The sequence below is a fragment of the Pipra filicauda genome, unplaced genomic scaffold (assembly GCF_003945595.2).
Source record: "Pipra filicauda isolate LSUMZ 115617 unplaced genomic scaffold, ASM394559v2 scaffold179_size1759329_pilon, whole genome shotgun sequence".
NCBI classification, from domain to species: domain Eukaryota; kingdom Metazoa; phylum Chordata; class Aves; order Passeriformes; family Pipridae; genus Pipra; species Pipra filicauda.
This window is the reverse complement of record NW_024104286.1, coordinates 29,077-84,667: the sequence shown is the minus strand read 5'-3', so window position 1 is coordinate 84,667 and position 55,591 is coordinate 29,077. Positions and strand designations below refer to the sequence as shown.

The 55,591-nt window shown below is 49.2% G+C and overlaps 3 protein-coding genes across 4 annotated transcripts; 1 reads left to right on the top strand and 2 right to left on the bottom strand.

Annotated features, from left to right (window-relative positions):
* Positions 1 to 928: 928 nt before the first annotated feature.
* Positions 929 to 2,683, bottom strand: KCNE3 (potassium voltage-gated channel subfamily E regulatory subunit 3). The gene has a single exon (XM_027744268.2). It carries the CDS (start codon positions 1,762 to 1,764, stop codon positions 1,414 to 1,416), a length of 351 nt encoding a protein of 116 aa, XP_027600069.2. The 5' UTR covers positions 1,765 to 2,683; the 3' UTR covers positions 929 to 1,413.
* A 987-nt stretch (positions 2,684 to 3,670) lies between these two features.
* Positions 3,671 to 6,118, bottom strand: LIPT2 (lipoyl(octanoyl) transferase 2). The gene is made up of 2 exons (XM_039379855.1): positions 5,420 to 6,118; positions 3,671 to 4,325 (listed from the first exon to the last, which is right to left on the bottom strand). The coding sequence occupies exons 1-2, from the start codon at positions 5,985 to 5,987 to the stop codon at positions 4,102 to 4,104; spliced, it is 792 nt and encodes a 263-aa protein (XP_039235789.1). The 5' UTR covers positions 5,988 to 6,118; the 3' UTR covers positions 3,671 to 4,101.
* A 7,343-nt stretch (positions 6,119 to 13,461) lies between these two features.
* On the top strand, positions 13,462 to 40,371 carry POLD3 (DNA polymerase delta 3, accessory subunit). 2 transcript variants are annotated; one of them, XM_027744202.2, is made up of 12 exons: positions 13,462 to 13,781; positions 14,388 to 14,443; positions 15,761 to 15,863; positions 18,846 to 18,885; positions 20,304 to 20,436; positions 23,092 to 23,347; positions 24,576 to 24,648; positions 27,118 to 27,280; positions 28,521 to 28,633; positions 33,164 to 33,261; positions 33,973 to 34,054; positions 37,616 to 40,371. In XM_027744202.2, the coding sequence occupies exons 1-12, from the start codon at positions 13,722 to 13,724 to the stop codon at positions 37,819 to 37,821; spliced, it is 1,383 nt and encodes a 460-aa protein (XP_027600003.1). In that variant the 5' UTR covers positions 13,462 to 13,721; the 3' UTR covers positions 37,822 to 40,371. The 2 variants fall into 2 exon arrangements, with proteins under 2 accessions (XP_027600003.1, XP_027600004.1); XM_027744203.2 differs by having other exon boundaries at positions 13,464 to 13,781; positions 33,167 to 33,261.
* The last annotated feature ends 15,220 nt before the right edge of the window (positions 40,372 to 55,591 follow it).

Here is a 55,591-nt window from a genome sequence, read left to right as displayed (position 1 = left end):
CTCAGGAATACCAGCGGGATCAGCCCCAAAGCAAGCTCCTCAAAACCCCTGCTTCAGGTTTTGTGCCCAAGCAGAGGGCATGGAAAATCAGGAATTAGTCACTGAGCTGCTGCCATATCAGTGCCTCTGGTGCCAAGGTTTCCAGCCCTTCCCCAAACATGCTCACATCTACTATCGTTTTTCGGTTTAGGGTTTGGCGCCACTGTTTGGGCTCAGGATTGCAGCCGTGTTTAACCTTGGAATGCCGGCAGAAAGGCCCCTGTGGGCCAGCTAATCTAGCTGCAATTAAAGACATTCATTATGCCATTACGAACAGGTTAAGACCTGTGGGAGACTGGGTCACCGGTGCTGCCCCACAGCCTGTTTTGAAGGACAGGGACATTCACTGTCCTGGACACCGGCCACTCCACAGGCCAGAGCCAAACCCAGCCAGCTTAATAGCAGAGTCAAAGCCAAGGAGCCAAGCAGGACCCAAGAACATCCCTTTCCCGTCCATCACTGCGCCCTGACCCTGTGGAAAACACATTTGGGACCTGCAGTACAAAAGGCCAAAGCTACAGCTGACAGCAGGAAGGAAGCAGGAAAAACTCCAGCATCACCGTCCGGAGCTCGGAGAGACCTTTGGAGATGCATGGAGCCACATGACTCCAGCCAGGCTCGGGCCATGCTCACAGTGTGCCCATGGCTCCAGCAACACTCTCCAGACAGCAGCAGAGACAAAGCAGCTCCTTGGGTAGTAGGGCTTGCTCTATCCTGAAGGAACTTTCCCATCATAGGGGCTGTGATGCCACCCAGGGATTGCCCTTGAATCCACCTTGGTAGCACACAGGGAGCAAGCCTAGCCATTCCAGCATCCCCCAGGCCCTGGTATGGAGTGGTGCCCCATGGACTGCCCCCAGTCAGAGAAGAAGCAAACACAACCACCCTGGAACCCGCCACCTCCTTTAATTCCCTACCAGAAAAGCAGGGCCTAGACCAGCTCAAAAATTACAAGGTTGCAGCACCAGAAAAGCCCGTGTCACACAGCTGGTAGGAGCCCATGGAGGTCAATGCTGGTTGATCCAGTAGGCATCAGAAAATGGGAAATTTTTCTCCCGGAAGATCCCTGCCAGCCTCAGCAGGTGGGAAAGGAGCTGCCTTTACCATCCCTGTCCCCATGGGGCTCAGTCAAGGTGGGTCTGCAGGACCAGGACATGCCTGTGGCTTGCATTCTGCCAGCTCCTGCCAGCCAGGAGCTGTATCCTGGTGAAGATATCCTGGTGCTGCTCACACCAGGGCTGAGCATCTCCACAGTGGGGGTTCCCAGGAGATTTGGGGCTGGCAACACTGCCACATCTCACAGACAGTGGGATGTGCAGAGCAACCTGACCCCAAACCCACTGGCTCTGTGGGGACAAGGCGTTAGGGCCAGGCTCAGATCATGGAGACCCTGTTCTTGATGTAGACGTGGTATGGGTCACTGCGCTTGTCCACCTTCCGGGAGCGGGTGTAGCCCAGGATGAGGCTGCCCACCGTGACAGCGAAGAGCGTCATGACGAAGAGGATGTACATGTAGGCGTTGTCGTTCCGGCCGGGATGGCCAAGGCTGGTGTTCTGTGTAGCAGCAGCAGTGGTGGCAGAATGGTCAGCGGGGCAGAGGATGACCCCGTGCAGTGTCTGGTTTAAGGCGTTAAGCATAGCCTGCAGGCTTTGGTGCCAGGTCTCTGTCTGGTTGTTCTCTTCCATGTCCTTCTCTAGGCTGCAGGAAAGGACAGGGAGACTCATAACAGGCTGCCCTCGTGGTGGGGCAGCTCCCAGGATGTCCTGCTGGATGAGACAATGACCCCAAAAATGATCCCTGAAGCACCTCCTGTGCAACAAAAACCCTTTGCATTCCTGGCAGCCCCTCTTTAAATTTCACTCCTTCTTCAGAGGGAATAAAGCTCCCAGGGCTCTGAGGCAGCTGCCTGACCCCCTCTCGTGTGTCCTGTGAGGACAATAGGACAAAGCTGATTCAGGTGGCCAGGACCGTTGGGTTCAAAGTCTGCTTTCCCTGGGAATGTGTGGGGATGGAAGGCACATATCCTGTACCCTTACAGGGTGCAGAGCTGGCACAGCTCCCCACACACCCCTGTAGATACATATCGAGGGGTCGCTGCCCTAAACCTCCCTTCCTAGGGGTCCCAGACCCCCTCTGACCCACCTCCCTTTTGGACATTGTGTCCCTCTGCCAGCACCCCCTGGACCTCCATATGCCCCCTCTGTGCCCTTGTGCACCTTCCCTTGCCTGGGCCAGGAAGGGACACCAGAACACAGTCCCCCACGTGTGCTGTCCTTTGGGACATGCTGGCCCTACAAACCACTGTCGCCCCCCCAGGTATCCACCCTTTTCCCTCCTGCTCCCAAGCACCAGCAGCTCTACCCCATGCACAGGCAGCTGATCCCCCCAAAAAAGGTCACCCCAAACTCAGCGTGCACCTCTCAGGATGAGACCCCAGTAGCGAAGAGGAGGCGGAAGGGGCTGAGCAGCCACGATGGGCTCAGATCCGGCTGCCTTCCTGACTTAGAGAAAAGTTTGAAGCAGGAGGAGGCTGAACTTGAAAGATTTAGGGCAAGACCTGCAGTAGGATACCTGCAGATGGGATGCAGCATGGGGGGACCCACCTTAGGGAAGGTGTGGGGCCAGGAAGGGGAACGGGGGCCAGGAAGTGGGAAGGGAAGATCGCACTCACCCGGGGTGCCCTCCCTGCCTGCGCTGCTGCCAGGCTGAGCCAGACTGAGCATCGCGGGCGGTGGGAAGGGATGCGGCCGGGCTGGGAGTGCCGCCAGTCTCCTCCCCTTCCCGGGCAGAGCCACCTGCCACAGCCACCCAGCCCCGCCACGGGCCACCAGCCTGTCCCCAACCCCAAGGGTCCTTCTACGTCCCAGCCAGATACTGGGGGCCTTATGGGGCCGGGAGAGCTGGATTCTGCATTTCCCCTCCGGCACACGCTGCCGGTCACGTTTTCCTGTCCCTCCTCATCCGTCTGTCCCCAAGCCCTGACACTGGCACCAAGCCTGCCTGGGCATGTTCTTCCCTGCTCGCCATTCCCTCCCAGAGCTGAGCCTGCTCCATGAAATGGGATTTTCCTCTTTTTCCAGCCCCATTGCTCCCAGCTGCACCCTTGGTCCACCCAAAACCCTGAGGGCAGATGCAGAGAAACCCCAAGGCTTGTGAGGAAGAAAGAAGGCCCACAGCAGTGGTGAGGGGCTGTGGGTGGGGGTCAGGTCTTGTTGGAGCAGGATGTGGGGACTTTAGTCTCAGGGGGCTTTCTTATCCCTGTCGATTAAAATCAGTTTATGATGCTGTGGTTGGGACAGCAATGTCAGAAGTGCCAACATGGACCCCAACAACATCTCCTCCAGCACAGACCCAGGGGCAGCAGGTCCCCATCACCCAGCCGGGATCCTGCGTGGTCCCACAGGGTCCATGACAGCCATAGTTTCTCTCCTCAGGCACCTTGACCCCTTTCCCTCCTCCTCCTGCTTTTCCCACTACATTCACATCACTCCAGTGGCCTTTTAACCACCATTTACAGCCATTTTCCACTCTCCCTGACCCCAGGGTGAGAATTTCTCTGTGCTCAAGGTGAGAAAAAGGTCATTATTCATAAAGTCTCAAGGTAAATAAACTAGCAAACGATTGGCAGCAAAAGTTCCCAGCAACTCTCTTTATATAAAATCTGCCTCTTTTTACCCATCAGCAAGGGAAGGATGCTCGACCCACCAGTTCCTGTTCCTCTGGTCCAGCTGGTGCATGAGTGTTCACCCAAATTTTGGATTTTTGCGGGGAGAGCAGCAGAAAAAAAAACACAAAAGCACCTATTTGGGTATTTCCCCAGCAAGTGACACAGGGATGGTCTCAGCTGAAGAATGGAGTCCCAGGGGCCTGGGGAGAACAGCCCCAGGGGAGGTTTGGATGTTTAAGCAGCAGCCTAAACCTCTGTGCCACCATCCAGGCAGAGTCTACAGGCAAAGGCACAAGAGCTCTTGTCTCACAACAAAGCCCCAGGTGGCTGCCACGATGTCCATCAGCCATGCCGTGGCTTTGCCAAAACACCAGGCCAAGGCACCACGACAGTCCTAATCCCCTGAAAAGTCCAAGGTGCAGTCAAACACCTCCTGGAAGGAGTCGAGGAAGGGCTCCAGGACATGGTCGACGGTGATGTGCCGCCCCAACTCGTGGCTCAGCGAGGTGACACCTTTCCCCTCCAGCCCGCAGGGGATGATGTGGTCAAACCAGGTGAGGTCAGTGCAGCAGTTCAGTGCCAGCCCATGCGATGTGATGTGGTTGCCACAGTGCACACCTGCAGGGGCCAAAAGCACCCACCCATCAGCACACCTGCAGGGGCCAAAAGCACCCACCCATCAGCACCCATCACCAGGGACGTCCCAGGGTGAGATATTTAGTGACTACACTGCCCAGGTCACTATAAATATCCTCCCCTCTACATTTTGTGCTCCCCAATTCTGCCAGGGAAAACCCCTAACCTAAAGGCTCCCCAATTTTGGAACAGATGGGGTGCATCCCCCAGCACCTCCCATTGCTGGAGTTTCCATGGGCTTGGACACAGGGCTGTGCTGCAAAGGGCGGGTCTGGCCTGCAGGACCCCAAACCCAGGTGGCAAAGCCCAGCTGGGGGTGCTGGGCTGCAGGAAGGAGTGCAGGATGTGGGGCTGTGGAGCAGGACGGGGAAGGGGGCAGGGACCAGGCTGCAGGCACCCAGCCATGGGTGTAAGGGCCTAATAAGTGCAGGGTGCAAGGTGGGGGCGCCTTCCCTGGGCACCTGTTCCAGTGTTCTGCCACCCTCCATGGAAAGAAGGTTTTCCTCATGCTGAGGTGCTGTGTTTCAGTTTATGGTCACTGCCCCTCGTCCTGTCACTGGGCACCACTGAACAGCGCCTGGCACTATCCTCTGACACCCCTTGGAGATATTTGTATGGACTGATGAGATCCCCTCTCAGTCTTGTCTTCTCCAAACTAACCAGGCCCAGATCCCAGAGTCTCTTTGTAAGAGAGATGTTCCAGTCCTTCAGTCATCTTCTTGGCTTCCACTGCACCCTCTCCAGTCGCATGTCTTTCTTGTACTGAGGAGCCCAGAACTGGATACAGATTTTTACTCCCAATATCCCATAACTGGGCACAGAAGGTATTTCTTCCCAATATCCCATCTAACCCTGCCCTCTGGCAGTGAGAAGCCATTCTCCCTTGTCCTGTCACTCCAGGCTCTTGTCCAAAGTCCCTCTCCTGCTCTCTCGAAGCCTCTTCAGGCACTGGAAGGAGCTTTAAGCTATCCCTGGAACATTCTCTTCTCCAGGCTGAACACCCCCATCTCTCAGCTTGTCTGCGGAGCAGAGGTGCACACGTGCACACCCGCTCCCTGCCCCGTGTCCCCGCTCACCGATGGCACACAACTTGCTGTCGCCCATCCAGACTCCGGTGAAGGGCGGCGGGAGGGCGCGGGCGGCTCCCAGGCCGAGCCGGCGGCAGAGCCGCAGCACCAGCGCCTCCAGCCCGGCCACGTACCCGCGGAGCGGGAGGCGGCGGCGGCGCAGGTCGAGCACGGGGAAGGCGAGGAGCTGCCCGGGGCCGTGGAACGTGATGTGGCCGCCGCGCCGCGCCGCCACCAGCCCCGCGCCCGTCCCCCGCAGCGCCGCCGCCGCCGCCGCGTCCGGCGCGCCCCGCAAGCCCCACGTGTACACGGGGTGCGCCGGCTCGCTCAGCACCACGCTCTCCGCGGGCACCGCGCCGCCACCGGGCAGCGCAGCCGGGCCCCGCACCGCGCCCTCCGCGGGCACCGCGCTGTCACCGCGCAAGGGAGCGGGGCCGCCCCGCCCCGCCCGGGCCCCAGCGGCGGCGGCCGGGCCCCGCGCCGCCCGCGCCGCCGCCACGCAGCGCTCCTGCACCCGCAGCGCCTCCGCGTACGGCACCGGCCCCAGCAGCAGCACCCGCACCGGGGCCCCGGACATGGCGACATAGGGACCGGCCCCCGCAGCCGCCGGGGCCGCCGGGAGCCGCCGGGCGGGGCGAGCGGACGGGAAGGAGAGGAAGGAGGGAGAGGAAGGAGGGAGGGAGAGAGGAAGGAGGGTGAGGAGGGGATGGGGGCATGGGCAGGGGGACAGGGACGGGCAGGCGGATGGGGACAGGCAGCGGGATGGGAACAGGAGGCGGGGTTGGGAGAAGAGGCGGGGATAGGACAGGAGTGTAGGCACAGGGACAGGCAAAGGGAGAGGCAGTGGGGATGGGGATGGGGGGTGGGGAACAGGAACAGGGATGGGAGAACAGGGCAGAGGAGACAGATGGATGGGGATAGGGGGTGGGGGATGGGGAAAGGATGGAGGACGGGAGTGCGGGGAGAGGGGACAGACATAGGAGACGGAGCAGAGATGGAGGATGAGAGAGTGGACAGGAAGGTGGAGGATGGTGGTTTGGGGTTGGAGAGTGAAACAGGGCCTGGGGACATGGGTCATGGTCTGAGAGAGGGTAGTGGGGGCCTGCAGTGGGGTATAGAAGACAGGGGAGAGAAGGCTGGGGACAGGGAGCTCGTGCCCAGGGACAGGGGTTAGAGATAGAGGACAGGGCCTGGGGAGGGGGGATAAGGCACAGGGTGAAGTTCAGGGGCCTGGGGGTGTCTGATAGGGCCCAGGGCTGCAGGAGGGCCACGGGGAGGAGAGAGGGCCCCTGTCACCATGGGGTGTGGGACATAGGGCATTAGGGTGGGGGATGGGGTGAGGGGGGCACAGCACAGCAGTGACAGGCAGGGAGTGATGGCAGGGCATAGGGACACGGTGTCCTGTTGGGGCTGGGCAATCACAGACCTGCTCAAAGTGGGATAAAATTAGGATTCGGGGCTAAAATCAGGATAGTTGTGGATGCCCCAACCCTGGCAGTGTTCAAGGTCAGGCTGGATTGAGCAACCAGGACTAGCGGAAGGTGTCCCTGCCTAAGGCAGGGGGGTGGGACTAGATCTTTATGGTCCCTTCCAGCCTTTAATATTCCATGATTCTGGGGTTGCACCTCAAGGTCATGGACTGTAAATGAAGTCCTTGTATTGCCAAGGTGCTGGTGTGAGATGCGTTTGGTCACCTGGGGACTGGGAAAAAGATAAAATGTTCTCGTCTAAGGTTTTTATTCCAGATGTAGAAAATACTCAAATCTGGTCGAACCGCTAATGAGTCAACCATTAAACCCTGAGCAAACTGTTCCCAGCCTGCAAAACTTCCACCTTATCAATGAGATTAAGCGTGTGAAAGTATGTTTTGATTTTATAGAGCAATCGACTGTGTTAATAAACTCTTGTTTTTATCAAAAAACTCGGCTGGTAATCTGCCCTTTGTCACCGTAGGTCTGTTGTCTGACAAGGTTAATTTCTCTGTTGCTGGCAAGGAAGGAAAAGTGTTCCCTGTGTGCAGTCATTTTCTTGATGAAAAGGGGGAAAAAATTGGGGGAAAAAGACAGCATAAACCTCACCAGGTGGTCATGTCAATGCATGGAGCAGCACCCACTTTGGGAATCGTACCCAGGGTAGGATCATCACCTCAAACAACCTCAGGAGAGCTGCTCTGGGTCTCTGCCCTTGGCAGGAGAGACTCATATTTTGCACCAACATTGTGTGTGTAGCGGGTTATTTCCTTTTTTTTATGATTAAGCCTCAACTTTTTGCCTGGAGATCAAAGCCAAGGGCTCTTCCTTTTTGGCTGGTTGCAGCACTGCCTGCGTAGGATGAGGAGGGTTGTGTGTCACAGGTCTGGGATCCTCGTAAACAAGACGACAGAGGGGAGTGTGGTTGTGTCACTCGGGTAATTACTGTCAGTATCCTGCTTTTGAAGCAGGGAGGAAATTTGTATGGAAGGGAACCACAGATGGATCACATTTTATCCTTCTGTCACAGTTTGAGTGGTTTTAAAGTGGGGTGGGGGTGGGTGTTTGTCTTCATATTATTTGCTGTTCTGTCATACCTTTTCCTTTGGATTCCTTAAACATTAGCCAACCCTCTTCAATCCTCACCAATTCCTTGGATTGAAGAGTTTTTCTGGCAGGGAAGCTTTTGAGCTAATGCAAATCAGGGCTTAATAGCAGGAAGGGGAGGGGAGGACAGAGGTGGTGGCTGTGAAACAGGTGCCTGGCAAGAGGGACTGTCAGAGCTCACAGGGAGCTGCAGACAGATGCAAAGGGCAACATCTTGGCTCCAGTGAAGTCTGGGACGAAATTCCTGTTGAGTTTGGCAAGGCAAGGATGTCACAGAGGGGTGACAAGAGCTGCATTGGCGTCACGGGCAGAGCTGGGAGTGGAGTGCCCAGACTAGTACAGTAGCCCCCTCCACACAAGTCTTTCAGCAAAATCTCTTTTTTCTTCCAAGGAAATTGTACTCGAGGGCTGCATGCACTGATTGCATGTACTAATGACACAAATTGTTGGAAATGGGCAGGAGTTCAATGGATGGGCTGGAGCCCGGCTGTGATATGGGCCCACAGGCTCAGGAGAAGCAACTTATCCCAAAGTAGCATCTCTGGTCGTGTTTCTGGAATCATCACTGCCTGCCTTCCTTCTCCCATAGGGCGGGAAGGAGCTCAGAAGTCACCCTTCACCCTGATGGAGTTTGATCCTGGCTGGTCGTTCCTGATATCCAGCTGGGTCTCCAAGACTTTGGGTGATGGAGGAGCCTCTTGGCTTGGTGCAAACGGAGGTGCTGCTGGGAAGCCTTAAGCTACGGATTGATTTTTCCTTGATCCAATGACACCAGGTCCTCATGTGATACCTTGGAAGCGTCAACCAACCTCCCTGCAGAGAATACCAGCATCAATCAAGTCCTGCAAGCACCAGCTACCAGCCCTGCAGTTATTTAGAAGGACATTTTCACTGCATGTTATTCCAGAAAAAACTTTTCCCTAGGGCTGTTGTGAGGGAATCTCTCGGGCTGAGATCCTCAGTTCATTTGGGCAGGATCTCGGTGGATGTGTCCCACTGACAGAACCACTTCTGCCCCTTCAAGCTATTCATTTACTCAAAGAAGCACGTTCCCAAAGCTGTGCCAGAGGGGAAGAAAAACAAGGAAACGCACGTGTCAGGCTGTGCCGAGTGCTGTGCACCACAGGGTGCATTAAGGAAGTACTTAAGGAAGCTCCTTGCTGGCCTAGGGAGACAGGTCAGAGCCCATGCGTGTTTCTGTGCTGATTGCACTTCTCCTGGCAGTCGTCATTTTTTGGCCCACCTTGTAGCCAACGTGGCAGGCTCCAAGCTCCTCCAAGCTTCCCCTGCCAGCAGGAGCTGTTTCCACTCACAGAGCTTGGATGCATTGTTTCTCCTGCATCAGTACTAGTGAAGATTCTCTCATCTCCAATTTGTCTCCAGCTGCTGGCCAGACCCCCTGCCAGAGGTCACCCTGCCAGGGGTCACCCTGCCCTCTGGACAACCAGCACAACTCCATAGACCAGCCAAAATCATCCCACTCGGGTTAAACACTCCTCACAGTGTTTTTAAGAAGGATCTGCTGGAAGAGCTCAGGGGAAGAATGGCTGGACTTTGGGGAGAGCAGCTCCAGAAGGGACACCAGAGGAATGTCCAGGTGCTGCCTCCGGGTCTGGGGCACCCAACATCAGAACAATGTGGAGCTGCTGGAGTGAGTCCAGAGGCCACGGAGATGCTCCAGGGGCTGAGGAGCCAGGCTGGGAGAGTTGGGGGTGTTCAGCCTGGAGGAGAGAAGGCTACGGGGAGGCCTTAGAGCACCTTCCAGTACCTAAAGGGGCTCCAAGAGAGCTGGAGAGGGACTTTGGACAAGGGCCTGGAGTAATAGGACAAGGGGAATGGCTTCCCACTGCCAGAGGGCAGGGTTAGATGGGATATTGGGAAGAAATTCATCCCTGTAAGGGTGGGGAGGCCCTGGCACAGGTTGCCCAGAGAAGCTGTGGCTGCCCCATCCCTGGAAGTGTTCAAGGCCACGTTGAATGGGGCTTGGAGCAATGTGGTCTAGTGGAAGGTGTCCCTACCCATTGCAGGGCATTTGGAACGGGATGATCCTTAATGTCCCTCCCAAACCAAACTATTCTGGGATTCTAATAACTTCTCCTTACATCCCGTTCGAAACTCCCTTATTTTAACTTATGCCCATATAGGTCCCTCAGAGTATAAAGCAGATATGAGTGACATCAGAACCAGATTCCATAGAATTTTAATAAAGAGGAAAGAAATCCTCAGCTAGAGGATTTTTACCTCTTATTCTTACCCTTAAAGCCAACCTGCAGTGTGCAGTACCAAGGCACACACTGTGCCCTGAGGGTGAAAAGTGTAATTTTACAGTTCTCAGCCACAATCACCCACGTCAGGAAACCCTCCAGAAAGCTCAAAGCAGGAAACATAAAGGAAGAAAGAACAAAAGATGAAAAGAGAGACTTTAAAAAAAAAAAAAAAAGATGAGTAATTCATTTAAGACCTGAACATGAGAAGGAAATGTCAAGCCAGGAGCAGAATGTCACAGTACAAGAATAACTACAGTGAAACAAAGAAAAAGAGACAACAAGAGTGTGAGAGAACAGGAGGAAGAGGATGTATATCATTTTCTTACCAGCAAAACAAGCACGGTGCCAGCTGAACAACGCCATTGTTGTGAGCTCTAGAGAAACACCCCAGCACTGCAGGGCCATGTGTGTCACGTGAGTTTATTTTAACACTTATTAAACGTGGGCAATTTCCTTATCTGACATTTGCCAGGTAAAAAAACTGTTGTGTTCAAGTGAGGATCTGCATCCGCCTGGAGTTCTCATGGAGTGAGTGACTTCGCCTAGGACAAGGGACGCTCCTGATAAATGTGGCTACTCTCAGGTGACATCACTGCCTGCACTCCCCTTGGGCCACCACAACCCCCTGCAGCACCTCAGGCTGGACACAGAGTGGCTGGAAAACTGGAAAAGTCCCTGGAGGTGCTGGTTAACAGCAGCTGAACACGAGCCCAGGTGTGTCCAGGTGGGCAAGAGGCCAAGGGCACCTGGGCACTGCTGAGGCATCTCCAGTCCTGGGGGCAGTTCTGGGCTCCTCATGGCAAGAAGGACATTGCAGGGCTGGAGTGTGTCCAGATAAGGGAATGGAGCTGGGGAAGGCGCTGGAGCACCAGGAGCGGCTGAGGGAGATGGGAGGGCTCAACCTGGAGAAGAGGAGGCTCAGGAGGCGCCAGGTGGGGCTCAGGAGAAGCCTTCCCCTGACAAGGCTTCTTGCTCTCTCCAACTCCCTGACAGGAGGGTGGAGCCAGGTGGGGGTCAGGCTCTGCTCCCAGGTGTGATAAACTGAGAAAATAATTCGAGCTGATTAAGAGGAAACAGTGTAAGCTCAATATGACCTGGAGAGAAAAGAAAAACAAGTCGTAAAACTTAATTGGGCCCCTATAAAGAGATAAAACAAGTTACCTCCCTTTTACCTTGTGTAGGATTTATAGTGAGACAATTTTGTTTAGTTAGATAGATAATAGGACCTTTCTTGAAATTTATAACTTTGTATAGATAGCAAGCAAACATCTGCTGAATGTCTGATTTGACAATATATTATGGATGCTTATAGATAACATTCTTGTTAAGAAAGCATCTGTTGAATATCTGACTTAACAATGTGTAATGTTTATGCTTAGGTATAATGAATATGCATGAAGTAGCGGGAATAAATGTAGAACAACTGTACTTTTTGGGTGTGACAGGCGTTGGGAGTTGTTGAACCCCTTCCCTGATCACCCAGCGCTGAATTTGCTTTTATCATATAATAAAATTCTGATTGGAAATTGCCCGATTGGGTTTCTATTTCTCACACAGGGAACAGCAACAGGACAAAAGGAAGCGGCCTCAAGCTGTGCCAGGAAAGGCTTACAGTGTCTTCATGGAAAGGGTTGTCCAGCCCTGGCACAGACAGCCCAGGGCAGTGGTGGAGTCCCCATCCCTGGATGGATTTGAAAGCCGTGTGGATGTGACACTTGGGGACATGGAGTGGTGGCCTTGGCAGTGCTGGGGGAACAGTTGGACTCCGTGATCTCAGGGGGCTTTTCCAACCCAAATGGTCCTGTGATGCCAGGATTCATTCCACCACTCCATCGACACTTCAAACCGGCACAAGCCTGGGGTGCTGACAGACACAGCCATGGCCCTCTCAGGCTGCTCGTTGTGGCAGCATGGAGCACACGGTGGGTGCTGGAAGCTGGCAGGGAAGAGCAGTAGGAGTTCTGGTCTGCACAAGCTGGAGAGCAACATATTCTCTCAGCATTTCCAGCAGGAGCGGCTCCAGGGCTGCCAGGCAAGTGTGGTGCCCAGCTGTCACCTGCTGACTCGGAGAGGGAATTGCATAAGCAGAAATTATTTTGGGAACGCGGCGCCCACGCCTCCACATGAGGCCGATGCATTCCCAGAGTCGCTGCTGTGTGGCCCCTCCCAAGCTCTGCTAAATCCGTGCCCCCTCTCGTCACTGCAGCAGGTCTTTGTCAGAGCTGCTGGTTCTTGCTGCCAGTTGTCAGCTCTGTCACGTATTGTTTTTCCCCTGATCACCTAATCAGCTTTTTTTATTTTTATTTTTAAGTATAATCTCGGTAGCAGAAAAGACCTCTGAGATCGGTGATGGAGCTAGGCCTGGTTAGTCTGTAGAAAAGGCAGAGGGGATCTCATCAGTTCATGCAAACACATCCACGGGGTGTCAGAGGACGGTGCCAGACCCTGTTCAGTGGTGCCCAGTGGCAGGACGAGGGGCAGTGGCCATAAACTGAAACACAAGTTCCACCTCAACATGAGGAAGAACTTCTTTACGCTGAGGGTGGTAGAGCACTATATGTCTTTTCAATACCACCAGGGATGGTGACTCCCTGAGCAGCCTGTTCCAATGACATCTCTTTCTGTGAAAAAATTTTCCCTAATATCCAAACCACTCTTGGATCAAATTGAGTCTTTTGCCAGAGGAGGCAACAGCTCCTCTGGGTTTTGTGTCATCTGCAAACTTGCTTAGTACCCCTTCCATTTATAGTGGAGTGTGTTCACATATGCCTGGAAAGAAACCTGGTCCTTGTAAAAAGCAGTACAATTGTCTCTTGTGTTTCTTGTTCCTCTTACAAGAGCTGATAAGATGTTTCCCCAGGGCAGTGGAGAGAATCATAGAATCATAGAATCATTTAGGTTGGAAAAGGTCTTAAAGATCATTGTGTCTGACCGTAGACCTAATAGTGTTAAGCCTACCACTAAACCATGTCCCTAAGTGCCACAGCTGCCCAGAGAGGTTGCGGAGTCTCCCTCTCTGGAGACATTCCGAACCCAGCTGGAAGCGTCCCTGTGTCACCTGGGTGACCCTGCCTTGGCAACGGGGTTGCACCGGGTGATCTCCAGAGGTTCCTTCCATCCCTGACTATTCTGGGATTCTGTGATCTCGGGGAGAGGGCTGACAAAGCCCGTGGGGGCCGTGTCCCCGTAGGAGAGGACAGGCAGCGGGCAGGCACAGGGACCGTGCGTTCCTATAGCCCGTCCGCCCGCCCCGTCCTCCCGCCGTGCACGGTCCTAGTGCCCGCCCGCTCCCTGTGCCCGCGTGGTCTTAGTGCCCGCCCGCTCCCGGTCCCCGCCCCGTTTCTTGTCCCCGCCCGCTCTCCCGGGGCTGCCTGTCCCCTCTCGGCCGCCGTCGGCCCGGTGCCGTTGCCATGGCGGCGGCGGGCGGGCGGTGCTGAGGTGCGCGGGAAGGCCCGGCCCGGCCCCGCCATGGCGGACGAGCTGTACCTGGAGAACATCGACGAGTTCGTCACCGACCAGAACCGCGTCGTGAGTTCCGGCGGCGGGGGCAGTCAGGGGATTCCTTCTCTGTCCCCCTTTCCTTCTCTTTCCCCCTTCCTTCCTCCTCTCCCCGCTTTGCCATCTCTCCCCCCCCTTTTACTTCTCTTCCCCTCTTCCTCCTCCTTTTTCCTCTCTTCCGTCTCTCCCTTTCCTTCTTCTTTCCTTCCTTCCTCCTCCTCCCCCTTTCCCTCTCTTCCCCTTCTTTCTCCTCCTTCCCATTTTTTTCTTCCTTTTTTCCCCCTTCTCTCTCCCCTTTCTTCCTTCTCCTTTTCCCTTCCTTCCTCCTCCTTTCCCCCTCTTCCTCCTTCCCTTCCTTCCTCCTCTCCCCCATTTCCTTCTTTCTCCTCTTGCCCCCTTCCTTACCTGTTTTTAGGACAGTTCAGAAAAATGATAGGCTTGTGCATGGGTGCATTCCTTCCAAAATTCATTTCAAAAATTATTTTGAAATAAATAAATAAAATTTTTTAAAATGGTGTTTTGCCTAGATACTGGTGCAGCAAAGTTGGTGCATTTTGTCTGACACAGGGGATTTAACCAATTGAGAGGCTGTTTTCATATTGAAGAGTTTTGTTGTGGTTTTTTTTCTTGTTACAGGTGACATATAAATGGCTGAGCTACACTCTGGGAGTCCATGTCAATCAGGCTAAACAGTAGGTGTTGCTACATCCCCCGAAGCCTTGTTAATTGCTTTTAATTCCCGTTTTAATTAATGTGGTGAGCATATTAAAATGATCTCTCTGGAAATATTAAAAATCCTTCTCAGGCACAGTCAATTGTGTTGTTCCACAAGCCTGGCTCTCTACCAGGGTTTGTGGGCGTAGGTAAATGTGGGAAGGGTGGGAAGATGGAGAACTAGAATGACTGTAACCTCTTGAATGGCCTATAAAGCAAAGAATGAGCTCTCAGGGATTCCAGAGCTGTTCCCACAACGCAAGGGAAAGTGGATTATAAAATTTGAAGGCTCCCTAAGAGTGCCAAGCCCCATAATACAAATATTTTCTCTCCTTTTCTCTGGCTACCGCCCAGACCTAAAGAAGCATTTGCTGTGCTCTGTCCTGCCCAAACCACTGGAACATCAACTCAGGCATCTCATGGAATGGAAGAGAGTGTTTGGTCTCTTTCCTCTGCATGTGTGTGAGCAATTTAGGTAGTGTGTAAATCTGAGTGGGCATCAGACCTGACTGGAGAGTCCTGCTAGGAACAATTCTCGTCATAGACTAAATTAGAACTCCTTGCTGGGAAGAAGGTGACCCTGGTGAAGCAGAGGCAACCTGGGGCTGAAGAGTTCCTGTGGCTTTTTTGTGCTTACAAGTCTCTCCTAGAAGCTGGCAAGTGCTTGGTGACACAAGGAAATTATTCTAGGGATTGTGCTGGATGTGACAGTGTGGTCTTTGCAGTCTGTCTCTGTAGTGGTAATGATCTTCCAGTATTTTTCCCGGGCAGTGTCCCTATGGAGTGTCTCTGCCCAGGTACATGGGACAGTCATCATAGAGCAGTGGTGTGAGTGGGAGCTGATATCTTGAGGCTCAGCTCAATCCTCCCTAATCACACTCTTCCCTGTTGTTCCTGATCACCCCATCCATGGATGTAACTGGGATTGTACATACAGACCTGACCATGTGATTACGGACCAAAAAGTCACCAGTTCCTCAGTCAGGGGTTTCAGAAATGCCTTTCTGGAGGGGGAGATTTTGGGACAAGCTGCCTAGAGGATATGAGACCATCTGCAACCAGCTACTAAATGCTTCCTATAGTTGTTGGACTGAGATTCTCTGAAGTGGCCGAGGAGGAAGGTGACTCAGGAAGATTAATTTAATCCTGGGTAAAAGAACTGTGCTTGTTAATAAATGTGAAAAGTTTCCATGTCAGGGTGGCTTTACTCTTTTTTTTTTTTATGTGACCTGCATGGAAGTGGTGGCTACAGGCTGTTTCCTTTCTGGGTGATTAACAGTGGTTTCTTTGTGCAGGATGCTGTATGATTATGTGGAGAGGAAACGGAAGGAGAACTCAGGAGCTCAGCTTCATGTCACCTACTTAGTAGCAGGAAACCTCCTTCAGAATGGACACGTGGTGAGTGTTTCACTTCTCTAAAGTGTCTGTGAGCTCTTTGTTCTTGTGTCTCTTCCACCTTGTTTTGTGATCTTTGGTTCAAAAGCTGAACTTGCTCTTTTTCCAGTAAGACACTTCCAGACAGGTCTCCTGGACAGGTACAAAATAAGGCACAATGTCTGTCCCAGTGTGCAGATGATGTGGAGGAAGAATCAATTGGCCATGGCTTGGGAATACAGTGCTGAATAATGCACCAGGGTTCTTAATTAATTAACTCAAATCCTGTTACCAGTCATCTCTCTCATTACTCTTATTGGGCAGCAAAGATTATAAAACCTTCTGGAAGGACCCTTCTGAGATCAACTCATCCATTTCCTGGCATCTGCTGTGGGGTGGAAGTGTAGAGAGAGCTTGGAGCTCATTTAGAATGGAATAATAACAAACAGAACAACAAATGAATAGCTGAGGCTATCTTGTTAATTAAAGCAGCTTTTTAATCCTGGTAAAGAAGAAAGAGAAACATAAATGTATTAACAGTATTTGAAGGTTTAAAAATTATTAAGAAAGAAATTCCTGCTTAATGTATTTATTTTTTTCCATATTGCTCCTTGTGAGATTTTTCGGGAATGTCATCCAAAACTTGAGACAGATACCCCAGAAGTTTTTAAAAGAAGATGAGGAAATTGGGTGCCTGTTTCCCTTTGCTCACAGAAGAGTTTAAGAGCCAAACACAAAATACCTTTGACATCCCACTAAGTGTTTTTAAATACACAAGTATCTACTACAGTATGATCCACAGTCATCTTTTAGGAATAGTAAATCTCAGGATTTCTATTTGTAAATTGGAAAAAACCTCAACAAACCTTTTTTTCTTCTCCTAAATAATAAACTGGTTCACATGCACAAAATATTGCCCTTAAATGTCCAAATCTGCCTGAAATGGAAGGTAATTACTTATTGCATTAATTCTGTATGATGGAATATATTTATTCAAAGCTGCACACATAATGTGACATTTATAACCTGAGTTTAACAGGTTTTTCCCTGATTTCTTTTGGAAATAACAAGTCTCTTGGCTCACTAGAACTGGCTAGTGAGTTGTCAACCTGTACTATTATATTTAAATTTACCAAAATGTATTTAAAACAAACAAGTGACTTCTGACATAGGAACAAATAATTGTTTTTAACTCTGTCTTAGCAGCTTGTGTATTTGTTAAACAAGTTCATAGGATCACAGGATGGTTTGGGTTATGAGGGACCTTAAAGATGATCTAATTCCAACCCCATGGCTTGGGCAGGGACTCTTCCACTAGATCCATAAACATATAAAGGTCACTTTCCCCCTCCTTGTTTTTAAATCTCTTATTTTCGAATGCTGCAGTGTCAGTGCCTGTTAAGAAGGGTGAGCTGCAGGTGCAGGAAGGTGTTGGGGGCAGAAGTGAAGCAATGCCAGGATTAGGAATAATCCACAGCAAGAGTTCAAAGTTCCTCAGTCTGAGTCAATTTTGGGTAGGAAAGGGCTGTGGAAGCTCCAGGTGCATCCCTGTGCCTGCTGGTATCCCTGCACTACTGCCTGCTGGCAGTAGGTGTAGCTGGAATGCTGTGGATTCAGCTGCAGGATTCCTGAAGGGAGAGAGGGATACAATTCCTTCACAAATAATTCCCATTAAACACTGCACACCCTTTCCTTGCTGGTTTTTATTGGCCACAGTGAGGGGCCAAGACTCCCCTTCTTTATTTACTTACTCTTTTGCTGACTAATTAAAGCAACTTCTTAATACTGATGTAAAAAAGAAACATAAATTTATTAACAGTATTTTGTATTTAAAGTGCTTTGTCTTATTAAGCAAAGGAATTGCTGCTTAGTGGATTTATTTTTTCTCGTTGCTTCTTGTCAGATTTTCAGGAGTGTCATCTAAAACTTCAGGCAGGTCTTCCTGCCTGACTTCCAACTCTAGTAAGCCGAGAGACTTGTTATTTCTGAAAGAAATCAGGGAAAAACATGTTAAACTCAGTCTGTCAATGTGACACTACTTGTGCAGCTTTAAATAAATATATTCCATCATACAGAACTAGTACAATAAATAATAACCTTCCATTTCAGGCAGATTTGGACATTTAAAGGCAATATTTTGTGCATGTGAAGCGATTTATTATTTAGGAGAACAAAAAAGAAAAGGTTTTTTGGTGTTGCTTTCCAGTCTACAAATAAAAGCCAGGGTACCCTGAGAGTCACCATTCCTAAAAGAAGACTGTGGTAATTTTTTATTGCATTAGTTCTATCTAATGGGATATATTAATTTAAAGCTGCACAGGTTGGTGTCATGTTGATAGCCTGAGTTTAACAGGTTTTTTCCCTGACTTCAAGCAGGTTTGTGGTATCTGTTAAACACAATTAATGGTGGTTGGGTTTTCCCCAGTCTGGATCCTTTCTGTATTAACCTCAGCCTGGTAAATGTCCTGGAGCAGGTATAGACCTTGAAGACTGTCCATTTCAGAAACATTCCTTCCTGGCTTTTTTATTAAATTCAGGTTATATATTTAGGTTAGGTTAGATATAAATTTAATAAAATTAATGCTTAATTTTTCATGTTGTTTGGCTTCTCTGGTGCCATGTCTGGGCTACCGATTGCTGGATTGAAGTGTCCTGACAATCTAAATATCCAGGTGTGATGTGGGCTGGTGAGGCAGGTTTCTAGCTGTTCTTAATTTGCTTTTCTTCTGCTGCACAGTTGTTTAGGTTTGGTTTCATCTGTGTCTCATCTCCCAGTGTCATGAATGGAGTACAAAGCCTTTCTTAGGGATCTGGTGATCTGTAAAACTGAAAAGTGGGATGACAGAGCTTTAAAAACTAGTGGCTGATGAGTTTTTAAAGGCAGTGTTCTTTGCAGCTATGAAACCGCACAAATAATCATTAGACTTTCTTATAACTGAAAATATTAGTCTTGCACACAACAGATCTTTTGAAATTTTAAGATTGCCATGTGTTTATTTTTTCCAGTGCCACAAGGTTGCAGTAGTGAGGGAGGATAAATTGGAAGGTAAGAAAATCGTGAAAATTACGTGGATTTTAATTTCTTTCTTTGCAAGAACAGCAGAACAAGCAAAGCTCAGAACTTGCCATCTGCACATCAGTGCCCAGCCAGGCTCTTGGGGTCAGGTGTGTACCTTTTGTACCGGCTTTTTCTCAGAACTTGAAGCATCTGAGCCAACAACCGAGTACCTTCAGGCTTATGATTTGGTCTTGCAATTTTCTTTTTATTAGATGCTGAACATTTTGTCAGTGATTCTTTTCCTCTGACTGTCCTTAAAGACAACAATACCCAAGTAGTGTCTCGGAACGATCGTGAGTCTTCAGGCCCTCAAGAATGCTAATTCTGGTTATTGGTTCAATGCAATTGCTGTCTTTGCCCCAAGTCCTGTGGTTCTTAGAATGTTCTCATGGGACATTTACCTCACTTTTGTATTTACTTTCACAGTAAAAGTTGAAAAAACGCCAGCATTGTAACACTGTTCCATGTCCTGTCAGTTGTCTCACCATCTTTCTGGGTCTGGTCCTGCTGATGAAACTTTACCCATAGCAATTGAAACACAACTTCAGGCCCTTCATTGCTTTCAGATAACATTTTTGTCATTTGAGGATACACTGTGGCATTTGTGACCCTAAATATCTATGCTAATGATCTCACCTTGTTTGAAAGATGAGTTATTTTCCTTCTGGAAATCTGAAGTGGATTTCTAGCTAAAACTGAAGGGTAGGTGATTGTCAAACAGTGCAACTACCTGTCATGTTTGTTGAGTTATCTGTGCTCTGTAACACCCTCTTTTGCTGTGGAGGAAAGGGTTACTCATGGATTTTTTTATTGGAAGGCAGGCCAAAGGTATGACTTGTATTTGGAAGAGGCTGGGATTTTTGAAGGAACTGCACAGTCCAGGACCAGCCCCAAGAAATGATTACTGTGTGTATTTTTACAGTGCCTCGAAGCTCAGCCTCAGACCAGGACTGTGTGGAAAGAACAATATAAGCAGTGAACAAAGAATTCCTGAAAAACAGCCCTTGTCTCAAGGGGGTTACAGTCTGAGTAGCATAAAAGAAATAAAATTTTGATTCCAGCACTCTACTAGGGATGACACTGTGACACTGCACTAATGGCACAATTCCAGCAGAGCTGTGACCATCTATATTCCTTCTTAGCTTTAGTTACTCACGCAGATATTCTGGATCCCAAACAGTGGATGTTTTGAAGGTAGACACAGAGATCACTCTTAATTCAGTTGTGCAAGAACCAAGAGTGCAGAGTGGAAAATGTGACAGGCTTGTGGAGTCTGTTGCCTTGAATTCTTGATTAGTGAGTGTTGGGAGGAGGTGCAATTAGACCTTTTTATATTCAGAAAATCTGTCAGTCTTGCTCCATCCTATGTACTAATAGAGGACTTTTTTTCTCTCTTTTCCCCCCAGCAATGAAGTCTAAGCTGTCCACAATTGCGAGTGTGCATGTGTACAGCATTCAGAAGGCCTTGCTCAAGGACAGCTCCCCACTCTACAACACTGACTATGACATTGTCAAAACAAACCTCCACAACTGCAGCAAGTGAGTCCCATCTTGCTTTTTCTTCTTAAACCCTGTGATTCTGAACTGGTGTTGCTTTTCAGTCAGTGCTTACCAGATAGATCTGGACTTTTAGAAAGCTAGAAAAAGATATCCTCCAAATCATACCAGACCAGTCACCAAACAGCACATCATGTGACTGTTTTGTAAACTGAGCTATTTCCAGGTTACACTTGGTTCACTTGCTGGTTACTGTTCCAGTACCTTTCTTCTCTGATGGCTAGAAACTTCTTTCTCATTTCCAGGTCACACTTAATCATGACTATTTTAATCCAATTTGCAGTCACACATTGTAAATTGAAACTTAGAAAACCATGAGTGATGTGCTCAGCAAACATGAGTTTGCTTTCTCTTTTGTGAGACTGTGTTTTCATCCACCTCTCCGAAGATATCTTACAGGAACTCATTCCCCAGGAGTTGGGCTTTGATCCCTGTGGGTCCCTTCCAGCCCAGAATATTCTGTGGTCTCTGAGAGTCTGATGCTTAGGAGGAGCACACAAAACAGCCCAGGCAGCACAAGTGTCCTTTGTGGCTGAACTGGAGAAGAACTGGGAGGGACTGCAGTCTCCAGGAGTCACTGTCTCCCCTCCTGAGCAGTGCCTGGCAGCTGTGACTTTTCATTTATATCTTGTTCCCCACCATGACAGCTTCAGCTTGAAGTCATGGGGATGTACAGTGCCGTGACCAATCTGGTTTAAAAGGGGGATGCCTGAATGCTGTGTCATAGGAAGAGTATAGAATTTGAAAGGACAAACATAGCTGTCTGCAATGTGTTGACAAGAGAGTGGCTGAGAAAATATTGTCCTAGAAGCCGTTTGACACGAGAGGCAATGACCTGGAAGGTGCTGGAAACCCCCCTGTCAATGGAGCCACATGCCATAGATTTGGCTGCACTTGCCTTGTTCCACTCTGTTTATTCTCAGACACTCCAGTTTGGTGATATTTGTGCCTTGGAGGAGTCTGCTTGTGGGATTTGTACATCCAGAAGGTTTAGATAATTTAGATTCTGAAACAGCTCTCCAAAGCCTGGGTGTAAAGCCCTGTCTGGCTTTGGAGTAGAATTTCCTAAGCAAACTTAAGAAAAATTCAGCTTCTTCATTTGTGACCTAGCTGAACTAAATTCAGCCTGACAATGTTCTGTCTCCCTTGTCAACTATGTGGATTGTTGTTGGCACTTAGGAAGAGATTCCTGCAGGACCTGCAAAATCCAGGGGTTTTTATGTGAGGTTTGTAGCAAACAGAGGCTCCCTGTGAGTCCAAATATCTCACAGCTCTAGGAGAAGGATCTTTATTCCCTTCTGTGTTTCTATAGGACCTCCTTTGCTGTGGGGATGTTGGAGGTAACTAGATGTACTAATTGATATCAGTAACTGAATTTAGTGCCTGTTGCCATCATCAGCTGGAAGCAGCTCCTTGTTGGCAGAGCATAGTTCAAGCATTGCTTACATTTTCAGTGATTTTCTAGTGAATTTTGAGGCAAGCCCATAAGCTATAGTCGCATAGCAGCATCAAGGCAAGCTGATTTGGAATATGGGAAGTTTAGCTGAGCTCTGCTGCACAGTCAATATTATTGACAATATTATTTGTAACCTAGAAGGTTGGTGACAATATTATTTGTAATCTGGAGGATTGATGGTGTTTAGATTTGGAGCACAAGCTGTCCTGAGAGCCGTATTAACCATGTTAAAAGTATAAAGGAGAGCAGGAGTATTTTCCTTCAATGTCTCTTTTCGTTCCTTTAAAGGTTTGAATGTCAAGAGGTTGCTGCTGCAGCCTGGGAATGCCGTAGAGATGGTGTTGTTTTGTTAATACATTGCAGACCCTGATCTGAGTGAAGTGGCCTGTGCACGTGAGCGGCCAGTGCTGAGGCACAGAAATGAACTGGTTTGTTACTTATGCAAATAGAAATCTGCTGTGTAATTCAGTGGGTTGGGAGGCGTGAGCCTGGGCTCTTTTGTGGCATTTCTGTGGGAAATCTGGAAAGCGTCGCCTGTGATTTGCACAGTGGGGAGCAGAGTTCAGTTATTTTTGGGAACTGCTATTCCTGACTGTCAGTGAGTTGTGCTGTAACTGCAGGCATGTCATTTGGTTCTTGTATCTCCATATCCCCAAACAATCAAGTATTATAAGCTGAGTTGCACCTCTGTCTACCAGGGATTACATGGAAATGACTTTATATAGTTAAGTTGGAATATCTTCTGTGCTTCATTCAGTTTCAGTTGTGTTCTACTTACCTGGGAAGTTGCAACCCTTGTGGCCTCTGTCAGAGCATCTGAAGGCTGTAAATGTTTCAGATCCTCACACAGCCATACAACTTATGCCACAAACTCTAACCCATTTAGGAATAAAATGCAGCCTGCTCTCTCTCCACCCGGGGTATGGAGAAGGCTCTTTTCTCCCCAGGAAAGCTGAACAACTTGTTTAGCATGGGAATGCTCTGCCTCTTGCTGACAGGTCCAGCTGATCTTTTCATCAGAGGTCTCTTGTTCTGTGCAAGCCTTTCTTTCTTGTCCCATACACAGATTAAACTGCTCTTTTTTCCATAACAGGAAAATGCAGGACCGGAGAAACAGGGAAAAAACGAGCTGAAAACTCAGGAGTTGAAAAGGCTAATTGAATTTTCCCTCCATCACCCAGGTTCAGTGCCATCCACTGTGACGCCGCAGTCCCCAGGATGCCGCCTGACATTCCCAGAGCACAGACATCCCTGCAGGGCAGTTCCCAGAGGGAAAATGACACTGGTGCTCCCAGCGCTCCTGCAGTCAATGGCCATGGGCCGCTGGCTGCCAAACACCCCTCGCAGCAGCACAAAGGGATCATGGGAATGTTTGCAGCCAAAGCGGCTTCCAAACCCCAGGACACAAATAAGGAGACCAAAGCAGAGGCCTCAGGTGTAAGTTACCTCAGACCCCCCTGGGTTAATGGCTTTAATTAACCGCTTTTACACCACCTCAGTAACCTCAACCACCTAGTGCTGCTCCTCCTGCTAAACTCACGTCCCACTGGGAATGCTCAGTGACCCTCTGAAAGTGTTTAACTATGTGCAGTCATCTTGGGCAAAAATACCTCGTGCCACACTCTTGATCTCTCCACAAAAGTGTATTTGCAATAATTTTGACATTCCCCCTTGAGTCGAGTCTCCGGTGAGTATAAACCAGCATAGCTGCCTTATGGAGACAATTATTCCGTTGTCTCCAGCTATCCCAATATATACACCAGTTGAGGATCTTGCTCTCCCCATTGTGCTTAAAAGGATTTGTTTTGAGCAATAAGTGAAATGTGAGAAGCTCAGGTCTTAAAAGTATCAAGGTGTTTAAACTTAGGCTGCGAGGGAAGTCTCAGAACTTGACCTGTGCAAGACTAAATTGTTTATCTTCTCCACTGCTGTTTTTCCAGGATAGGATTACGTTTTAATTTTAATTAGTAGAATTGTTTTTAAAGCTATTTGGCCAGAAAAATGAGTGTTTAAATGGTAATGTTCCCTGTGTATGGTTTGGGTTTTTTATAACAGCTGAGTACATTTTGGTTCCTTTTTCTGATTTTTATAGTGAATTTAGAACTGGTGAAATGTGCGTGTTTTGGGAACTTTAGTGTTTGGTTGCCTTTTATTTGCATGGGAATTAATGGGGTTAGGAGACCACGCTTCCTGGGTCTGTGTGTGTGTGTGTGTGTGATTTTTTACTTGGGTGGTGGCTGTACTGGTGGAAGAGAGCAGTGATATTCCTCTGCAAACAGCCTACGTGCCAGAGGAGCTGGATAAAACCTTCCTGGTGTGGTCAATCCATGTTCTTTCCTCTGTTGCTGTGAATTGAGGCACTGATAGTTTGCAAAAAGAACAGTTCTTTCCTGGGAACTGACCCAAGTCCCAAGCACTTATTTCAGCAACACCATCAGATGGGAATGTGCCCCAAGTTAGATTTGAAGGCCTGGCTAAGGAGTCCTTAGGAACTTACTCTCACCCCTTTGATGCCTGTAGTATCTAGTAAGTATCTTCAAATTCTCCTAAATGCTAAAGGCAGTGGTGAACAAATCATACCTATTTATTTTGCTTGTCCAGAAGCAGTTCTGTGCATTTGAGGACTGTGAACAATTCCTGTGGTTACTCCTCTGTTTGCTCCTAGGTCTCCACAGCTAGCAGCAAACCACCAACAAAAAACAACATCATCAACAACTTCTTTGGGAAAGCTGCTATGAGTAAGTGCTTTTCTGTTTTCAGAGGTGGTCAGGGAACAACCTGGTGTGGTTAAAAAAAAAAAGAAAACAAACAAACCCAAACCTGAGGGTTCTGGGAAATCTCTTTATCTCTTTTTTTTTAATATATATATATATATATATATTATTTAATCTGGGTAGCAATTAAAAAATATTCAGTGGAATCAAGTGTTTTGTTAAAGAGCTGTAATGGGAGACATATAGAAAAGAGCAGAACTCTTCCTTCTGATTCCCACACTGCCAGACTCATTGGATTTTTTTTATATTCCCTCTATCCCAATACTCTTCCATACTGTTTTGCTCTTTTGGCCTTAGAGGGGTTAATGTTTTGGCATGCAACTCTTAAGGCAAAAATTAAGACTTTTCAGTAGAGTTTTTCAGACAAAAAGCTTGCTGGAGGGAGATCAATTAAAATGACATATTTGTGCAGACTAACCCAGGAAGGATTTTTTAGTGCAGAAGAAATCTGATTTAAAGTGAGTACTCCTGGCTGGAAGATCAGCTATTGGGGAGATATTTGCCAAAACCTGTTTTGCAGGGCATGTTAATAGTGCTTGCTTTTCATCACACAGTGCTGAGGAGTCCATAGTTAGTTTTTTAATTTTTTTCCAAAAAACTAAAGGACTAACAACTGGAGAGTAAAAATGAAGGGTGGCCTTCCCCTTTGAGCTGAGCTTTGGACTAGATGGCCTCTGGAGATCCCTTCTGAATTATCCAGTTCTAAAGAAAATATGCTGAAACTTTTAAATAGATGTTGGAAAAGGACTGTAGGACCTCCTTCAAAGATTCCCTTACAACAGTGAGTACAGGAGGCTTCAAAGAAGAATTTTGGAAGAGAGTAAACAACAAAGTTCACTTTCTAAAAGGCATCTGACAGAGTTTGCAGGTGACAGTTCCAGCACTGAGCACACAAGGCACAGCCCTGTTGGGAATCTTTGAGTCCCTGTTTTGGTGAGCCTGAGGGAGTTGAGGACGCTCAGCCTGAGGACAGTCACCACAATTAACCAGAGTAAATTCTGAAGGTCTGAGAAGAGCCCTAGACCAAAATTCATGTGTTGAAAACCCAATCAGTTGGAATGGCATGGTAAAAGTAACCCACTGAGGATGGGGAATTCTTGTTGCATGCATTTCCACAATTTCCAAAGGGTTTCCCTTCTCTGCTGCGTCCTGTCCTGGAGCACATCAAGGAAAGATTGAGGTGGGAACAGGGAAGGAGCAAACTGAGCAGAACTGGAAATGATTATGTGCATAGAAGAGAGAGGGGGATTCCAGGAGGAAGATTTATTCCCTACATGTACGTCTCTCCTGGCTTCAAAGATTCCACCATTGCCAGAAAGTCCTGAATTACCAGTGATAGGGTCCTTGGGCTTTCTGCTGTTGATCATAGACAAGAGCTGTCATTCAAGTGCTGGTGTAGGAGATGTTTGCCCTTGCTCCAGGAAGCAGCAAGTGTTTTCCAAGCACTGCCAGAAAGGCTTTGGCATGGAGTCATCACCCTCCCAGCAGCCTCTGACCCTGCTGATGATCCAGTTGATCTCACTGCTCAATATTTTCTCTTTTCTTGGGCATTTCATGCTTGGGGTAACACAGGTTTCTATCTCACCTGCTCCTCTCTTGTGGAGGTGTGGAAAGCTGCTGGATGAAGCTCACAGACTGTATTTAGGTGGTTATATTGATAAATATATTATTTTGTTGTCTGCTCCCATCTGCTATCTCTTCTCTGGTACTAAGTGAAGCCTTTTGAAGCAGAATTGTCCTTATATGTGATGCTGCATAGGCAAAAGAGGCTGATTCCAACCTCTCTGCCAAGAAGATCTTTAAGGTCCCCTCCAACCCAAACCGTTCTGAGATTGTTGATCATGTTGGTATTGGGGTGGGACAACAAGCTGCTGTACTACTGAAAATACTAATCATGGGTTGTAATGTTATGCGAGGAGACTGCACACACCTCTTGTTCTCTTCATCAGTCCTAATTCTCCTGTTTCTGGCCATGTTTGTGCTTAACTATAAGTCAAATTCAGAAGGGATAAACTGAGTCTGAAAACAGATGTAGTGTTGTGTCAAAGGGGTGTCTAGAAGAGGGGCTCCCAGTCCTTCTGCAGTGCCTTGGCACCTGGGGACTATAAGGGCTTCTGCCACTGCTTCCCAACCCTCTTCCACAGAGTTTTCACTGCTGCAGTACCAGTGGCTTAGCATCAGGAACAGCAGAACCATGGGAAATCAGGTGGAAATTTAATCATGCCCTTTTTTTTCCATGTATGACACAGCTTGACCAATCTAGATCCCTAATCTAAATTAGGGATTGCTAAATCCCCAATGCAGTCTAGATCCCTAAATACATCATCTGGAGTGTTTTCTGTATTCTTGATGCACAGAGCCAGGCAGCTCCTCTCTAAGTTTCATTCATACTGAATGCTCAGTGTTTGTTCTTTTTGTATGGTTTATTCACAGATAAACTCAAAGTCAACCCTGTGCCTGAGCAGCCAAAGGAGGAGAAAGAAGTAGTCAAGCCTTCAGTTGCTGTAGCAGAACCAGAGTCACCCCCTAATCCTGTAGTAGAGAAACCTGGGAAGAGAACAGAGTCTGCTAGAATTCAACAAAAGGACAGAAAAAGGTAGGTTGTGCCTTTGAGGGTCCCTGTCACTTGGGAACCTGGTTGTTGGTGGTCTGCGTGGAGCTGTCTGGTCGTACGATGTTGACTCACCTCCTGTTTCCAGCTACTAAATTGCATTAAACCTGGCTAAAATTATCTCTCCGAGAACTCCTTCCTGGTGTTTCTTTTCCTTTAGTGCTGTAGGTGCCTCAGGGCAATTACATATGGGGAGAGACACAGTCCAGGTTGTCTTCAGTGGAAGGGGGTGGCTTTCCGTGAGACAACCTCACACTGTGAGCAGACTTAGGATAGACCTGAGGACTGGCAGGAGCACCTGTCCTGCAGGGAAGGTGGTATATTCCCAAGCTTATATGTACACAGCTTCCAGCACACAAAGTTCTGCTTGTTGGTTCCCATAGCTAATGCACTGCTGCTTTCAGTGCCCCTGGTTTACTTTGGGCTGAGGCTCCAGGTAAATTTTAAGTTCAACCTTTTGTGTGTAATCCAACCCAAACTGACAGAGACAAGGAATCACTAAGTCTGATGGCTCTCTGGTGGCCTATGAGTAATTAATTGGTGGTCTCAATCCATTTCTTACTAAATAGGTAAGCACACCACCCAGCCCACCATCACACTGAGCACTAACTGCTTGTCTTATTGATAGTCTTGTGCAAAAAGCCAAGGGCCTGGAGGTGTTGGCAGCATGGATTTGGGAAAGCCACTGGGGCTGTCCCAGCTCTTTGAGGATACGTGGGCCTGTAGCCTCCAGGCTTGTTGGTCTGACGTGTCTCGCCAACATTAAAAAGAAAGAAGCTATTTTATTTTTCCAGTAGTCTTTAAAAATGGCTCCAGGATTCTGAGACACTACCTCATAGTCAGTCAGTGGCAAGCAGTCTGTCAAAAGAGCTTCTGAGTGATGCTTTTGGGGACATCGGGAGCCTGAGCTAAAGAGACAAGATCAGAAATAGGCTGTTGCCGTGGCCAAGCGAGGTGAGGTACTGGGCTGAACTGCAGAGGGGCTAAATAAACCTTCCTTGTTTTGGAGAGCTGGATATGGGCTAGGATGAGAGGCTTGGAAATGCTGGTGCACCTATGCCTGATTGCGTAGGGGAGTGTATAGTTCACCTCATGTTTTTAGGAGGTACAGAAGTATTTGAGTTCCTTCCATAAGGAACGTGCTTATCCAAACACACATGATGCTTTTATGCACACATAAGAGATAACAGGTGTTCCTTCCCTTTTTTTCCCTTTTTTGTGGCAGTAAAACGAAGCATGTGGACAGGTCAGATAACGAGGAGGAAAGAGATCCCGAGAACACAAAGAGAAAGAGGAAGCGAATCAAACAACTTCAGTCTGACAGCAGTGATGAGGAAGGTAAAAAGATCTGTAAACAAACCAGTCATGTAGGTCAGGGGCCTGATTTCCACAACGTGACTATCCAAGACTGCTGGTCAATGATTGAGGGAATAGTTTAGATGACTAAAGACCATGGAAATGGCTTTAGGTTGAGCTCTCTGTTTATCTTTGTGCTGTGCAAGCACTTGGCCATAGAGTTGAGATGCCTCAGTCTTTGTTTTAGCTTAGCTCAGACCTGGCTGTCTCCTCCCCAAGTGTGCTATCAGTCACATGGACATGTGAGAAAGAGGTTCCCAAATCTCTTGTGAAAGATATGACACCTTCCAAAATCACAGGACTGGTCATAACCAGTTTATTTGGTGAGTAAACACTCACAAAGTGACCTTCCCCTCCTCCCAGGGTCACTTTTAGTATCTTTATTCTGTCTGTTTATAGAAATGGTTTGGAAGACAGTGTTGGAAGCAAGACTTCAAAAAAAAAAAACCAAAAACCAGATAATAGGGAAACTGGAAGCAAAGCAGTTGAGCTGTATCTGATGCGACTTGGCGTCTCCTCAGTAGCTGTTGGCTTTGACAGGAGTTGGGTGCCCAGAACATCTCAAGATTTGGGCTTACAGTAAGGAACAGCAGAGCTGGATTCCAAAGAATGTGGATAATTGAGGCGTCAAATGCCGTTCAATACAGATAACTGGAAAATAAGTGGGGATTGAGCTCTGGAGTATGTGCGAGATGGAACTGGCATCCAACGAGCTGATCAGGGAAAGAATTTGGGGATCATTATGGGCGAATAATTGAAACCACCAGTTTGGTGTAGAGCTCCAGTAAAAGAAAGTGAAACAGCAAATGGGTTGTATTGGTGAGGAGGGGGAGTCCAACAGGAGAGCTGGTGCTGTTTCCTCATTTAGTGTGGCTGCCACATTGGAAACAACTGGGAGATCAGGAGAATCTGCAATACACATGAGAGAGGAGGCTTCTGTTGGATATCTCTGCAGTCTCCATGCCACCTTTAGGCCTGTTTTTGTCTCTTCTACCCAGCATAATTTCAAGTGAACTTTGTCATCACCTCTCCTTAGACTATTCCACAGGATGATAAATCTCTCAGGAAGTTATTCTTCACGATCAGCCTTAATTTCATCAAATTCCTGTGTGGAGCTTCTTGTTTAGCTGTAAAAAAAATGCATACATGTCCACACTCTGGTATTTATTTCTTTAAAGGTTTACCATTCCATTTCCTCATCACTCACCTACTGCGTTGTTTAGCTCTGAAGAGGGAACATTGAAATCAGCCTGTCCATGCTGGGCTGGAATCTCTCAGTGAGAGTGAGTGGGAGCAGGCAGGATTCTGGAATACTAGAGCTCTCTGGTCTCCTGTAGAATACCTGTGGGACCATAACATGTGCTGAACAGTTAATGCTTTTGTATGTGGGGTCTCATTTATTCCATGGTTTTTGTTTATTCTCTCTGTGACCAGTGACAGGACCTGAGGGAATGGCTGGAGCTGTGTCAGGAGAGGGTTAGGTTGAATATCAGGAAAAGGTTCTTCTCCCAGAGGCTGGTCAGGCACTGGAGAAGTTTTTTTTGTCACTGCTGTTGCTCCTTCTCTTTATTTCTTTGTGTTGTGCATTAGAATTGTAAATGTATGCAGATTACAACACATGTATACATATTTGGATATCCCTCAGATTGCCCCTTTCAAAAGGGAAAGTGAGAACTGGGAGAGCTCAGCCCTTTGGTCCTGCTGCTTGCCCTTCTAAATCCAACTGGATGAAAGAAGGTAGATTGGAATTCTTTGGAATATTCAAAACGAATCCAAACTGGTAATATTACATTCAGTATTCAAGTAGAAGAATGTGAGTTGGATGAAACAAATAATTTAAAAAATAACAATATACATATACATAATTGCAGCCTTCCAGGACCTGAAAGGGGCCTGCAAGAAAGACGGAGAAAGACTTTAAAGGGTCCTTGAGTGACAGGACAAGGGGGATGGCTTCAAACTGCCAGAGGGCAGGGTTAGATGGAATATTGGGAAGAAATTCTTCCCTGTGAGGGTGGGGAGGCCCTGGCACAGGTTGCCCAGAGAAGCTGTGGCTACCCCATCCCTGGAAGTGTCCAAGGCCAGGTTGGATGGGGCTTGGAGCAACGTGGTCTAGTGGAAGGTGTCCCTGTCCATGGCAGGGGGTGGGATGAGATGAGCTTTATGGTCCCTTCCAACCCAAACCAGTCTGTCATTCTATGATTGATTCTATGAAAACCACGGCCCCTGTTTTCAGGCAGACTTAGGAAGGTTTTGTGGGTTTGAGGCTCAACCCATACGGCTGATGCAAAGCACTGTATGGGCACTTTTATGTCAGGGTAAGTCTTCTGCGTTGTTCTGTATTAATCTGCTCTTGGTGTACTGAAAGGAACCCAAAATAAGCTCTTCTTACACCAGCATCAGCACATTGTAGCAAGTACAGAGGGCATAAGGCACAATCCTCTCCATTTAAATGATTTTTCATTAAAAAGTTATATTGGTACGAGGGTTCCTTAGTCAGTGTAGGTTGTTTTGCTTTCAGTGCCAGAATAAACTCCACAAATGTGCCCACAGAGGACAGGAGGTTTTGGCAGCTTCAGCCGTATGAACACAGGCAGCTTTCGCAGTGTTGACAAGTGTTTTACAGCCACTTTGGAGGGTGATTTCAGTGGCACTGTAACCTGCAAACTCTGTGGGTTTTAGAGCCACAGCAGAAGCACTAAAGCTTCTCACAGTTTTTCCAGGCAGGGTCAGAGCAAACCAAACAAAGCCAGGATTTACATCTTTGGTACATCCAGTTGCCCAACTTGTATCCATTTCATGCAGCTGTTCCTGTTGAGTAAACTGTGGGCAGCAGCGAGAGGTTGACTCAGGAGTTATCACATGTCAGAGGGCTGTGTTGGCTAGAGGAGGATAATAAAGTAATAAAGAGCTTGATAATAGTCCTAAACACTGACGTGGGGAGAAGGTACCTTCTGCTGGCCAAAAGCTGGGGAAACATTTTTCAAGAAGGCTGGAAAAAAATCCAAAGAAGCCCAAATTTCCCCCAGGTGGAAATTTCTCCCCATAGTGGAGCGGGCACACTGAAAATACCTTTAGCAGCCTCTGCTGGAGGCTGGTTTTCAGCCCTTCTTAGCCTGTCCTCCCTTAAAAATGCATTTCAAATGGACATGGCCAGGCTGGGCAGTGCATGAAGCAGGTTTGGTGCTCAGCAGTTGCCGTGAGACTGTGATAAATAAAATATTGAGAGTTTTGAGCTCCCCGCAGCTCCTTGGTCGCCCCAGCACTTACACCTCAGAGCAGAGCTGTTGTTTGGCTTTATCTTTGCCAGCCCCAGCCCTCTGGAGTAAGGTGAAACCCCGAGTCATGTTATCCCACTCCATTTGCGTTTCCGTGCCTCGCTTACTGAAGTAGTTGGGAGGCTGAGTCCTTGTTTGAAGAATGTAATTTGTTATTCAGCCTTGGCAGCCAACCACTGTTTCACTTGAGCCCTTCTTAACCCTTGAAGGTCAGTTGGCCGTGTGCCTGGCAGGGCCATAACTCTTCACACTGACCTAATCTTCTGGGACAGTTACGGATCCCGAATCCGTGTCAGGCCAGCGGGATGGAGGCGGTGCCACAGCCAGCAGGGCTGGGAGCAGGAGCCAAGCAGGCTCTGTCCTCCCAGCCAGCCACATCCTTGTTGGGATGAAGCAATAGGTCAGATGAGGAGTTTCTTCCCCCACATTCCCAGCTCTGCCACACATTGGGAGCTTACGTGACACTGTTTCTCACTTGGATCTCTTGGAACTCTTCAAGCCTCATGGAAGGGTTACCCTGTCTTGCTCATTTGCCTTTTGCTCCATACAAACTTGTGAAGGTGTCCTTGAATGATTCAGTTAGTCTTGGCATTGAGTGGATTTCAGTGTCCCTGTCCTTGTACCCAGAGGAGAGCAAGGAGATGGCACAAAGAGAGAATGGGCTTCGGGTTTTGTACTGTTTTGGGGTTTTGTGATTTTGGGTCTTTTTTTTTTTTTTTTCAAATAAAAGCTTGAGATGTCTCTTAACAATCTTTTAGGATGGGTAGTAGTATGTTGCTCTTAATTCTTGGATCGTTTGGGATGTGTAGCACCACCAGTGAAGCAACAACTGTTTTACCACCCCCTGACTCTCTTGACTTCTGAACAATTGCAGTCACTCTTTTAATGTGCAAGTGAAATGTATGGCTTAAACAAGCCGGTTTCTGTGCCTGTTTTTAAAGCTTCATTTGGTGGAACTGATTGTTTTGCCTTGGCAAAAATCCCAAATGCACTTCTCCCATCCTATCCCACCCTCCTTTCTTTGGGAACCTGCAGCATGTCGCACCTTAGCGCAGGGTAAGACTTCTCTGACTGCTTCCAGTGATGTGTCCTGGTTTGAATTCAACAAATCCGAGTGAGAAATTATAAACCTTGGTCTAAACACAGGTTGAATGAGTTAAATGGAATTGTTTGAGACAAAAGAGGAGCCGAAGGGGGCCATTAGACCCGTGTGCTATCAAGGTGTTCTTCTTAGCAGATGTCCCACCACCTCCCACACCTGAGGAAGAGAAAGCTCCATCTCCACCACCTGTACCTGCTCTGAAAACTGAACTGGAGCCTACAACCATGGAGGTAAGAGCAAATTAGAGTGATTAACTTACAGAAATTAAACCAGACAGTCTTGGTATTCAACCTTTTATCGCAAGGGAGCTGCTACACGAGGGAGATTGGCAAGAAGTTAAACTCTGAGTTGAGAAAATAGGTGTAGCTTTACTGAAAGAGGGGAAATTTAAGTTAGATAGATGGAAAAATTCTTCCCTGTGAGGGTGGTGAGGCCCTCACACAGATTGCCCAGAGAAGCTGTGGTTGCTCCATCTCTGGAAGTGTCCAAGGCCAGGTTGGATGGGGCTTGGAGCAACGTGGTCTAGTGGAAGGTGTCCCTGTCCATGGCAGGGGGTGGAACTGTATGATGCTTAAGGTCCCTTCCAACCCAAATCATTCCAGGATTCTATGAAATCTCAGCAGTTTGTCCTTGACACCTTGTCCTTTCCTCATTCTTTGGAGGTGTGATGGGACATCCCTTCTCACATAACCAAACACATTTCCAAACGTCTCATGTCTCAGAGGAGGAATGTTCTCCCTGTGCTGGCACCAGGAGAGCTTGCTGTCTCATTGAGGTTGTATTTTGACTAAGATATCCTGGGAAAGGGCAAAATTAGTTATCAAATCATGCTCATCTTCATTAGAGAGACCAATTTCCCACCTGGAGCTGACACTTTTATGACCTATGTACATGATGGGGCCTTAACTCTTGGTTTCTCACAATGCTGCCATGCCCTTCAGGTGTCAGCTGGAGGGAGGAAGAGGAAGCGGAAGCGTGTGCTGAAATCCAAGATGTTTATTGATGAAGAAGAAGGCTGCATGGGTAAGGCTGACTGTGCCCTACCCCTCAGTGGAGCTCACTTTGTTGATGACTTTTACAGGTTCATGAAGTCACTTTGTTATTCCACATGGAACTTGTGCTCCCAGACTGAGGAACTGCCCTTCTGGTGAAGGCCTGGGTAGGGAGTCAGGGAGCTGGAACTGAATCCTTACCCCTTTTTGATTATCCATAGATTTTCTTTCAGTTTTTTTCCCTTTCCTCTTGCCAGCATGAGCACCACCTTCATGTACTCTGCTCTCCAAAGCTGCAAGCTTTTCAAGGTGGTGCAGAAAGAGGTTTAGGGTTTGGGATAAATTCTGACTGAGATAAGTTTGGGGTTGTTGGGGTTTTTTTTCCTTTGGGGATAAATCCAGAGCTGTGCAACAGAACTTGATTATATATTAAAGAAACTTCCAGTATCCCAGATAAACAAGGAATAAGTTGGGGGTTAAATACTTTAGAGGGTTTATGTTTCTGATGAAGGTGGAGGAAAGAGAGGGAAGAGAGTCCCTACAGAAGTCCAGGGAGCCACAGGCTTTGAATTCCAGCCTGACTGGACACTGCTTCCTCCTGTGACCTGGAGAAAGTCGCTGTACTTTTTTCCTCTGTGTTCTGACATTGAAGTAGAGCTGCAAAAGTTCAGAATAACATTAGTTTGGGTCTTGCTGTTTGTTTTTTTAAAGGTTTTATACATTTAAGAGTGTGGAATGTATGTTTCATAATGCTGTTGTCAACACAGTTGTGTAGGATGCTTAACATTCTCCAGCCTTGATGATCAGAGGGGATGTCAAGGGAGCTCAGCCAGTTCTGGGACATGATGTGGTGCTGTTGTCCAGGTCTGTTGTGGTGCCTGAGCATGGACAGACACGGGCATTCCTGGCCTGGCTCCGGAGCAGCCTGGCCCCGAGTCAGCCTGTGTCTGTTTGCACCTGTCTGCAGAGCTGGATCTTATGTTTCCTATTAACTTGGTGTGTGTCTCCTTTAAAGAAATGTAAAGCTCTAGCACTCAGCAACTGGCTGCACTAGGGACTGAAATCCCAAGGTCTGGATTTCTGTCCAAGAATTGGACTTGCACAAAGTTACTGACAGTTTTGGCTCCTGACATGAGGGAGTGTTTTGGTTTCCCATCCCAGATAGAACCATTAAAACACTTGGAAGGAAAATGGAACAAAATAGCATTAGCTGGGGAGCTGAGCTGAACAAGCTCTGTGTCCAGAGCAGAGGAATGACTGTTCCGGGTTCAGCTTCCAGCAAATAGTGCTCTTCTCCCTCTGTTTAGCCTTTCCCAATGGAGCACTCCTGAAATATTGCCTTTCTTTCTTTGCCCTTCACCCCCACGGGGTTTCATAGTCCCTTGGGAAATCTAGAGTTTAGGTTTTATAGTTCACATCCACTACCATTTGATGAAAAGGGAAATGCAAGCCCCTGTTGTGCCTCTGGGAGACAGATCCTCTGGGATAGACAGGGATGCCGGGATACTGAGGAACTAGGGAGGAGATGCTGCTTTCCCTACTAAAAACCCTCCAAGCCTGTAGTGCAGAACTTTCTCTCTGGTTATTGCCCAGTTTCTCCTCTCCCTTCCCTTCCCTCCCTTCTCCTCTCCCTTCCACCCTTTCCATGCACAAGCCTAATAATTCAAAGGCTAAATAACTCGCACATTTCCCAGAGTAATGTAGATTGTTGTTATTCTTTGAAATATAGGGGCTTTTTTTTTTATTTTAAACCAGGACTAGGTTTTAAGAGACTTTAAATCCTAACATTAGAATGAAACTGTACTTTATATTTCCCCACAATTTTGAGTGATGGTTTTCACAATAGCTGCAATAGCAAGGAATTGGTGTCAAAAAGCAAAACTAATTTAGGGATTAGCCCTGAGGGAAATTGTGCAATTAAAGTATGTGTGGAGTTAAGCACAAGACATGTTCCCATGTATCAACAGGGATTTCATGGACTGAGTTTCTGCTCTTAGTCTATAATGAAGGGGAATTACCAAGGTTTAAACTAGAGCACTTCTACCTTGCACTTTCTGGAGCTTGAAAGGACACGTATGGGCTTGAGTATTGGAATATAGACATGTGCATTGGAGAGATACTTGTTGACAGCATTTTAGAGCTCATTATTCAAAAATCATACTGTGATTTTTGGGGAGTCTGGCTGGTAGTGGGGCATCAATTACTATATCTGTATGCTGCAAATACAGACCTTTTAAGTTCAGCTGAGATTGCAGTCAAAGAAAGTTGATCTAAACTGTTATCTTGCAGTTGGAGGGGATTAAATGCACACTTTGGGAGTTTCCCAGTGATTCCTCACAGTGGTGGACAACACAATAAGTTTTTAAAGCTCACCCAGTGGCCAGTGGTTTGTGAAAGCTGCTCCCTGAAAAGCCTGTTACCTCTGAAGGGAGGTTGCTTGGTTTCCAGTCCCTGTTTGAGGTTCTCTCAGTGCTGCCGAGCAGGATTTCACAGCATTCCTCTTCCCGATCTCTGGTTACGTAGAAAACATTCTTAAATTTGATGCATTAATACAAGTGAAAGCCCATTTCCCAGAAGAAGGGAAGTTAAGACATTTATTTAAAAGAATACAGTTGCTAAAGAAAAATAGTTTTAGTAGAAGAATCCCAGAACACTGCTGGGAAAGCTGATATAACAACACTTACCAGTATCTGACGGTGGCTTTCATCAGGGGAGCTGCCTCCAGTTTAATTTCCGTGAGCCTGGTTTTATATCCCTGGGCTTTCCATCACCGAACGCTGACAGCAGTGAGCTGGCAATCCCCTTCAGGCATATCCCTGATTTCAGCCACGGCTTTGGTTTTATTTCTTCCAAAAGGATTTTTTTATATCTGCCACGTTTGGCCACCTCTGTGGAAAGAAGCTGCCCCAAAGGTTTTTTGCTCCGTCTCTCGTGAGTTGAGTGAAAACTGCTTGGTCTTCCCTGACTGTCTGATGTGCTGATGAGGGGAAGCTGGGGCTGTCTCTAGGTTGTCTTGTCTGGATTTCTGGACAATCTCATTGTTTTGTCCCCTGTGGAAAATCAGACCAAGTCAGAATGGTGGTTTTTAACCATAAAATAGATGTTCCATCATCTACTGCTAAACTGATTTGTTCAGATTCATCACTTTCTGATGACTGTTTGTCAGCCTCTGCAAGATGAATTCAAATCACAGGATCACTGAGGGTTGGAAAAGCCCTCTGAGATCACTGAGTCCGTTTCCCCAGCACAGCCAAGGCCACCACTAACCCATGTCCCCAGGTGCCACATTCACATGGCTGTTAAATCTCTCCAGGGATGGGGACTCCACCACTGTCCTGAGCAGCCTGTGCCAGGGCTGGAAAACCTTTTCCATGTCCCTAATATCCAATCTAAACCTCCTTTGGCACAACCTGAGGCCATTTCCTGCTGCTTAACCTTGAGCAATGGACTTAATTCCTGTGTCTGACACGTGCTCCTTGAACCCAAAATGTTCCTTTCCAGAAATGCCATGGGAAGGCTGTGGTGGGGAGGTCTCTGCTCCATGATACGCAGCCTTAACCATCATCATCTGCTCTTCTCTTCCTCCCACCAGTGACTGAGAAGGTATATGAGAGTGAATCCTGCACAGACAGCGAGGAGGAGTTCCCCAAGCCCAAGCCGCCAGCTGCACACAAACAGCCTGTGCTGCCCATGAAGAAAGAACCGAAGGAAGAAAGGAAGACCCTGAAGACAGGAGCAGCTCCTGCCAACAGAGCCAACAAACAGGTCTCCATCATGGGCTTTTTCCACAAGAAATGAACTGGATCTTTCTCCTGGTCCTCTTGGCAGCTTGGGAGTGTAGCTCCCTGGTTTTGTGCGTCTCTCTGCAAGCAGCTGCTGCTGCTGGGGGAGGAGGACAATGTGCAACCCTGGGTTACATAAGGGATCCTGCTTACTGTGTAAGGAAGCCCTCTGGACTAGATTTTGTATTAGAGAAAAGTTTTTTTATTTGTTACTGCAATAACTTCAATCATCTTCACTAAGCAGTGTGGGAACTGCCAGCCACAAGCAACATCTAGAGGAACTCTTGGAAGACTGTTAATCTGTTCACATGAAATTATATTTTTTTATCTGGCCTTTCACCTGTTTGTTGCTAAGTCAGGAGATGAGCTGTGGCATTTTTCTCCTCTCTTTTTACACCCTCAGCTCTCCAGATTGTTCTGAACGTTCACGTTGGGTAAAAGCCGTAACGTAGCAGGTCTTCAGACACAGGCACAAATATTGAACATCTGCTTCAGCTTTAACTGAATGAAATGAATTTAATTTCTCCCCTAAGATTGGTAAATAGTTTTTGCCCTGCCTTTCATAACCTTTTTTTTGGACAAAAAAGTGTGTATAAAACCCTCTTACTCTTTTCTTCCTTGAACGTATCCCCTGTAAGCTGCTCAGATGCCTAATTATAGACCAGGACACTGTTGGTGCTCTGGCTTGACAAAAACAGCTTTGAGACTTCCCACCCAATTGGCTGCAGAGGAATTGGAGGAAGGCTTTGCTGTTGTTGGGAAAGCAACTGGATCTTTAACCTTGAAGGCTGATGAGTGAGAGGGGAGAGTGATTAGAGGGCACTGCTGGTAACACCAGGCAGGCACCTGCTGCATTTTGGGGTTGGTAGGTTTTGGGTTGCCTGAAGTGGTTTTTACAGGCATAACCCAGACAAGAGAAGAGTTTTCTGGGACACCTCGTCATCTGCCTGCTGAAGGCAGTGTGTCACAGCACATGGTCCTGAGGAACTTGGTTAATGGAGAGGAGTAAATCACCATGGACCTGTAAATCAGAAAGGAGCTGTTGTTTTGGGTGCCTCCTGCTTTTCTGGTGTTTCAGTTGATAGACAGATGTAAAAAAACAGATTTTCTCGAGGGATTGATGGTGAGCATTTCTGAAGCTTGGGCCAGTGAGTGCTCCCAAACCAATGTCCAACCAGTGGTTGGTTGAGTGGTGTGAGCCTGACATATGTATGGATATGGATGTACACACTGGTTTATAAAGGGTTTGTGGTTGGCAGAGAGATATAATCTAGAGACTGTGACGATGAAACAAATGCCACCCAGCTGAAAATGTCCTGACCTGTGGCCAGTAAAAGGGCCAACTGAGTGTGTTTACAGTCATTCTGACCTGGAGATTGGGTTGGGGACTGGGGAAATCCCAGCACACACCAGTTGTGACCAGTTGGCTGGATTGAAGTGATGTCACCCAAGGCAGTTTGTACCCCCAAGAGGCTTGAGAGGATCCCCTGCAAACCAGTGGCATCGCTGGGTTTGTGCCCCTGCGGTGTCCCAGGGAAAGAAAAAACAAAAAAATTAACTATTAGAAGAAAAACCCACCCTGCTGTAGTGTTTTTGTTTATCTTGATAGAGTAGAGGGTGTATTTTCAAAGGTAACAATAAGTCAAAAATCCCATTAAACACAGGTATTTTTTTTATTGTCTGTATTCATTAAATGATTTGTCACATCCTGGATTCCAAGGGTCAGCATGGTATTTGACTGCATGGAAATCAAAGATGTTTCCCTGGTGAAGTGTATAAAGAGTTCTTCCATCAAAACTGGAAGCTTTGAACTGAGCATTGTAGGGCATCTGAAACCTCAAAATAGCAGGATTTGTATTGAATTTGGACCCCTAGAGTCCTATTCCCGTGGCAGATGTTGACAGGACATGGTGTCCCAGTGCTCTTGGTCCTCATCTCTGCCGTGGTCTCCCTGGAGCTCCCTGCTCCACCCCTGTATTCCCTCTATAACCAGATCAACGTCACACGCCACTTCCTCAGGAAAATGACTTAATGTCTGAAGGAGCAGGACCTGGGCAAACTTCAGACTTCTAAAAATTATGATCTAATACTCCCCACTCCCACACTCCGTGGTCTGCCAGCCCCAGGGGGGCCTCAGGTCCCTGGATGCCCCCTCAGCCGAGGCTGAAAGTGTCCCCAGACACTGCCTGGGAGCAAGAAATTGGAACTGGTTAGAGGGAGAAGGATCCTTTGTGGGTGGATGTCATCCATTTGTCACCTGGGGGCTGGCAGGGGGTGAAATGTCCAGGAGTCAGGCTCTGGTTCTTGGAGCAGGGAGCACATCTCCTACCTCGGGATGTGGTATTGGAGGGGCTCAGGGTCCAAAACCTCCTCCTGGAGATGCAGAGGTCTTTATATTTGTGTATGTGTGATTTACAGCTGGAGATCCATGTCCAAGGGGGATCTCCTCTCCTCTTTCCCCCTGGATCTCCCTTCCCACCACATTTACACCCTTGGAAGAGCCTCAGAAGAGGCAGGGGGAGAGGGTATTTGTTCATATATTAAATAAAGCGTGTTTTATAGTGTTTCTTCGCTCCCTGAAAGCCTTTTTTTCAGGCAGAGGAAATTTCATCCTTGTTTTCCAGGTGGGCTAAGAAGCTGCACCTTCCTCTGGGCTAAAACTGTTGATGCACCAGGCTCCAGTCGGACGAGGTACCTGAGAACCAGCAGCCCCTGGGAAGGGGCTGGAAACGCTGCTCCAAGGGACGAAAAATCCCCATCTCATATTCAGGAGATAGCAGAGCTGATTTACAACCCTCCTTCCCGCAGGCAGCCTGCTCCGAAAACACCCTCCAGCTCTTCCCGCTCGGGGGGGAGATAAAAGGAAAACAGGAGGGATGCGGGGAAGTGCTGCTAATCCAGGATAACTGAGCTGGGCAGGAGGGTGTCCCAAGAGCCTGCTGGGAATTGTTTGCCCTCCCAACAGACAATGCCAGCTAAGATACCGGAGCAGGGAACAGCAGGGCCTTATAAGGAAGCAAAACACTGCTCAGTGAGTCCTAGCGCTGTGAGAGCGGGCCAGGGCCAGGGCTGTGTGTCAGTGCTGTGGATCATGGAATCACAGGATCAGGTAGATTGGGAAGGGCCTCTGAGATCATCAGGTCCAATCTGTGACCGATCCCCACCTTGTCAACCAGACCAGAGCACTGAGTACCACGTCCGGTTGTTCCTCGAACACCTCCAGGGATGAGGACTCTTCCACCTCCCTGGGCAGCCCCTTCCAATGTTTAACAACCCTTCTCTGGGCAACCTGGGCCAAGGCCTCACCACCCTCACAGGGAAGAACTTCCTTCTAATACCCAATCTGAACCCTCCTCTCTGTCATTTTAAAGCCATTCCCCCTTGTCCTGTCACTCCAGGCCCCTGTCCAAAGTCCCCCCGCAGCCTCGTTGTAGGCTCCCTTCAGGTCCTGGAAGGCCCCAATTAGGTCACCCCTAAAATCACTGCTCTATTGGGCTGTGATGTGGCACGTTCGATGTCTGCAACAGAAAACCACAGGAAAAGGTGCCCAGGTGTGGCCAAGGGATGAGCACAAGGGCACAGCCACTGCTGGAGCCAGCCCAGAGAGCATCACCGGGACCCTCACCTTGGTGGAGAGAGGAGCAAAGCTGCAAAACGCAGGGAGGAAAAGCATCTGTGAGATTTTGGAGATGGTTTTTTCCACATCCTTCCTCTCACGAGGAGGAAGTGGGTTCCTTCAATGGGTTCCATGTGCAGTAGCCAAGCATTCCATCCCTCACACTTAAACCATGGGGGCTCCAAGACCTGTGATGTGGAGGGAGATGAACTGTTCTGCCTGGGTGCTGAGCATCCGCCTCAAGAGCTGGGCATTCCCTCTGGGTGCTGAGCATCCCCCCTCAGGATCCAAGCACCCTGTCTTGATGCTGAGCATCCTCCATGGGTGCCAAGCATCCCCCTGGGGGCTGAGCACCCTTCCTCAGGGGCTGAGCATCCTACCGAGGGGCTGGCCATCCCCCTGGATGTGGACCACCTTCCCTTGAGGGGCTGAACATCCCACCTTGTTGCAGAGCATCCTCCCTCGGGGCTGAGCATCCCCACTGGCACCGAGCCCTGCAGCTTTATGTGATCCCACATCTCCTTGTGGCCACGCCCACGGCTCGTGGTGTCCCGTGCTGTCCCCGTCCCCTGAGCATCCCCGGAGCCGCAGCTCCCGCGCCTCCCGGCACGTCCCGGCGCTTGTTTACTCCTCCCGTCCTGCCGCGTCGCTTCACCCCAGCGCTTCCTGGGCTGAGTGTCTGAAAATAGATATTTTTAACCTTTTAAAAATAGAAAGTCTCACAGAACAGCAGCCCTTGTTTTTCCATTCCCTCCTCAATTTCATCTCACGGCGGAGGAACCCGGGAGTGGCGGGAAGGCGGCGCTGTAAACAGGCTCCTGCAAAACGGGCACTGGGGAAAACACACGTGTGCCTTGAGAACGAAAAGAAAGGGAAGAAAGAGAAGGGAAGAAAAAAAAAAACAACTAGAAAGGCCGTCCACTTTTTGCACGGAGCCTTATTTGGTATTTTCATGAAAAGTTATATCTTCACACTGTAAAAAATGCCACTTATTACTCATGCTTTACTAGGTAAGTGTGTTTTCCTTGGCAGCCAGCGCTCTGGGGTTTTTTCTCACTTCACTACTCCCGTACAAACTATTTCAAAGGTTTCATGAGTTTCTCCATCAGAACTGGCGCTCCTGCCGCTGTCTGGAGGACAGGGCTATTAAACCCGAGACAGAACTGCTGTTTGTTCAGGACATTTTAGGCTTGACTTAGCAGGACTGTAAAATTTGTCCCGTGTTGGGGCGCACAGGGCGGCCTTTCAGCCCCATAACTGTCACTCCAGTACCAGCGGCTGTGTGGACACCATGTCACCAGTGTCACCCTATCACCAATGTCACCCTGTCACGAGTGTCACCCCATTCCCGTGGCACTACTTGTTCAGGGGCTTCACACATCCCACACTGTGGATGTCACTGTGGTCACAGCATACGTATGGCCATCACCCTGTCCCCATGTCACTAGCGCAGCGTGTCACCCCATCCCGTGATCGTTATAGGTGCGTGCATGTCACCCACATGGTGCTACATGCATTGATGTCACCCTATGTTTGTGGACACCATGGACAAATGGGTGTCACCCTCTCCCTGTTATCACTGCAGATACACAGCAGATACACTGCTACACACATGTGGGTGTCACCCCATCCACATGGCGCTGCTTGTGCAGGGACATCAGCCATCCCATGGTCTATCCCACAGATGGGTGTCACCACCACTGTGCACAACCACCACCTACCTTGTCCCTGAGGACACAACATACCTGGAGACATTGCCCTGTCACCCTGTCACTGCCTGTGCAGGGACAAACCCCTGCCTCTGTGGCCACCGTGCACATGAGGACGTTGCTCCATCCCACCATCACCACGTGTCCACGGGTGTCACTGTCACCATGCGCACAATGTCGCCCTGTCCCCAGGGATCCCTGTACACACATGGACATGGCCCTGCCCCATGGTGCCTGCACACACATGGGTGTCGCTCTGTCCCTGTGGTCACTACATACAGAGAGATGTCACCTTGTCCTTCAGTGCCTGCACACACGTAGGTGTCACCTCATCGCCGTGGTCACTGCATAAAGAGAGATGTCACCTTGTTCCCGGGACCCTGTGTACACACAGGCATCACCTTGTCCCCATAGTCACCACACACAGGAACGTCACCCTGTCCCAGGGTCCCTGCACACACATGGACATCACTCTGTCCCCAAGGTCTTGGCACACACGCAGATGCCACCTTGTCCCAGGGTCCCCACACGGACACCACCCACCCTCCACCACCCCACCATGGGGAAGGCAAGCGATGGCACAGCCCCTCCACCAGCTTCTTACCCATCATGCTAGCCACCACCTCCTGCCACAATCTCCTGCCACCAGCTCCTGCCACCAGTGCCTGCCACTGTCGCCCCACAGCCGCCTGGCCCCGGGCCGGGCTCGGCGCGGCCGCAGTTCCCAGCCGCTCTAAAAGCCAGCTTTGTGTTTTCCAGCCAGGCCCTCGCTTGGCACACGATTTTAATTAGAGTCTGGTTACACGGCTCGGCAGATGTGGAATGTATTTCTTAGCCCAGGTGGAATAAATCTATTGCCATAAAAACCAACCCCCCCCGTTATTAAATTCTCCCTTCTAAATAGCCCAGTATTGAGATGCACGGCCCCACCAGCCCCCCCGCCCACACCCCCTCAATGCAAACCCTTCTCTAAGTGCTTAATGAGCTTTAATTTTATTATATTCCCTGGACGGACTTCTGGTCCCGGCACAGGTTCTCGGCTACCGGCTCTGCTCTGAGGGGGTGTGCAGGCAGCTGGAGAGGACCCTGGTGCAGGGGACTCATCAGCCTCCTGTCAGGGGAGTTTGGGGAGCTGGCACTGGGATGTTACCCTGCCCTGCACGCAGAAGGGTGTGACTGAGGCTGGGGAGGGGTGGCAGAGCTCAGTGCCAGCTGCTGATGGACGGTGTCATCCCCTGTGACAGGGATGCTTGTGGGGACTGGTCCTGCCAGTTTGGAGACCTGTGTCTGCTGGGGGAGTACAGAGACCAGCTGCAAGGTCTGAGCCAACCCAGGGACATCTCTGCTCTTCTCAGGTCCCTTGTGGTTCACAGGATAGCCGGGAGTGCATCCCTGGGGCTGAGCCCCATCTCTGTACCAAGGCCTGTCCATGGTCCTTGAAACGCCTCAGGCAGAGCCACTCAGGGAGGCCAGAGAGGCATTAACAGGAAGATCTGGCCCCTAAAATCTGGGATCTCAGCCCTGCACTCCTTCTCATGCCCTGTATTCCAGCCACATCCCCAAAGGCCACTCCATTGCCCCCAGGCCACCCCCCTGACAAAGGAACACAGCCCTGGGATGGGGTGCCTGGCATGGCTGATGCTGATGCCGCTCCCTCCTGGCATCGCAGAGGGTCTGGCTCTGTGCCATGTGGTGCCTGCCCTGTGCCAAGGCAGGAGGTGCCAGAATTAACTTTCTGGGATGTTGTTGTAGCTCCAGCAGTGAAACAACCTTACCCGTTGGTGTAGCCAATGGAGCTAAACTGAGGGGCTACACCTGCCCAGGGATGCTGGAGCTGGGACACAGCACCCCCTTCCCCAGGGAATTAAATCTCCTCCTCCACCTACCCTCTGTGTTGTGGGTGCCAAGGGGCTGTTTGCAGATTTTTGAGAGTTGTTTCCATGGGTTTGGTGGCTGCATCCACACTGTGGATGCACAGCACATCATCACATCACCACCATGGCACCTGCACACCCTAGTCTTGTTAAATTTGGGGTCATCCAAACTGCTAAATTTGGGGTCTTGAAGGCTTTTGACCTGTTTATCCAAGAGGAGATCTGACCCTCCTCCTCCTCTTACTCCTCCTCATCCTTCTCCTCCTCCTCTGCTGCTGCTGCTCCAGGTCCTGCTCACCCACCACCACCACAGCCATTCTCACCATACATTTTATATTTTAATATTCAAATATTAATGGCCCAACTCCCCAACCCTTTTTACCCACACTCACTGTGTTCATCTAGGAAAGGATTTGGGTAGTAAATTTGGGAGGTATGGGACTTGGCAGATGTGCTGCAAAGGAGCCCAGCTACATCACCCACAACCAACCTGAGCCAGTCCCATCCCTGTATCCCTGGGATTCCTGCAGTAGGAGTGTCCCCATCACCCCACATCACCCCAGTTTTGACCATGAGGATGCTGGTGGAGATGATACCAGAAGCTTTGCTAAAATCCCAGCGTATCCCATCCCTGGTTGGGTTGGTCCTGATCCGTGCTTGCATCCACCTTCGAAACTTCTCCAAGTCCTTGTGGAGGCCAAAATTAAGGATGGGTTTCAGGGAGTTCATCCTGTCCATCCAAGTCCATCCCACACCAGCATTGCCACTTGTGTGGATAAAGCTGGGCTAAAAAAGGCTTTCCTATGCCAGGACTGCCTGGATCCTGTCTCAAAGCTGAGTGCTTGAAAGAAAAGTCAGTTCCTGTGGGCTGGGAAACAGTATTTTGGTTTCCTGGGCTGGTTGGATGTCCCCCCATGATGCCCACCAGGCGGGAAAAAGCCTCTGATTTCTTCCTGAGGTGGAAACTCAGGAATATCATATATAAAGAAAAGCATTTCTAACCTGATCTCCAAGTGCTGGGAGTGTCACCCACTTGGATGCAAATCAGGAGTATAATTATAGAGTCACTTAGGTTGAAAAAGGCCTAAAACTGGGGGCCGAAGTTGTTCCTGGTGCTGCAGCCTTGAATTCAGACCTTTTCTAAAACCAAAAACTATGGGTGGGTTCAAATGGGTGGTACCAGGTTAGTCCCTGGCTATTGAGCATGATGGTTTGGGATGTGACATCCTCATCCAAGCCCTGACCCACTTCCTGCAAGGAATTGGGAGAGGGGAATCACCCCAAGGAAGGGGAATCTCCTACCCACCCTGTTTCTTGTGTTTTTCCTTAGTTTGGGGAGACAAGGCTGTAGGGGTGGGGTGTCTGCACACTCCCCTCTGTCAGTCTCAGCAGTGCCACAGCCAGGGGTTGGGAACTTCCAAACTCACTACAGTGGAAAAAAAAAACACCCAAGAAGCAGCATTTGCTCCCCAACATCCCACCTCTTCCAGCAGGCTAGAAAGGGAGTAGACTCTGCCCCACTGGCATCAAAGCGAGGACTGGAGCCCATCTGACCCATCACAATGCTCTGATGAGTCTTTAAAAAAGCTCTAGGATTTGTCAAAAACCCAAACAATGGAGAGAAGGAAGAAGACAAGGGCACAGGAAAGGAGCATGCACAGAGTCCTGGAGCACCCACCCTGCTGAGTCCATCCCAAAGGGTCACCAGGATGTCATCTCCCACAAATCTTCCACTGACATTCCCCTCTGGATCATCCCTAACCAGGACATTTGAAGAACAAAATCCCAGGCGTTTTTTGCTTGCGGGAGTTTCCTCCTCCCTGCCCTTACCTTGGTGTAAAGGGAATTAAACCGCAGGCCCTGCGAGGAGCAGAGCCTGAGCCCTCCCCACCAATTCCCAGCTGGGAGACTTGGCGTGGGCTCACCCACAAGTTTTCCCCCAGCTGGCCTCTCCTCTGGCTGGGATTTTGCCATCGCCTGTGTGCCAAGGAGCTGTGGATGACGTTATCCCTCCTCCCCAGACCAGGTGTGGAGAGCACGGCTGCTCCCCAGGGGTGCAAAATTTCAAGGGGGAGGAGGGACCATCCCCACCATGAACAGGGTTGGTAAGAGCATCACCCTAGGCTTATTTTGAAGCCTCATGCAGAGATCAGGCTACTCTTCTGCTGGTCTCACCAAAAGAAGGAGCAATGAGCCAGAACCAAGCCAGTTCCAGCTCCCACAACTGCTCCACATGCTGCCCATACTCTATCTTCCCCTGGGACCTGTAACATGACCCAAAGGGCCACCAAGTCCTTCCTTGGCCTGGCCAAGGAAGAGAGGTAAAACTCAAGTTTTGGCTCATGGGAAAAGGATTCTACCAAGGCAATGATCAGCTAGAAAGGGTTCAGTTGCCATTTCAAAGATAAAACCTTCCTCAAAATCCTTTGGGATGTGTTAGAGTTAACTCTGACCATGCTGTGAAGGACAAAACTCCCTTGGATTGTTTCCTGATTTGCACCAGAGCTGCTCAGATCTGCAGGGCAGGTTCAAGGGCAAGAGGCATCCAAATGCCTTTTTGGGGGACCATGGTCAGCATTTGGTGAGGCTGATCTGGAAATCCAATGCCAGTCACGTGATCTCTTTTTTATTAGCAGAACACTGTCTGGGGAGTTTGTCCCAGTAATTCTGGGAATCTGTCACTGGCTGGTGGTTTTTTAGGTGAAGGGCCAAATTATATTCAATTCTAACTGACCTTTTTTTATTCATTTTTGAGATTCACATTCAGCTTCAAATGCCAATAATCCATCTTGGGAAGGCAGCAAAGTGATTTCCAGTTCCAGGTTTTCCCCTGGAAACCTCTTGGCCCAGGTGGTGACCCCTGACAACCTCACCATGGATCGATGCAGCCACGGTCACGTATTAAAAGCCTCCACCCATTGTGGAACTAGGTCTTCCTGACTTCCCAGGAAGGTCATGGAGGGCAGGACAATGTGCAGCTCTCCTCTGCTGCGTCAGTAGGATACAGATTCCCTCGCTCCACTTGGGAGGAGAAGGAGCCCACAACGGTGTCTGCGTAACTTCTCGGGACGTGCTAAAAGTAGTTTGGAAGGGGATCAGTATTTCCATTCATTATTCATTATTCAAGAGGATTGTCCTGCCACAGAACAGGAGCCGGAAGCCTGACAGGGTTTGGAGGAGCCCCCGAGGGTCTCTCTGCAGCCTCCCTGCCAAATCCTCCTTGTAAACTCCTGCCTCAGTGAGCAAAACTCCACTTTACCAGGTTTTCCTGTGAAAACTGCAGCCTGGAGCACTCAGCACCAAGCTAAAACTAGACACAGAGACAGGCAGGGTGTAAAAAGAAATTAATAAAAACTAAATTTGGCCTGTTTGGATGGACACTGACACTGCAGGGGGGGGGACACACACACTTGCTTACATTTCCCATCCAGACAGATTGATCGTGGGCAAAGGGAGGAATGAAGAGGGTCTGGAGAGAAACAAACGTGGAAATAGAGGGATAAGGGGATAAATGGGCCAGTTCTGTCAAAGCAGCTGGATGGGCACTGCATTTGTCCCCAGTTAGAGCAGTTTGTCTCATTAATCTCCATTTCCTTTGTTGAGCTCCATTTCCGACTGTTTTCCCTGTCCTGGCTCTATTCTACAGGTATGTGTGTTTGGAGGTCTGGGTGCCAGCGACACAACTCACAGCTGGGTGTTGGAGAAGCTGGGATGGAGATTGGAGAGATTGTGGGGCTGGAAGTTGGGACTGGTGGGACTGGGAGATCACAGCCAGCTACTGGAGAGACCTTGGGACCTGGAGGCTGGCGGCTGGGAAGGTCATGGCAGGGGCTATCAGGGGTGGCATCACTTCACTTACACGATATGGGAGCCTTGTTTCTCAAGTGGCCACACAAGGGCGGACTAAGTGAGCCTGTCCTGGATTCCCTTCAGGCTCCAAGCCCCTCGTAGGGTAGCTTTGCACCTGGTGAGCACCCAGGTGCCCTCCTACCTTGAGGGAAGCCCAAGCCCAACTTGGCAAACCTCCAAATCCATCTTCCAGCAGGCACAAGAAACAGCCCCATCTCCAGAGTGGTCCGAGTCCTTCTGAGCAGCAGCAGAGACCTCTTCAACCCCCAGCCTTGCCACGGGAATACCTCAGGCGTCACCCACTCAAACTCAACCCCCGAAGCTTGAAGAGGAGCATGTCCAGGGTGCAACTCTTTGCTATTTAGACATGTGGCCAGCTTTTCTCCCCTGCTTCTCCGAAGGCCACCACCCACCACTTGGGGACACCGACCTGCAGCTCAGAGGGCATGTGTTGATGTTTGCTCCACAGTCCCTCTCCCTGTGTCTAATGGGTCCATCAGGATTATTTTCATTGTCTGTGCAGCTGGGAGGCAAAAAGGGGTGTCTGGGCCAAGCAATCCTTCTTACTTCATTTTCAACTGTTCTCAAAGTCCCTGATCAGACGACCCAGATGGTGCTAAAGGGCCATGAACAACCATTAAACAGTGGGCTATTGTTGTGCCCGTTGAGTTAGATAATTGTGATGGGCCCGAACTAATTCATTTCTACCCTAAAAAACAGCACTGAATCATGGTCTTTTGGCAACGCTGGTGAGAAGGACTTGTAAGCAGTTCCCTTCACATTTATCCAGCCTGTACAAACAGGGGTCTCGCCTGGGGACTGCATGGCCAAAAAAACAGGAGAGGGAGAAAAACCCTCCCTGTGGGTGGCTCTCCCGCATCCCACAGGCCAGGACAACCATGGGATAATCCACCAGCTCCTTTGGAAACCCCACATTTGGGGATGGCCACATCACACGTGGAAAGCAGAGAAGCATCATGATGGAGGAAAGGACCTACAGGGTTTGGTCATGCCATGCTGGTCACATTTCCTCCACCTCCCATCCCTCCTCTACCTCCAGCCCCACCAGCCACCATCTCCAAGGATTTTCCTGTTTTTCTCATCACCTCTTTCCCTGCACCCATGTTCCAGGCAGTCAGGAGCTTTTTCCAGTGTCTAGGTAGTCCTTCCTGACTTGCTGGCAAAGCTTTTCTCTGCAGGGATTTCTTTGCTTCTCAGCTTTGGGGAGCTTTGACAAAGATGGAGGCAAGGAAATGCGAGCTCATTTCCCCAGCAGCTCGGACAACCCCCCAGATTAGGTACACCCTGAGCTGCTCCAGCATCCAAAAAGGTGCAGAAACAGGAGAAAACAGTGATCACAGACACATTTCTCTGTGAGAAGAGACAGGAAATGTTAGGACTGTTTAGTCTGGAGAGGAGACAGGTCTGTGGTGGCACGAGAACAGCCTGTGAGCTGTGCAGCACGGACGGCCCTCTGGTTTCTCCATTTCTCATGGCTGAAAAAGAAAAGGATGCACAGAGGAGAGCCAACATGGCACGTGGTTCTCTATGGAGAGCTGCAAGCCCTGTTTTAAGGCAAGTCCTATCCCTTTCAGGAGAAATTCCCCCCCACTTTGGGGGAAGGTGACATGAAAATGCACATCCCAGTTCATTGGGAGATGCTTAAAAATTCAACCCACCTCCAGAGGTTCACCTAGGACATTTGGAGCAGCACCAAACCCAACAAAGCCTTCATTTATGTGACTTTATTTCTCCATAGCAGAGTCCTAATGATGCAGTGACACTTCAAACTGAGCAGTGCACGTCACCAGCACTGGCTCTTCCCGTCTTGCCCAGTGGGGAACGAGACTCCAGTGAACATAACCAAGAGGTACTGGCTTCCCCTTCAGGCAGATAAAGGTGAAAGTAGATATTTTGCATGACTGAAAATCTGATGCAATGGAAAACAGCAGGAGCCAAGGAAGTGAGTGTAGCTGGCATGGACATATAGTTTGGAGAAGTATTTTGACTGACCTGATAATAGAGCATGAAATAGCACGGCTCTGACATAAAAAAGCCCTAAGACCCCAGAGGTAGAGCCAAGATTTCTGATGGTGACTTGCCATCCATCCTGGAGCACATAGCCATGGGGCAATTCAGGTTGGGTGGGACCCCAGGAGGTCCCTGGTCCAACCTCTGGCTCCAAGCAGGGATAACTTTGAAGTTATAGCAGGTTGCTCAGGGTTGTGTCCAGGCAAAAGCTGAGTTTCTCCAAGGATGGGATGCCCCTCCTTCCCTTGGTCGCAGTTCCAGCATTTCTGAAGGGGAAAACGTTTTTGGCTTATCTTCCAGCTGGACTGGGTCCAGCCAGTCCCTGCCTGCCTAGTACTGGGGACCCAAACTGTGCCCACTGCCCAAATGCTCTCTGCGGAGTCCAGAGGTGTCTCAGCACAGGTTGGACCAGCCATGGGAGACCTGATGCACTTATTGAACTCCAAGCAGACCACAGCAGAAGGAGAGATGACTACAAGAGGGCTGGCAGGAAACACAGGTCCCAGGGAAGATGCAGCAGGAGATCTGGGTCCTGCAGAAGTGCCAGGAGATGCAAATCCTGTAGAAGCAGCAATTAAATCATGACATCTCCCTGAGGATCGAGAAGAGCTGATGTCCCCCTCTCCTCCTGGCTTTGGTCAGAGACAGTGTCTGAGTCCACGCCAGGTTCTCTTGGACAAGATATTTGAAATCCCAAAGTTGGGTTTGGGTGTTTGCTGTGAGGTTTTTTTGCTCTAAAGACATCAGGCTGCCTCCATGGGACACCATCGCGACCCATGACACTCCTCCAGCTTGCTGGTGCAACCAGCTGGTGCTGGATTTCTTATCATGGATTTTATCCATATAAGCAGAGGTCCAGGCTGGCTGAAACTCCTTCTGATGTGTCAGCCAGGTTATGCAGAGAGGTCTTGGAAAGCTTCATCTTTTCCCAAACAATCCATGACTGAGCTGATTATAGAATCATTTAGGTTGCAAAAGCCCTCCTGAGATCGTGTAGTCCAACCATTCCCTCAGCACTGCCAAGGCCACCACTGGCCCATATCCCCAAGTGCCACATCCATGTGGTTGTTAAATCTCTCCAGGGATGGGGACTCCACCACTGCCCTGGGAAACCTGTGCCAGGGCTGAATAACCTTTTGGGGAAGAAATTTTCCCTAATATCCAACCTAAATGTCCCCTGACACAACTTGAGGTCATTTCCCCTTGTCCTGTCACACGGAAGAAAAGCCTAAACCCCACCTGACTCCATCCTCCTGTGGAGAGTGAGAAGATCTTTTCAAACCCAGTTCTACACTTCCATGATCATCTCTGCAACCAGAAGCTGAGGTTTCTCCTCACTCACAGATGTGCAAACACAGCCAGTGTTGCAAGAGATGAAAGGTCCCACGGCACTGTGTCAGCTCAGCCCCCGAATCAGCCCCATCTTCACAGCTCGGGGTGGAAATGGGGTGATCCCTGCCGAGGCAAACGGACGCAGGGAGGAGGAGCAGGGCAAGGAAGGCGATGCCACCCACGGCGAAGTGTTGGCTTCTGATCTGTGGCTGCTGATCCAATTAAAAGGGTTAATCCCCAGAGACACCCCCTCGGGGAAGGTGGCCTCTGAGAGGCCCCCTGTGGGGAGGTGTGGTCATTAGGGCAGGCTCCTGGTCAATAGCTGCTGTGAGCAGAGGGTGGTCACCAGCCCACGTGGCCTTTGTGTGTGTTCCCAGAGCTCCTCTGGGATGGTTCTTTACAGTCCTGGGAGAAACAAAGGGCTTTGATACTGGTCAGCATTCGGGGTAAACCAAGGTGAAGCTCTTCTCTCTTCCATGCCGCTTCAGGGAAGGGAAAGCCAAAGCACCTAAAAGGTTATGTCTGGAAAAGTATGGATGTGGATAGACAGCTGGCTGGCTGGATAATAATGGACAGGGATGATGAATGGGGACCCATGGTTGCACTTCTGTTGTCTGAAGGGAAAGCTCAGCCCACCCCTCACATCCCTGTTGCATCAGGGGTCACTTTTACTCTGCTCAGGTGAGACCCCACCTGCAGTGCTGCCTCCAGCTGTGGGAGTCCCAACATCAGAAGGATGTGGAGTTGCTGGAGTGAGTCCAGAGGAGGCCACGGAGATGGTCTGAGGGGCTGGAGCCCCTCTGCTCTGGAGACAGGCTGGGAGAGCTGGGGGTATTCAGCCCACAGAAGAGAAGGCTCCAAGGGAGAACTTTAAGCCTCTTCCGGTGCCTAAAGGGGCTCCAAGAGAGCTGGAGAGGGAGTTTGGACATGGGCCTGAAGTGCCAGGACAAGAGGGAATGGCTTCAAACTGCCAGAGGGCAGGGTTAGATGGGATATTGGGAGGAAATTCTTCCCTGTGAGGGTGGTGAGGCCCTGGCACAAGTTGCCCAGAGAAGCTGTGGCTGCCCCACCACTGGAAGTGTTCAAGGCCAGATTGGATAGGGCTTGGAGCAACTTGGTCTAGTGGAAGGTATCCCTGCTCATGGCAGGGAGTGGGATTGGATGAGCTTTAAGGTCACTTCCAACCCAAATTTATTTGTGATTCTCTGATTCATAATTAGGGTTAGGGTTAGGATTAGGATTAGGGCTAGAGTTAGGGTTAGGGTTAGGGTTACGGCTATGGTTAGGGTTAAGAGCCCTTCCTGCCTCATTGCAGAGAGCAGAGGGGAGACTTTTGTGTCTCCTTTTGGAGACCAGATGTCCTGTGCCCCCATGGCTGTGTCACTCAGACAGAAGGCATCAGTGTTGCTCCACGACCAGTGCAAGGCTTATTCCTCCAACCAAACCATCAAAAAGCAATGTTATCCCAGTTTTGTCTGCTAGGAGCCAGCAGCAAGATATGGAGCTCATGCCTTTGGTCTTTGCTGCTGGAGCAAGTGAAGAGCAAGGGAACTGCAGCCAAGGCGAAAACGTTTTACTGTTCCATATAAAATTTATGGGGTGCCTTTTATGACAGTGTTCCAAAGCAGGGCTGCAGTAAAGGGGTAACTGAGAGGCAGCAAAAAGCCTGACTCCCACCAACAAAGAGCTGGCAGGGGCGTGATGCCTGATGGCTGGGGAGAAGCTGATACCACAAAAGATGAGATGATGTTTGGAGGCAGCCAGGGAAAGTGGATGTGATGGGTCTGGGCAATAAAGAAAGTTATGGGAGGATGGAACAGCCACATCACTCAAACAGCATCTTTGGAGACTTCCACATCTCCTGTTCATGATGGGAGCACTGAACACCAACTCAGCACCAAACCCTGTTTGCTGGGACCACTTTCAGTGTAAGGACAACAGCAGAAGAAGGAGCAGAGCCACCCCAGCGCACCTCAGAGCATCTGCACCAGGACAATGACATGCATGTTTCCCAGGGAGGGATCAGGCAGCAGCTTCATCTCTTGGTGGGATGCTCCCTAGGATGAGACTGCTTTTCCATCTCCATCTTGTGTCCACACGAACCTCTATCTTGTACATCACTGTTAATCCCCAAACCTCCCTACCCAAGGCAGAGCTCAGCCAGGGCTCCAGGCAGGGCAGCACTGGGGTGATGCAGTTCTGTGGTCACTTCAGACAAGTGGTGCTTTTGGGAAGAAATACAAAGCACCACACAGTGGGTAGGGATTACTCGGTGAGGGATAGCAGGGACCACATTCACAGAATTATGGAATCACAGAGCTACTAAGGTTGGAAAAGCCCTCTAAGACCATCAAGTCCAATCCTTCTCCCAGCACTGCCAAGGTCACCACTGACCCATGTCCCCAGGTGCCACATCCACATGTCTGTTAAATCCCCCCGGGACAGTGGAGACTCTACCACTGCCCTGGGCATCCTGTGCCAGGGCTGGACAACCTTTTGAGGAAGAAATTTTTCCTAATATCCAACCCAAACCTCCTCTGGTGTAACTTGAGGCCATTTCCTCCTGTCCTATCACTTGTTACTTGGGAGAAATGACCAACTCCATGAGAAATGACCAACTTCCTCTGTTGTTGCTCTCCAAAGGGTTTCTCCTGGTCATGGAATATCTGGAAGCATCCACCATCCTCCTGGACAGGGTAGAGGAGCTCTGTGTGCATAGAACTCAGGTGAGTTGCACCCAAGAGGTCTGTCTGTATCTGGGCTCAGTACAGCCTTTATGGGCCCAGTACAACCTAGATGAGCCCAGTACAACGTAGATGGGCTCAGTACAACCTTTATGAGCTCAGTAGAACTTACATGGACTCAGTAAAACCTGTATGGGCTCAGTGCAATCTACATGGGCTCAGTACACCCTATTTGGGCTCAGTACAACATATATGGCCTCAGAATAACCTTTATCTGCTCAGTACAACCTATGTAGGTTTCATATAACCTATATGGGCTCAGTAGAACATATATGGGCCCAGTACAACCTATATGGGCTCAGTAACCCAGAGATACCTGCAGGAAACCTCATATGGATGAGAATTCTTGCTGACTTTCTCCCAGCCTTCCCCATGAACCCAACAGAGCAGTTTTTTTTGAAACTCCTGCTGCTTCTGGTAAATGAGCACAAATTGCACCTCTGCTCAGCTCCAATTAGATCAGCAAGGGTGAGTTAATTAGGCTGACGAGCAAGGGCTCAGGCTCTGCCCAGGGCTGGCAGCATCCTCCCTGCAGCTACAGCCATGCAGGTGAGGGGGTGGCTTTTCCCCTCTCCCTTCACCTCATGCCATGGGAAACACCCCTAACACCCAAAGCATCAGTGGGATTTTT

What these genes read in the sequence shown, in the direction of transcription:
- KCNE3 (XM_027744268.2), bottom strand. Translation starts at nt 1,764, where the DNA reads ATGAGTCTCCCTGTCCTTTCCTGCAGCCTAGAGAAGGACATGGAAGAG.
- LIPT2 (XM_039379855.1), bottom strand. Translation starts at nt 5,987, where the DNA reads ATGTCCGGGGCCCCGGTGCGGGTGCTGCTGCTGGGGCCGGTGCCGTAC. An exon ending in CAGCAAGTTGTGTGCCATCG is followed by an intron (nt 4,326 to 5,419) that starts GTGAGCGGGGAC and finishes TGGCCCCTGCAG; the next exon opens with GTGTGCACTGTGGCAACCAC.
- POLD3 (XM_027744202.2), top strand. Translation starts at nt 13,722, where the DNA reads ATGGCGGACGAGCTGTACCTGGAGAACATCGACGAGTTCGTCACCGAC. An exon ending in GAGGGAGGATAAATTGGAAG is followed by an intron (nt 18,886 to 20,303) that starts GTAAGAAAATCG and finishes TTTTCCCCCCAG; the next exon opens with CAATGAAGTCTAAGCTGTCC. An exon ending in TGAAGAAGAAGGCTGCATGG is followed by an intron (nt 34,055 to 37,615) that starts GTAAGGCTGACT and finishes TCCTCCCACCAG; the next exon opens with TGACTGAGAAGGTATATGAG.